This window comes from Eubalaena glacialis, chromosome 3, assembly GCF_028564815.1.
Source record: "Eubalaena glacialis isolate mEubGla1 chromosome 3, mEubGla1.1.hap2.+ XY, whole genome shotgun sequence".
Taxonomy (NCBI): Eukaryota; Metazoa; Chordata; class Mammalia; order Artiodactyla; family Balaenidae; genus Eubalaena; species Eubalaena glacialis.
Genome location: NC_083718.1, coordinates 140,810,706 through 140,882,794, shown reverse-complemented (window position 1 = coordinate 140,882,794; position 72,089 = coordinate 140,810,706). Strand labels below are relative to the sequence as shown.

Sequence of the window (72,089 nt, the reverse complement as noted above, 5' to 3'; positions counted from 1 at the left end):
GTCTCCATCTCCACTGCCACCACCCTGGTCCAAGATGCCATCATTTCATCATCTCTGCATAGACTGCCACCATAACCTGCTAACTAGACTACCCACATTCCATTCTTGGCCTTTACAGTAACTGTGATTTTTTCAAAACCCAAACATGGTCCTATCATTCCTCGTGCTTAAAATACATCAATGACTTCTAGCTGTTCTTTAGATAAAGACCAAACTCTTTAATATGGCTTATAAGAAGAACCTGCATGGTCTGGTCCTACCTACTTCTCAAGCCTCATCAATCCCTTTCCCCTCTGTGCTTCAGCCATATCACCTCCTTTTGGTGTCTTTCTATGTGCCATGGTCCCTCCAACTACCATAGAGCCTTATAACGTGCTGTTCTCTCTGCCTTTCCACCTAGTTAACTACTAGTCATCTTAGCGCAGTCATCACTTCCTAGGGAAAACCTTCCCTGTCCTCCCTTACTTGGTCAAATCCGCCTTTATATGTTCTCATAACACCATGAGCATCTCCTTAGCACTTAGCACTCATGATTTGATTATTGGCTTTGTCCTCCAATGAACCATAAGTTCTGTAGGAGCCAGATTTGTGCCTGTTTTTGCTCCCCACTATTTTTTTCAGCACCTATCACAGTGCCTGGCACACTGTAGCTGTTCAATTAATATTTATTGACTAAATTAGTATGTTCATTAATCAACTTATTCTAGTAATGAATAAGGCAAGTCAGCAGGCATTTATATCTCAATAAACAAAGACATAAACTCTGGGAGGGCAGGGGTTTTTGTCTCTTTTATTCACTGATGTATTCTCAGTGCCCAGAGTAGTGCTTGGCATATAGTAGACACTTCATCAGTATTTCTTGGATGAATAAATTAAGAGATAAAACATGGATAAGCTCAAAGAATGATGATAACAAATAGCAAGGCTTACTGGCTTACTACATGTTCTTTAACTTATTTCATTTATTTGATGTCTGCTTTACTAGGAGAATTCACTGAAATCCTAAACCCAAACACTTTCTTCCCGAATGACCTTGGGAAGTCACATAATATCTTTGAGATTCTGTTTCCTCATCCTCAAAATAAAGGTAATGCTATCTGTTCTGGCTTCCTCACCGGGTTCATGTGAGAATCCAAGGAGACCATGTAAACTATAAAGGGGCATTTGGATGAGTAGACCCAAGCTAGTATTTTTTGAACACTTACTATATGATAAGAAATGACAGCGGGACTTCCCTGGTGGTGCAGTGGTTAAGAATCTGCCTGCCAATGCAGGGGACATGGGTTTGATCCCTGGTCCTGGAAGATCCCACATGCCGTGGAGCAACTAAGCCCATGCGCCTGACTACTGAGCCTGCTCTCTAGAGCCCACAAGCCACAACTATTGAGCCCGCGTGCCACTGCCACAACTACTGAAGCCCGCGCCCCTAGAGCCCGTGCTCCGCAACAAGAGAAGCCACCGTAATGAGAAGCCTGCACACCCCAACGAAGAGTAGCCCCCACTCGCCGCACCGTGTGCAGCAACAAAGACCCAACGCAGCCAAAAATAAATAAATAAATAAATAATTTTTAAAAACAAAAGAAATGACAGAATAGTGAGTCCTTCTGTGCTGGTCACAACATAGAAACCCCTGAAAGCTCATGCTTTTTCCTCTTCATTCCTTTCCCACATCTCTATTTATGATTATCAATTATAGCCATTCACACGCTCTCTAGCACTTTGAAATACAGGAATGCTGGGAACTACAAGGCACAGAAAGAAGTGGCGAAGGCTGGATAAAGTAGAATTTATCGGAACAAGAGATTCAGCAAAAAGTCTAAATGTAGAGCAGGGACATGCAATGAGGCATCTGAGATTACTCTCAGGCTAAAGGATGAGGGCAAAACTGATTCGGTAGGGATGCCACTGAATGTTTGGCAACAAAAATAGGTATTACAAGTTTCATGAACATTCTTTCCTGAATAAAGTTACCTAGGAGACATTAATCGATTGACAGAAAAGAGCATGGGGAAGGTCGATGCCTATAGCTGCCTTTTCTGTATTCTACAAAACACTTCCAGGCTGTGATAGTGGTGTGCCGGCATGCTGAGAGCAATCAATACATCTCATGTTTGCCTACTCTAGAAAAAGAGACGTCCTCTTCTCACCCTCCCCATCACAATCCACATGCAATTATCCACCATCCCTTCTCCTTCTCTATTCATAATTACACTCCTCATTGAAGGGCAAAGCAAAGTCCTCCAGATAGACTTGATACTAGGCAGTTAATTCAATGTTTCCATGTGGAAGTAGGTTTGTTTGCTGGGATGCACTTGTGTGATGCAATAGGACAAGCCAAGGGGACTGGGCATGACTAAGGATCTTCTCATCTTCATTATTCTGGGCTTCACACTTTTATTCACTACGTGAAGAGAAGTACACACATTTAATTACACACTCATATTGAGAGGTTCTCATTCACCTAGGTTTATTGATTAACCCCTTAAAGAAAGCATAAAAATTTCTTCCTTTTTAAAATGTTTTAGCTGGTATATTCCCTTGACACTTATAAGAAGAGCTCAAGGTTTAACACTTTAAGGAGACTCCAAAGCCATGGCAAACTTTCTTTTCCCAAAAAAACTAGAACTAGAATAAGGTTTTCACCTGATTTCTGAATGTAGTGAGTTTCAGAAAGATTTCTGAAAAGAATCTTCCATGGTCTTCACAGGAATGAGGTTTTTCTCCTCCAGTATTTGATGTGTATTTTTCCCAAAGTACAGCTTCTCTTCTGTAATTGTACAATATAGGCATTCCTATGAATGTTGTTTAAGAAGTGATTGTAAAAAAAATGGCGTCAATGGGGAAAAAAGAGGAGGGTTTGCAGAGTTTCAGGTTCCTAGCAACAAGGTGGAATAAAGAAATTTATAATGTATGAGTATATTTTAGTTCTGAAAGTGAAAATTATATTAGTTGATTAAATCATCATTCAGCAAATCCTAAACAGCATATATGACTAGATCAAAATAAATGAGATTTCAGACCTGTTATTATCACATGAGAAAAAGGCAGAACATTCTAATAAGTTGATATTTTTTAAAACACTTCAAAATAAACAGTAGCACCGTTCATAGCTGCCAAGAAAGAACCACAAGAATAAGTTGTCAAATGAACACCCAGCCACTAAAAACAAACATGCATGTGCTCCCAATGCTGCGTGAATAACAACCTTTCTCCTGCAACAGATGTAGAGCCAACAGCTGCATGTAATACAAATCATGTCTCTAATTACTCTACCTCCATATATCCTACTCATATTGTGAAAACTCTGACTGTAAGAGAAATGCCTATTCATTATACCTGCCAGGCTCTATACAAAATTCAACTGGGAAACTTCATCACACCAAAACTATAGTATCTCTTTGCCCTTCAAGAAACCTTAAATATAAGGAATAGGTGTAGTGGTGGTGCATTCAAATTCTGGCTCTACGGCTTCCCTGATGGCACAGGGGTTAAGAATCCGCCTGCCAATGCAGGGGACACGGGTTTGAGCCCTGGTCCGGGAAGATCCCACATGCTGCGGAGCAACTAAGCCCGTGTGCCACAACTACTGAGCCTGAGCTCTAGAGCCCACAAGCCACAACTACTGAAGCCGTGAGCCTAGAGCCTGTGCTCTGCATCAAGAGAAGCCACCGCAATGAGAAGCCTGCGCACCGCAATGAAGAGTAGTCCCCACTCAGGGCAACTAGAGAAAGCCTGCGTGCAGCAGCGAAGACCCAACACAGCCAAAAATAAATAAATAAAATAAATAAATTTTAAAATAAATAAAGTTAAATTAAAAAAAACCAAATTCTGGGGCTTCCCTGGTGGCGCAGTGGTTGAGAATCTGCCTGCTAATGCAGGGGACACGGGTTCGAGCCCTGGTCTGGGAAGATCCCACATGCCACGGAGCAACTAGGCCCGTGAGCCACAACTATTGAGCCTGCGCATCTGGAGCCTGTGCTCTGCAACAAGAGAGGCCGCGATAGTGAGAGGCCCGCGCACCGCGATGAAGAGTGGCCCCTACTCGCCGCAACTAGAGAAAGCCCTCCCACAGAAACGAAGACCCAACATAGCAATCAATCAATCAATCAATAAAAAAATAAATCTTTAAAAAAAAAAATAAAAAAATAAAAAATAAAAATAAAGAAACCAAATTCTGGCTCTATCACTTACTAGCTATGTGACCTTAAGAAATTTATTGAGTCTCCCTGAATCTTGGTTTCCTCACCTATTCAGTGGGGATAGTGGTACCCCCTTTAGGCGCTTGTGAGAATTAATTGAGATGCTATTAATCTATAAGCACAAATGTTAAGAATTCAATGAATAGTAGCTATTAGACAAGTGATTTCATGCATTAATAGCTGGATCATCTAGGTAAACAGTATGTGTTTTCCTTCAAGAAATTAAAAATAGAACTACCATATGATCCAGCAATTCCATTTCTGGGTATAAGGAAACAAAATCATTACCTTGAAGAGATATCTATACTCCTGTGTTCATGGCAGGATTATTTAAAATAGCCAAGGTATGGAAACAACCTAAATGTCTGTTGATGAATGAATGTATAAAGAAAATGTGATTATATATAGGAACATTATTATATTCCAGTTATATTATATTAATTATATTATATAATGGAATATTATTCAGCCTTTAAAAGCAAGGAAATCCTGCCATTTGCAACAACATGGATGGAACTGGAGGGTATTATGCTAAGTGAAATAGGCCAAACAGAGAAAAATAAATAGTGCATGGTATGACTTATAAGTGAAATTTTTTAAAAAAGTTAAACTCGTAGAAACAGAGTAGAATCGTGGTTACCAAGAGTGGAGGGCAGGGGGGAACAGAGAGAGGTTGGTAAAAGAGTACAAACTTTCAGTTGTAAGATAAATAAGGTCTGAGGATCTAATGTATAACATGGTGACTATAGTTGATAATACCATATTGTATAATTGAAATTTGCTAAGAGAGTAGAACTCAAGTTTTCTCACCAAAAAAAAAAAAAGAGAGCGAGAGAGATAAGTATGTGTAGTGATGGATGTTAACTCAATTGTGGGAATCCTTTCACAATGTATACATATATCAAATCATCATGTTGTACAATTTAAATATCTTATAATTTTATTTTTCAATTATACCTCAATAAAGCTGGCAGGGGGAGGGTGGAGTGCTACATCACTCAAGGGAAAAAAGAGAAAAGACACAAATAAAAAAACCTAAAATCAGAAATGAAAGTGGAGACATTCCCTGCTGACCTTACAGAAATAAAAAGGATTATGAGAGAATACTATAATACAATAAATTAGACCACCTAAATGAAATGGACAAATTCTTAGAAACACATAAATTACCTAATCTGAATCCAGAAGAAATAGAAAATCTCATCAGACCTATAACAAATAAAGACACTGAATCAGTAATCAAAAATCTTCCAATAAGAAAATAGTCTAGGATCAGATGGCTTCGCTGGTGAATTCTACCAAACACTTAAAGAAGAATTAACACCAATCATCCTGAAATTTTCCCAAAAAATAGAATAGGAAGAAACACTTCCTAATTCATTCTATGAGACCAATATTACTATGATATCAAAGACAGATAAAGACACAAAAAGAAAAAAAATTATAGACCAATATCCCTTATTAACATAGATGCAAAACTTCTCAACAATATATTAGCAAGCTGAATCCAAAAGCATATTAAAGGATTATACATCTACACACTGTGACCAAGTAGGATTTATCCCAGGATTGCAAGGGTGGTTCGTAGGAAAATCAAGCAATGTAATACATCACGTTCATAGAATGAAGGAAAAAAACAAGTGATCACATCAATTGATAGAAAAGGCATTTGACAAAATCCAACACTCTTTCATGAAAAAAAAAAAAAACCTAAGAAAAATAGAAGAAAACTTCCTCAACATGATAAAGGGCATTTATGAAAAACCCACAGCTAACATCATACTCAACTGTGAAAGACTGAAAGTTAAAATTAGGAACAAAACAAGGATGCCTGCTTTCACCAAAGCTATTCGACACTGAACTGGAAGTTCTAGCCAGAGCAACAGAGAAGAAAGAAAATAAGAGACGTCCAAATTGTAAAGGAAGAAGTAAAACTATCTCTATTCACAGATGACATGATCCTATATAGAGAAAATTCCAAAGAATCCACAAGAAGACTACTAGAGCTAATAAACAAATTCAGCAAATTTGCAGGATACAAGATCAACATGCAAAAGTCATTTGTGTTTCTATATACCAGCAATAAACAACCCAAAAAAGAAATTATGAAAGCAGTTTTCATAGCTTCTGAAAGAACAAAATACCTAGAAATAAATTTAACCAAGGAGGTGAAGACTTGTATACTGAAAACTACAAAATACTGGTGAAAAGAATTAAAGAAGATCTACATATACAGAAAGACTTCCCAAGTTCATGGATAGGAAGAACTTAATACTGTTAAGATATCATTACTTCCCAAAGGGATCTATAGATTCAAGACAATCCTTATCAAAATTCTAACCACGTTTTTACAGAAATGGACAAGCTAAACTTCAAATTCACATGAAATTACAAGGGATCTTGAAGAGCCAAACCAACCTTGAAAAAGAAGAAAAAAGTCAAAGGACTCACACTTCTTGATTTCAAAACTTATTACAAAGCTATAGTAATCAAAAGGGTTTGATGCTGGCATAAGAATAGACATATACATCAATGGAATAGAATTAAGGATCCAGAAATAAACCGATACATCTATGTCCAGTTGATTTTTTGGTACAAGAATGCCAAGTCATTCATTGGGGAAAGAATAGTTTCTTCAACAAATGGTGCTGAGACAACTAGATTTCTACATGCAAAAGAATATAAAGTTAGACTTCTACCTCACACCATATACAAAAGTTAACTCAAAATGTATCTAAGAGCTAAAACCACAAAACTCTTAGAAGAAAACATAGTGATAAATCTTCCTGACTTTGGATTGGCAATAGATGCTTAAATATGACACCAAAAGCACAAGCAACAAATGAAAAAATAGATAAATTAAACTTCACAAAAATGTAAACTTTTGTTCATCAAAGGACATTATCAAGGAAATAAAAACACAACCCACAGAATAAGAGAAAATATTTGCAAATCATGTATCAGAAAAGGGTTTAATATCCAGAATATATAAAGAACTACAACTCCAGCAACAAAAAGACAAACAACCCAATTAAAAAGTGGGCAAAGACTTAAATAGACACTTCTTCAAAGAAAAAAACAAGTGGCCAATAAGTGCATGAAAAGATGCTCAACATTAAGGACAAATACTACATGATTCTACTTATATGAGGTACCTAAAGCAGTCAAACTCAAAAGTTTTTATCATAAGAAAAAAGTTTTTATAACTATATGGCGATGGATGTTAACTTATTGTGATGATCATTTTGCAATATACACAAATATTGAACTGTTGCATTGCACACCTGAGACTACTATAATGTTATATATATCTAAATTTAAAAAATAAAATAAAGTAGTCAAACTCATAGGAACAGACAGTAGAATGGTGGTTTCTAGGGGCTGCAGAGAGGAGGAAATAAGCTGCTGTTCAATGGATACAGAGTATCAGTCACGCAGGATGAAAAAGTTCTAGAGCTCTGCTGTACAACATTGTGCTTATAGTTATTAATGCTGTACACTTAAAAATTTGTTAAGAGGGGATATCTCATGTTATGTGTTTTTACCATAATTATTAAAAAGATGCTCAAAATCATTAATCATCAGAAAAAAATGTAAATCAAAACCATGAGATATCACTTCACAACCAGTAGAATAGCTATAACAAAAAAAGGAGAATACACTATTAGTGAGAATGTAGAGAAATTGGTATCCTGGTACATTGCTTGTGGGAATATAAAATGGTGGAAAACAGTTCTCAAAACCTAAACTTAGAATTACCACCTGACTCAGCAATTGTATTTGTAGGTATATATGTCAAAGAATTTAAAACAGGACTCAGGTATTTGTATGTCAATGCTTACTGCAACATTGTTCACAGTAGCCAAAAGATGAAAACAACCCAAGTGTCCATCAGCAGATGAATGGATACACAAAATGCAGGATATATATACAATGGAATATTATTCAGCTATAAAAAGGAATGAAGTTCTTATACATATTGCTACATGGATAAAACTTTAAAACATTGTGCAAAGTGAAATAAGCCAGACATAACAGAGCAAATATTGCATGATTCCACTTATATGAAATATCTAGAATAGGCAAATTAATTGACACAGAAAGTAGACTAGAGATTACCAAAGACAGGAAGAGGGAGGAATGGGGAGTTATTGGTTAATGATTACAGAGTTTTTGCTTGGGGTGATGAAAAAATTTTGGAAATAGTGATGATTGGTAGTATAACATTATGAATGCAATTAATGCCACTGATTTGTACACTTAAAAATGGATAAAATGGAAATTTTTATGTTATATACTTCACTACAATAAAAAGTTTTTTAATTAAATTCATTATCTTTCCCCTTCCTCCCCTGTAAAAAAGCTGGGCCATCTACAATCAAGGCTGTCATACAATTACTTGTTTTCTCTTTAACATTGATCTGAGCTCATACAGGCTAAAGTGGGAGAGAAATTACCTTTATAGTGTGGACCCAGAAAATCTATCTATAGTAGCTTCAGAATATCTATAGTGGGAGGGGCTTAGAGTTGGCAATCTGGTTGAAAGAGGAGGTAGTTCTAGGAAACTTATTTTGAAGCTGCATTTGCAGAGCAAGCATACTGTTTTTAATTAGAATGTATTTATTTGGGAGAGGTTCTGGGGGTTTGTCTAAAAGAAATTATGAAAGAAGGGATTTTAATGCCACTGTAGGCAACCCTTTTGGTGTTGCCACTGAAATTGCTCAAAATGCTATTGTCAAATGGTTTCTTTCACAAACCTTTCATTCTCACAGAAATTATGGCATTTTCACTGCCACTGCCCTGTAAAATGATGTGCTTTACATTGAAAATTTCAGTTTAATTCAGTATTTGTTATTAATTCAGTATTTCAGTATCTTAATTCAGTACCTACTATGTGCAAAGAATTGAGTGAGAATCTTAGGATAGAGAAATTTGAAAGTCCAATAATTCATTAAGCAGTAACTGTTACATAGATTCTGGATTCTGTAATAAAGGGCTATAATAGCAACTGATTTTCTAGGTCAAAATAACAATGTTTTCATTCCCCAAAGACAAAGTTAGACAGGAATGTCATTAAAACTTAATATTCCATAATAATTTTTTTAAAACTTTCTTTCTTTCAAGAAAGCTTGGCATTGTCTTGGTCAGCACCAGCCTTAGATTTGGGTTTATGATATAAGTAGTATATTATTTATCTATTGCTGCATAAAAAATTACCCCAAAGCTAGGTGACTTAAAACAACAATAATCATATATCAATTCTCACAGTTTCTATGGGTCAGAAATTTAGACAGGGCACAGTGAAGACGGCATCTGCTCCATGATTTCTGTGCTTCAGCTAGAAGACTTGAAATTTGGATCATCTGAAGTTTACTCTTAGCTGATGTTGCCTGTTGGCTGGGGGTCCAGCTGAAGGTGTTGGCCAGAACACCCATACATGGTGTCTCTTTGTGGCCTGGGCTTCCTCACAACATGGTTTTAGGGCTCCAAGAGCAAGCATCCCGAGAGAGAGCGCAGTAAAAACTGTCTTTTGTGACCAGTCTCAGAAGTAATGCAACATCACTTGTGCTGCGTTTTATTGGTCAAGGAAGTTATACAAATTTTTCTGCAATTTCAGTGCACAGATCTCACCTCTCAATGAAAAAAATGTTATCATCACATGGTAAGAACATGTGGAATGGGGTACGTACTACTGTGACCATCTTTGGAAAACATAATATGCTGTAAGCAAGGAAAGAGTTTCAGAGTGTTTCCTGCTGCTGAAAGCTTTAGCTTACTCTATCCCCTCTTCTAAACTTGCTGTTAAATGGGGCTGACATTTACTTTCAGTCTTCTGTAAAGTAACTTCAAAAAATTTTATTCAACTATTTTTAAACAAAAAGGGAAAGACTGATTTAGTAAGAATGTAACTGAGCAGGACCCTATGGAGCCTTCCCAGGACAGATCCCCCCCATGTCCTCCACCTGCCTCTTGTTTGTAAAAAAAAAAAACTTTAGTCTCCTAGGCCTTCCCAAAGTTCCAAAGAATAAATTTAATCAGAGAAGTGAGAAAATGCAGAAACAAAGGAAAAGAGTCAAGCAAGGCAAAATAATAACAGTTTAGCCATGAAACAAAGTTAAGGACCTTTAGTTCCTCCTGGAGGGCTACAGATGAGATTCTGAGCCTTATCCTTTGACCTATTTTACAGATACTGAAACTCCCACCAGGAAGAAGAAGTTAACTGTATGCTGACCACAAGCATGTAGAACTCAGACCGGTTGGAACAAGAAGGTTGATGATGTTGACTCCCGATTACCTCACCACCAACCAATCAGAAGAATGTCCATGAGCTGATCATGCACCCTGCAACCCCCTTCCTCATCCTGTCTTTAAAAACCTTTCCCTGAAATCCATCGGAAGGTTCAGAGTTCAGGCCTTCTGAGCATTGGCTACCCATACTCCTTGCTTGGCTTTGCAATAAACGCTGCACTTTCTTTCATCACAAACTGGTATCAGTAGATTGGCTTTACTGCACATGGGCAAGTGGACTCAAGTTTGGTTTAGTAACAAGAAGGCAGATGACATGGCAAGCTTTAGCCAGAGTCATCCTGCTGAAAGTTACACTGAGAAAGTTGGATAGGTGGATTGGTTGTTAATGTGTCAATTCAACCTCACTTTCCTTCCACCATGGACTTGTGGTGGCTTACTCCTACTGCTTTAATTTTCTTTGCCTTTAGCTACTACTCCCATTATGATTTCTCCTTGGTTCAACTGGATTTTAATTCCCGCTCCTTTATGGCTTTATTCATGCTATTCCCACCACCTAAGATAATACAACCATATTTTTCAAGCTGTTTTGTTGCAAGGAATAGATATTTACTAAATCTAGTTCAATTAACAAATACTTTATTATAGGGTTTATATGGGGCAAATTTTCTGACCCAGATATTCATAGAGCCAGACTTCACTGAAACAAGAGCTAGAAAGAAAGCTTGAAAAAATAAATCAAAACTTTCTTCTTAGAGCTCATATGGTCTTTCTCATCTGTGCTATTTCTATTTTCCCCTGTCTCTTCCCTTCTCTTCCCTTGCCTTCTCCTCTCTTCTCCTCTTCCCTCCACCTCCATGCTTCTCCCAACCTCCCAAAGATGGGGCTGCCCCCCACCCCATCTTCTCCCAACAAGCTTCCTCTGGATGTACCAAACCCTGTGTGCTGCCAGCCTCAAATCTATGTCTTAAAGGTCCACCCTTACCACCAGTAGGCAAAAGTCTCTGTCTCTTGGGACAAATTCTTGAGAAGGAGAGAGAGTATAAGTGTTCACCCCACCCCTGCTAATCAACTGTGTCCAGAAAAGGTCGAGTCACATTTTAAAAATATGGCTGCTACATCTTGTACCTAAGCAGGGAATATGAACAGAGCAGGCACCCCCAAACACTATTCTACATCAATTCCTTCTTTCACAAAGGTTGCTGAACACAATTGGAGAAAAATCTCTCAACTATGAGTACCAGTGCTCTTATTTCGCCTTCCAGCTAGTATTCTTTCACGCTTATTCACTTACTCTCTCATACTGTCTCCTTTCCTTCACAATCAAGTTTCGAAGGAATCATCTGTGCTCAGTGTTCCTAATTCTTCCCAACTTACTCATTTCAAAAACTAGTGAATGAAGTTTCTGACCTTACCGTTCTGCTGAGACTGCCCTTGCCATTCCATGCTTGTTGCTCACTCAAGGGGACATCTGACAGTCCTTAGCTTACTAGACATCCCTAAAGTGATTAACTCAATGAGCCATTCCCTTCGTCATTCCTGTTATCTTTTTTCTCTTAATAAATCTGTTGTTGGCCCTTTCAGATTACCATCTTTTAGTTTGTGGATTTATTTCAATTTTTATTATTTAATTACATTCCTTTCTTATCATCATTTTTCCTTCTGCTTTTGGGGGGTTTATTCCAACTTTTTGAACTGACTCTTTATTAATTTTTTAAGAAAATGTTTTATTGTGGTAAAATATACATAACACAAGATCTACCATTTTAACCACTTTTAAGTGTACAGTTCAGTGGCATTAAGCACATTCACATTGTTGTATAACCATCTCCACCATGCATCTCCAGGACTTTTTGCATCTTCCCAAACAAAAACTTTATACCTGTTAAACAATAACTCTTCATTTTCCCCTGCCCTTGGCCCCTGGTAAGCACTATTCTACTGTCTCGAATTCATTAATTTTTAATATCTCTTTATTTGCTAATATATGAATTTAAGCTATAAATTTTCATCTGAGTATACTTCTGCTATATGTTTTGATATGGTGTAGTTCTTTCACTGTTATCTAAATATTCCATAGTTTCTATCATAATTTCTTCTTAGATCTATGAATTTAGAAGAATGTTTTTTAGATTCCACAATATAAGAATTTTTAAACTTTTGATATTCATTTTTATTATATATTATACTTAAATTGATATTATGCTATAACTAGAAAGCATGTTCCATATGGTTTTGGTTCTTTAGAATATGTTGAACTTCCTTTTGGCTTAATATGGGTCAATTTTTAGAAACATTACATGTATGCTTGAAAACAGTGTGAAATGTATCAGAATACCCCATTAACAGTGACTTAGGCAATAAGACCTTTAATTATCTTGCATAACTAGAAATCTGGAATTTGGATGCTCCAGGGTTGAAAGAGCAGTAGCTCAATGGTGATACCAAGGGCACAAACTCTATTTTTCTGCTCCTCACTCTCCTTGGTCCTCATGCTTGGTCATAAGATAGAGTTGTCCCCATTCCAAACACAACGTCATCACACCACTGTTTCAAGCAGAAAAGAAGAGGATAAAAGCCTTTCTCCTCATAAAGCTCTTTTACCTAAGAAGAAAAACTTTCCCCAGAGCCCTACATCAGGCATTCCCCTATGTCTCATTGCTCAAAATGAGTCCCATGGCCATCCCAAGCTGCAAAGAGACTAGAAGGCAAGAATATGGAAAGGAGGAACAAGATAGGCAGGATGCATCCCCTCAGGTGATGGAAGCCTCACTACCTCAAATAAATGCCTTCCTTGGTCAATAAGCAGGAAACAAGCACTGACATTTCTTATATGTGCAGTTAGATACTTGGAACCTAAAAGTGAACTCCTCTCAGAGCCAATTGGCCAGAACTAGTTACATGGTGCAGCCCAATTACAAGGAGGCTGAGAAGTATAGCTTTCCACGTGCCCAGAAAACAACAATGGTGAATATGATAGTGGCTTCTACACCATCCATGCAGTTTCTTATTTCTGTAAGTTCTGTAATATTCTTTCTTGGAATACCTTTGCTACAATCAATGAACCTACAATGACACATCATTATCACCCAGAGTCCAAAGTTTACATTAGGGTTCAACACTTGGTGTTGTACATTCTATATATTTGTACTATTGTATAATAACATATATCCACCATCATAGTATTATACAGAATAGTTTCACTGCAACCTTCTTTTACTGTCTTCATAGTTTTTCCTTTATCAGAATGTCATATAGTTGGAATCATACAGTAAATATGATTATTCAGATTGGTTTCTTTCACTTGGTAATATGCACTTAAGTTTCTTCCATGCTATTATAAATGGAATTGTTTTCTTAATTTCCTTTTCAACTGTTCATTGTCAGTGTACAGAAAGGCAACTGATTTTGATGTTCTGACTTTGTATCCTACAACTTTGCTGAATTCACTTATTTGTTTTACTTTCATCAGAGGTTTGTAGTTTTCCTCATATTGATCTTGTACATATTTTGTTACCTGCTCATTTTTAATACAATGCTCTTACTTCAGAATGGCTTCTAGTCTTCCTTTTATTTCTTAAATCATTATAAACATTTATTTTATAATCTCTTTCAAAATATTCCATTATTTCTAGTTCTTAGAGTGCTAATTCTGTTGGTGGCACCTGCTGACTCTCCCTTATGGAAGCTTTTTTCTTTATATGGTTTGTAATTTTTTTCTATTCCATTTCAGAGGAATTTATTTATTCTATAGCCATCATAGGTGCCCTGGTTGTAAAAGTATGGAAGATACACAGTATTTCTAGGCTCATTTCTGCAAATATGTTTCTCTCAATAGTATCAATGGCCCTGGACTATTTCTTGGATAATGTATCTTATATCATGCAGATAGAATAAATTTGGGCATCACACATACATATAGCACAAGCTTGGGATTTTAATTTCCCAGACAGATGCCAAGATTCTTTCCACATATCTGGGACAGAGTTTTTCTAGCATTTGAGTATAAGAACTAAGTTGTAGGGCTTCCCTGGTGGCACAGTGGTTGAGAATCTGCCTGCCAATGCAGGGGACACGGGTTCGAGCCCTGGTCTGGGAAGATCCCACATGCCGCGGAGCAACTAGGCCCGTGAGCCACAACTGCTGAGCCTGAGAGTCTGGAGCCTGTGCTCCGCAACAAGAGAGGCCGCGATAGCGAGAGGCCCGCGCACCGCGATGAAGAGTGGCCCTCGCTCGCTGCAACTAGAGAAAGCCCTCGCACAGAAACAAAGACCCAACACAGCCAAAAATAAATAAATAAATAAATAAATAAAGGAGTTCCTTTAAAAAAAAAAAGAACTAAGTTGGAGGCTCTATTCAGGAGCATCAGTTCTAGGTTCACTACCTTTCATAGATTTCTTGGCCAAATTTCTTATCTCTGTGTGGGCATTAGGAACCTGGCCCCTTACTCATAAATCCCATAAGTCTCCCTAAGTCAACTTCCTCCATACAAGCAATGGGGTCCATCAGTGCAGCTGGTGCACAGACACTGAAGCCTCCTTCACTGGCCTTTCATCCACACAGAGTCACCCGTGTGGACTGATTTGAAGGCTTCAGAGCAGCAACTCAACCCAAAGCAACTTCTCCAATCAGGGGCCTAAAATTCTACCACTAAAGATTAATTTTTATGGAATAAGCATTGCCCTTACACTATTCTCTTTCCATAGACAATATTCTAAACAGACTTGTTTTGGAGACAGTACCTCTGGGAACATTTTTCAGAATGACTTTGGCATACATCCAGTCAAATATATTGTCCCCATCAGTACTCATTTGTTTGGTGAGATTAAATAAATTCACATATCAGTGTAAATGACAAGGAGGGAAATGAGCAGGAAGAAGAAAGAGGAGGCATTTTACAGATTGTCAAGACACAGGCACTGAAAAAACATTTTAACAAAATTAAAATGAGCACTGTTCCTAAGAGGGAGGTAGCATATACCTCTTGGTTCTTGCCTATGCAGCAAGAACCCCTCTTTTCCAGGGTAACCCACTCATGCAGTCTAGGTAGAGATGATACTGGAGGGGCAAATGACCCAGGCCTAGCCAACTAGTATGAACCATTCCACTAGCCTCAATTGGTCCACAGATGGGGCTTTTCTGCTGGAGCTGACAGGGAAGATGGTCTCTTCCACCGAGGTTGATACATTAGGAGGATTTGAGTCTGTGGTTGCCTGCAACCATTTTTGCTCCACGTGGAGAGAACTTGGTGAAGAATGACACAGGAGAGATACACAGAGCCAAGAGATGGAAAGAGAGTACAAAGGAGACTGCTATGTGCTCACTCTTCCCTCTGGTCACACAGTGAGACCGTATTTCTGTCTCCCTTGCAGACAATTGTAGTTATATGACTAAACTCTGGTCAGTGACAGTGATCCTCCAGGCTGTCCCCCACTCCCACCCCAACATCTATCTGTTGGCTAGACGTCAAGTGTCCAGCAGAGGACTCTGAGGCCCTTGGAGTAGCAGGCTAGAAGATGAAATGGGCTTGAGGCCCTTAATCATCACATGGAAGGCCATTCACTGAACATGCTCATTAAACTGTTAGGTATACAGAAATAAACTTCTATTGTGTTGAGCTACTGAGATTTGGGGGTTGTTTCTAACAGCATTTAGCCCATCCTGATTAACAGATAATACAGAGACCTACTGACCTTGTTTGAGTCCATAGAACCATCTAGGCTTGAAGCTAACTACTCCCCTGGGAAATCCTTTTGTTTAAGTTGGTTTGAAATAGGTTTCAGTTTCTTGCAACAAGAAGAGTTCTGACTGACACAGAGTACAAGAGGAAATGTGTAAAAAAAATTCAATAATACCTTAGTGTATTATAATATACTTATAACCTAGAAGTGTATAATATACATTTATTATATGTGTGTATATACAAGTGTATAATATATTCTTATATATATATAAATATATAACTGTGTAAACTGAGTTACAAAATCATTTTGGGAATTCCCTGGTTGTCCAGTGGTTAGGACTATGCGCTTCCACTGCAGGGGGCCCCGATTCGATCCCTGGTTGGGGAACTAAGATCTCACAAGCCACGTGATAGGGACAAAAAAATTTTTAAATAAATAAAGTGCCAGTTTTTAAAAAAAAATCATTTTGCTTTCTAAGAGAGAAACTAGAACAATATAAAAGTTGTGAGCACCTCAGAGCTATTGTCAATTCAAATATTTCTTCAATTCTATAGGCCAGGAAATTTTTCCTCCAACTCAGACAACAAATTTAAATAATAGTTACATTGTTAATTGTTGAAATAATATGCCATAGTCTTTTTCTCCTCAATCATTAATGTATAATATTCCAATAGTAATTTATCACCAAGTCAGGTAGGTCAATATGTGAGAATACAAAGATAAACCCCAGCCTTGTAAATTTATACTTTTAGATAAGAAAATCAGAGACAAAAAGGAGTTTAGAGATCATCTAGCCCAAATCTTTCATTCTACAGATAATTATGGCCTAGAGAGGTGAAAGTACTTGTCCAAGTTCACACAGTAAACGGGTGGCAAAACCAAAGTTACAACTCAGATATTCTAAGAGAGGAAGAGAACCAAAGTACAGGAGAGAGGTGGCATCACTGATAAAGTAAAGAACCTTAGCTAGGAGGAGGAAATGAGATCCAGAGCACAAATAGAGAAATTAGCCTTAGATTTAAGGATGGATATCTCTTACATTTAAGCTAGAAGAAAAGGGTGGGTATGAATACAGATAAAAGTTTGTTAACGGTCTAAAGAAGTTGCATTTACCATAAATACCATAGTTTGCTGTTTTGTCACACTGTCTCTCTCATCTCCCTTAAGGCAGGAACTATAGAAATATAGTCTCTTGAAAGGGAGAACACCTCAGGAGCCAGGCAGAAAGGGCATAGAAAAAAATCCCAGAGTTGTGGACAATGAACTTTGCCAACGTCACAGCTTAGCTGAGGCCCACTCTCAATAACAAAAAGTTCAGGAATTAAAATCAAGCCAAGGAAACTTTAGACCTACTCTGGTGGACAGACTGACCAAGCACATGAGAATGGGGTTTACGGAGTAAATGTATCCCTTGGGATGAAATAGGGAGGATACTATAAACAGAGACAAGTCCTACCAACAACCAGACAGCTGGTAACAAAGGCCAGGCTGCACAGTCTTTCTGGCTGCCCTTTTACATATGAGTAAGAAAAGCATACATCTCTGTTGGGTGTGAGAGTGATCTGGCTGCAACATCTGTCATGCCATTGATTGCCAGGCTGGCTTCATTCGTTCTGGCTGGCTAGGCTAGGGTACCCTTTCTTCCTTACCTTTCCAAGTACATCTCTTCTCAAGCTGCGTGATCTGTCAAAGAAGGCATGCTTCTTTAATAGGGTGGACCATTCTTCAGAGAATATACTTATTATCAGGAAATAACCCAACTTCACTTAAAGGCCCCTAAATAATCTCTTAGTTCTGACATATTTTTTTCACCCTAAAGGATTATCTTCAGTGCCAACAGCACCCAGCCTGGCTAAGGCCTCACAGGAAAAGAGGTTCCAGCTCTGGAATTAAAGATTCAACAAGCAGAGTCCAAAGACTTTCACACTTTCAACTAGGATGGAAAGCCTACAAAATTAAGAAGGACATGGAACAAATAACTGCTATGAGGACGTTGTAAGATGTCTTGACCTTTGTGCTTCCTTTGCATATATGCTGGGGAGGAAACACAGCTTCATGGGCTTTAAAATCATTAGAGTATGTCCCAGGTCCTCTTGTCTTCATACTTTACTGACTTCAGTTACCATCTACGTACAAAAGATTTCCTGTCTAGAACTCATTCTAGAACTCCTGACACTCTTGTCCAATTACCTACAAAACTCTTCTGCTTTATTAACCCTTAGGCTCAAAAAATATTTATTTGGCATCTACTATGTGCCAAGGAATGTCCCAATCTGAGCTTACTATCTTCAATCTCCTCAAAGGAAAACTGGATGAAATCTTGGGCCCTACACTAGAGTTTCAGATTGGACTAAAATCAGAAGCATCCACAGAGTGTCAAGTGCTATCCCAAGCACTTCCACCTATGCATCTCGTTTATTCTTCACACTAATCCTATAAAATAAGAATCATTACTTCCACTCAACAGGCGAGAAAACAGATATATATAAAGTAGATGTTTCCAAGATTTTTAAAAAATATGTCTCTGTTTTATTTTATTTACTTATTTTTTGGCCACGCTGCATGGCATGTGGGATCTTAGTTCCCCGACCAGGGATCGAGTGCCCACTGCATTGGAAGCGCAGAGTCTTAACCACCCGACCACCGGGGAAGTCCCCCAAGATTTTTCAATTTCAAGGACATTTCAAAAAATATTCAGGAAAGTCACACAGGATGACTAACTGTTTATTTTGGCAAATAGGAACACTGAACAAATCATTTACTATAAATTCACAGAAGATAGGCTATATTACATGGAAGAAACTGAAATGGATATTACCAAGTAAAAGAAGCCAATGTGAAAAGGCTACCTACCATATGATTCCAATATATGCACATTCTGGAAAAGGTAAAACTACGGGGACAGTAAAAAGATTAGTGGTTGCGAGGTGGGTGGAAGAGGGATGAGTAAGTGGGGCACAGAGGATTTTTAGGGCAGTTGAAACTACTCTGCATGATACTATAATGGTGGATACATGTCAGTATACATTTGTCCAAACCCATAGAATGCACAAGACCAAGAGTGAACCCTGATGTGAATTATGGACTTTGGGTAAAAATGATGTATAAATGTAGGTTTATCAGCTGTAACAAATGTATCAGTCTGGTGGGGGATGTTGATAATGGGGGAGGCTCTGCATGTTGGGGGTGCAGGGATCATATCAGAAATCTCTGTACCTCCTTCTGAATTTTGCTGTGAACCTAAAACTACTCTAAAAAGCTTTTTCTTTACAAAGAAAAGATAGGCTATATATATATACACATACATATATATGTATGTGTATATATATATATAAATTTTACATATATATGTGAATATAAATAGTTCTTTCAATTCAATAAATTTAGCTTTATGGAAAATTTATATTGTCTTTCTTTTTTTTTTTTTTTTGCTGCCAACCAGTGAAAACCTTGTCATAGGCCCTGAATTTGGGGACTACTCATTTGAGTTACTTGCTCAGGGCTCCTGGATTAATGGATAAGTAGTTATAACGGCTTCCTGATATTTGCATAAATAGCGAGGTTACATCTCTCTTCTCCAGCCATCTTTCCAGATACCCTGTGTTGAACAAATTAAATTATGTTTCCTTTCCTTAAATGATGTGAAACACACAGCAGTGTGGGCTTTACTTTAGGGGAGCTTTAGCTCATACAGTGGGGTTACTTTCTATTTAAAAAAGAAAAGAAGGATCATCTGTGGCCTTGCTTCAGAGATAGAATAATAATTTCTGGTGAATATCATTTTGTCATAACTATATTTTGTGAAAATTATAAGGTTATTCACAGTATTATCAGAATAAATAAGAAATCAGTTGACCAGGGCTTAAATTTTAGTTTTCAGAGTAAACACAGTAATAATTTTCAAATCATAGACAAATAAAATCTTCCAGTTTGTTAGAAACAATAAAAATTAGTTTTATATGTACTTTCTAATACTGAAATGAACTGATTTTTTTTAAACTATACAAAATTTAGAATTTAAACACTACCCACTATCCCCTACCTAAAAGTCCTTAAAGAAGTCAAATAATACTGCTTCCTAGACCTAGCCTATTGGACTCCAGGCTCATTAACATTAAAAAATATATAATTTACTATTTGGAGTGACAGGTATATTACACAATTAATTTTTTGGTAATAAAATACCATTCAGTGAAGAAAGCAAGGCCAAAATTAGCAATCAAGGTGAAATAGATAGAAAGGTAGAAAGAAAACTATAAGCAGTGATGTGACTAACATATTTAGAGTCGTGATTATTGTGATAATTATATTACATTTTTGGTCAAGTTAAAACACCTTAGAAAAAAAATTTATTTTTGTATGTCAAAAAAAATGGTCAAATATCTCAATTTCATACAGCTCCAACTAATATCTCACAGTCCTCAGTATATTTTAATCAGGTTTTTGGAAAACGTAGCATTCATTTTTATTCAGGAAAATTAAGGGGTCCTGTGACTTGGCTTTATGCCAAATTATCACAGGGAATCAACAGCAGAACTAGAAATATAACCTAATGGAATAAAAGAATTATTAATTACACTAATTCAGTAGCACTTACTGAGTGCCTACCATATGCCAGGCAAAGTTGTGGAAGTGTGTGTCCTTGGGGGGAGTGGACAGGATGGGAAATGGGCATCGTGGGGGAGCAACGTGACGTGCTTTACAGAGATTTAGACATTTGAAGTTTTCCAAACAGAGAGTTTAACCTTGGAAGGACCAAAAGAAAGATGTAAGACTACCTCTTTTTTATTTTTACTTCTATTTGTCAGTGAAGTATTTGTTTCTGTTATCAACAGAAACTGATTAATGAAAAGGTGTTAACTTAATCGAGTTATGTATATGAATTCCCCAGCAAAGCCAGGCTTAGCAGGTAGTTTCATATGCTAAGATCAACAACCAAAGCACTTTCTGTCAGGGACTTCAGCTGAGTGAACAGTTTCATGAACTGACATTGTGGCAAAATATTAGCTTTAATAATGAATCTGCTAATTCTTCTTCCCTGCCTGTCTTGTTCAACATTACATTCCCATTATGGCAAATAATAAGCCCTCAATAAATATTTGTTAAATGAACAAATTAGCTGGTGTTTGGTTTTTGATTATAGCATAATAATTCCTACCAGATAAAATAAGTTCGCCATACTTATTGATTACATATAAACTTTTTAACAAATAGTGTGAATTACCATACATTCAATTCTAACTTCTTGCCCCACCAAATAACACCATTCATTATCTCTCAATCAGATTTTTTCAAGAAGATCAAATCTATGTAAAGTATTAAATTCACAAATGTTAGCAAATTATTTTAAATATTCTTTTATTGAAACATCCTAGTTTGTGTATTATACTTTGTATGTGTATTTTTTATACTATAAATATAATCAGAGCTACATGTATACAAAAATTCTGTTTCCTTTTATTGCTTACAATACAGTACTATATGGCTACTACATAAAATTGTTATAAGAATTAATGAATTATAAAAGGAATTATAAAAGGAATTTTAAATATAAAAGAGCATATTCTAAGTGAAAACATTATTATAATAATTCTACCTCCTTGCCCAGTTATAAAACACAAGAATCATTTTATAAGGCTACTTGTATATTAATTTCCAAACAGTCTGATTAAGGAATGTTTTAATCTATATTTTAGGCAAAATAGAAAATCTAATTTTAACATGTTATCAAGTGATTGAAAATAAAAGCACTGTCAATTTAAGTATTTCAACTGCCAGAGTTCTATAGGCCAGATAATAATTTTAAATAATAGCTACATTGTTAATTGTTGAAATAATATGTAATAGTCTTTATTTCTCCTCAATCATTAAAATCATATAATATTCCAATAATAATTTATCACTAAGACAGGTATTTTTCTAAGTAATGTATCACCAAACCACATTTTGTTTCTGATGTCATCTGCTGAAATCAATCCATGTTATAAAATGACACATTGGCTAAACACTTGATAAACTTTGGAATGAAGTTCACCGACATGCTACTAAAAATAGACCCTTTTAAATTTTTTCAACAAATTTAATACGAGCATGGTGATAGAAATACATTAGGATAATAGAAATTCACCCTACATTAGTTTTTAATGAATCTTAGATATCACAATTCTTTCATATACCAAATTTTAATTAGTCTTCAAAAATAATAACTACATCTCTTGAGCAGTTACAACATGAATGATACCATGCTAAGCACTTTACATGCTTTACTTCATAAAATATTCACAACTTTAACATATTAATTAGTGTTCCTATTGTATAGAAATGAAACTGAGACTCAGAAGGTTAAGAAACTCGTTCTCACTAGAAGAATTAGGATTTGAATACCTCAGGTCTATCTGACTCCAAAGCCCATAGTCTTAAACAACCATCCAATGTTAAGAAAAAAGTCCTAAATATAGAGAAGTGGAAAGTCAGCAAAGTTGAAATACAAAGTTAAATTGGATGTGAAAAAAAAGATATTGCTAATTGTTAAAGAGAGAAGGAAATGTAAACTACACTAAGAGTCTCAAAGATACATTTACAAAATAAGTGAGACAAATAAATTTTCATTTTTAATAAATCAACTTCTTTTGGCAATATTTTTAAGATGATTGCAGAGAATAATCCTTTCCAAAGTCTCCTGATGAACACTTTTTTCATTCTCGACTAAAAACTCAAGTTCTTTTAATAGTCAAAATTTTCACACCTGTGTGGTGGTTTCACTAATTAATGTACATTTTTAAGCATTTGATAACAAGTTATCAAATATTTGTGAGGAAATAAAGAATGCCTATTTAAGCTTTAAACCGTCATTTGTCCTCCACGGGAAATTAAGTTACTTTCACATCTCAAAAAAATTCATGACACACAATTAAAAAACAACAAACAAAAGTCACATTTTATAAGGCAGCAATTATGTTCATATGGTACCAGTATAATTGAAAGACAGAAGACATTTCATTCGTTAGTAACACAGAATTTCTTCTAGTGGGTTTCCTCAAGCTCATTAGATATTCCCTGGCTGATTCTCCTAAGTAATTAGATTTTAACAGGATTTTCAACAGATCAGAGCAATCTCTGTGGGTGCCAATAGAGAAGAGTCCCCCTCTGGCCTTACTAGCAGGGCAGAGCAGATAACATCCAGGCTGGGAGTTAATAGGACAATTACTGGCCTCTTTTAAATGAGTTACATTAATGCACTTAAGCTAAATGACTCTACATATGATTAAGTATTAACATCTGCAAAGTATGAAATCATGATATGCTATCAAGTTTTGTTGTTTTAATTTCCCCAAAGAAAGATTTCAATTGTTTGTATAAATGCCTTTAAATACTGTGTATTGGACATTTTTAGGGTATACGAATAAAAAGTTGGAAAGCATTCTTTTTTATATATATATATTTATTTTATTTTTATTTATTTATTTTTGGCTGCATTGGGTCTTTGCTGCTGCGTGCGGGCTTTCTTTAGTTGCAGCGAGCAGGGGCTACTCTTCGTTGCGGTACACGGGCTTCTCATTGCGGTGGCTTCTGTTGCGGAGCACGGGCTCTAGGCGCACAGGCTTCAGTAGTTGTGGCTCGTGAGCTCTAGAGCGCAGGCTCAGTAGTTGTGGCCTACGGGCTTAGTTGTTCTGCAGCATGTGGGATCTTCCCAGACCAGGGCTCGAACCCATGTCCCCTGCCTTGGCAGGTGGATTCTTAACCACTGTGCCAGCAGGGAAGCCCCAAAAAGCATTCTTCTCACTTAAGAGTCCTAAAATATACTGACTTTTAGGATGCCACCTCTGGCTATGATGGAGTAACTAGAAAAACAGACAAATATATGAAATAATAGTTTTCACACATGGGACAACAGGCAAGGAAGAGAAGGCAAAATAAATGAGGTGGTCTCCCTAAGCTGAGAGACAGAGTTGAAACTGTGGGGAAGCCAGGTGGCTAGAATCACAGGAAGAGTACCATGGAGGAGACGGCACCAGAGCACCAAAAAAGAGAGCTCTGAAGATCCACAGAGTCTCATGCTGTGTCGATAGGCACACACATACAAGGAAACTATCCAAGGTTGGAAAATGAACCACGGGAAAGGAGCAGGCAGAACAATTTTCCGAGCTCACACAGGGCTGGGAATAGTTCACATTCCCAACAGCCAGGGCTAAAAACAAAACAAAACAAAAACACCCTCATAATATATAAAGCAACAGGTAAAAAACTCAGAAGGATAATGTCTCAGTAGTAGGCAAATTAGCCCTAGACTAAAAGTTGCTCTAGTCCTCCCTAACAAAGTTTAAAAGCAAAACTCAAAAGGATCAACCTATTTCCAAGTTTTTTGAATGCCCTGGAACAAAGCTTAAAAATATTTATAGGAACATAAAAGAATCCAGCACTAAACAACATAAAATTCACAATGTCTAGCACCCAAATTCACAAAGTCACACAAGAAGCAGGAAAATATGACCCATAATGAAGAGAAAAATCAATCAATAGAAACAGACCCAGAAATCAAACAGATTACAAATTAGGAGAAAAGAACATTAAAACAGCTATTATAAATATACTCTATATGTTCCAGAAGAAAAAGGAAAGCATAAGCATGGTTAAGGAGAGACATCAAAGGTATAAAAATGACCTAAATCAAACCTCTAAAAGTGAAAAGTACAATGTCGAAGATGAAAAATACACTGGATAGGATTAACGGTAGTTTGACACTGCAGACTGGAAAAAAAAAATGAACAGAGCACCAGTGAGCTGTGGGACACCTTCAAGCAGCTTAATATGGGACTAATTGGAATCCCAGAAGGAAAAGAGAGAAAGGAAGAGAAGAGAAAAACTATTTGAAGAAATAATGGCCAAAAAATTTCCAATGTTGATGAAAATCATATACCGAAGAAACATGAAGCTACACCAAGGCGTATCATAAATCAAGTAGCCTAAAGCAAACTGACTTTAAAATTAATTTTAAATACATTTTAAATGTTTTCAGCAAAAAAAAAAGCAAAATTTATTGGTTCAGACCTGATCCAAAGTCAGACTTGTGCTTGGCTCCTAAGACATTGGCCCATAACATTTTCTACGAATAATTTTTAACCTAATATAAACAGTCAGTTTTGCCACTAAGTATGAGAGATATTTCAGAAGTTTTATATTGAATTCTATTCTTTACTTTTGACTTTATAAAGCGATGTTTCCTATCCTTATTGTCATTATAAGGTTACCTAGTCTTATACCCAAAACAATACGTAAAATATCAAATTGGGCCCCCACAAGTGCAGAGGCAAGAGCCTGAACCAGACAAATAAGTGCTGGGGAGCACTACTATCCCTCAGTTGGCTTTTACTCACTTGGATAAAAGAGGGCATAAGATCAGTAAGAGAATCTTCCCACTTATCAGGTCCTAACAAAATCACCATGAACTTAGTGGCAAGTTCGGGTCTTCATAATCCAGAGAGAAATGGAGCCCGTGTACATGGAGGGTCCTTACAAAGAGGTGATAACTACTTGTAACTTTTTCTTTCATGAGAATCAAGCTAGAGGTTTAAGTTAGACTGTAAGGAGAAAAAATTCCTGACATTGGAATAGATTAAAAACAGAAAATGAATTTTCTTAAAGTTTTTAATTCAGGTTCTGTCCTGGATAATCCTTGTAAATTCTGGCATACACCTGACCTGTCTTTTCTATGAGTCTGTGAACACTTGATTGTTTAAAATAATAGTTAACCTTCTTAGGCTGAGCCACAAGCCCCACTAACTCTCAAACAGCTTGGAGCATGTCTGTAACCCACCAAATGCAGGATTATTCAGACAGCCTTTTGTGTTGAATTTCACTTCTCTATTCTCTTTGTTCATCTAGAAGTCTGTTTCCATAATTCTATTCTCCTTTATGCAGTTTTCAAATGTCTATATCTTGCTTTATGTACTTGAAATATTCCAGAGATCTTAGGTCTAAACACGACTTTTTTCCAAACTAATTAAACTTAAAGGGCATTTGGGGAACTAGTTATTTAAAAGAATTCTTTGAGTGAATTAATCATGTTCTGAAATTTTTTATCTAAATCTGATTGTTATATATCAAATTTGCTTAACACAGGTACACAAAACTAAACTGTTAGTATTATTTGCAGATCTGGATGGAAGGGAATACCTTACATAATTTACTGAGTACTATCCATGGACATTGGAAAATGTCAGTATCACAAAGATATATAGAAATAACAAATCAATGAGTTTTAGAAAATGGGTTGAATCAAGCTGGCCAAATAGATTATATTAGTCATAATGAGACCCACATGAGAACCAGCATTTGCAAATACCTCAAGGAAATCAAACAATTTGCCTAAAGGAATTATAATAGACTCTAGTTTCCCTTTCCTTAACACTTTTGGAAAATTTTCAGGCCTGTTTTATACAATGAACTTGAAATTCTTATCAAAGAGGCATATTTATAGATTTGACTGATCCAGTGGACATTTCAGTATGTCCTACTAAAACATAGAATGTTGAAAGTAAGGAAAGACAAGGGTAATACACATGAAAGAGGGTATAGGATAATATAGTCCCGTGGCTAACTATGATTTTTGAACCACCGGAAAGCAGAACTAAAACCTATGACTTGAAGTTGCAGGAAGACACATTAGGCCTAATATAAGACTAAACTTTCTAACAATCTGAGCTAAACAAAGATCAAATTTCCCATCACTCTAAATGTGCAAACATTGAATGACCATTTGCCAGGGATTTTGTAGATTGGATTTAAGTGTTGTATAGGAGATTTAATTAGACAATATTTAAAGATCTAATCTTTAAGTATTCCTAAACATTCAGATGATCTAATTCTATGATCTTAAATGCTTTGGTGGTCACACAAGGAACTTCCTTTGCCTTAATTTCTCTATAGGATGATTGTAATACCGGTCCCTTTCTTGCATATAGGAAATACTGTACTGGAAGAATACCTAGAGTATCTGGCTCAATCACTAACTTGTTGGGTGACTTTGAACAAATCACTTAATAGTCCTTGGTTTTTGTTTTGTTATCTGCAAGTGTGGTCTGGGGGCTCTAAAGACACGCTCCAAGAGTTCACTGTACTTTATATACAGATTTTGCTTCTCCAAGTCTCTGACTCTAGCTGTATATCAGCCCGGCACCTTGCTAGAATAACCAGCCAAAATTCTATGCTTCTGGCATTCAGAAAAATGTAAAATCTCTAACATTATAATTCCATGTTGCTGATGTGGGAAATCCTACAGTCATTAACCGACTGTTTGCCCCACCTATAGCCATTCATGGTAGCCAATCACAAAGAAAGGTCCCACTCCTGGTGTTCCAGTGGTTAGGACTCAGTGCTTTCACTGCTGGGGCCCAGGTTCAATCCCTGGTCGGGGAACTAAAATCCCACAAGCTGCGAGGCGTGGCCAAAATAATTAATTAATTAATTATTTTTAAAAAGATTGTATTACCAGTTTTACATTTTTTTTTTAATAATTTATTTATTTCATTTATTTTTGGCTGCGTTGGGTCTTCGTTGGTGCGCGCGGGCCTTCTCTAGTTGTGTAGACTGTGGGTTACTCTTCGTTGCGGTGCGCATGCCTACTGTGGTGGCTCCTCTTGTTGCGGAGCACGGGCTCTAGGCTCACGGGCTTCAGTAGTTGTGGCACGCGGGCTTAGTTGCTCCGCGACATGTGGGATCTTCCCAGACCAGGGCTCGAGCCCGTGCTCGAGCCTGCATTGGCAGGCAGATTCTTAACCTCGGCGCCACCAGGGAAGCCCCAGTTTTACATTTCTGATTAGAATTATATTGTCCCTGCTCCGAAAGCAGCAATTTGTACTATAATCCTAAGAAAGAGCAAATAGATGAACTCCAAGTTCATATCCATTACAATATTTTAGAATATTAGTTGTATCACTTACTGCTACTTCTAAAATAAATACACAGAGAATATTACCGAGAGACACATTAAATGAATCACTCTGAGAAAAATGCCAAATACAGCACAGAAAAATGACTAAAACTAATTCTTTTCTTACAGCAATTCATCAAAATTGACTATCTAGTCATTTGCATACACCTAACTCTGAGTTGAAAAATTCAATCTCATTAACTGAAAAAACTCTCCCACCAGCTTAATATTCTCTGTCTAGTGCCTAGACGAGCCTATCCAAAGAAAGCACAACTTCTTTGCTTTTCCATGTTAAAAATCTTACCTATGCCGTCCTTCCATGTAAGAAAGCCCAGGACCTAGTGGGTAAGTATACCTAATGTCAGGATTTTGCTAGAAAGCCTATTTGGCTCCCACACTAAGCCAACATAGCCTGTATCAGTAATAAAGATGCTATTTTGGCCTCAGCATTTACTCTTTTTACAAAATCTCTTAAATTACTCAGAAAGAAGAGCAGGGTGTTATCTAATGCAAGTCCTTTCAGAGAGCACCAGCATAACTGCAGGACAAACTTTTGACTTCAATTGTCTCTACCATTTGAGAGGCCAGGAGAAATCATGAACCTGAATGGAGGTGGAATTATCCTTGCTATGACTGCAGTAAATGTTTGTTGAAGGGGAAAAAAATGGAAAGGGAAGATATACCATATACACGCAGTTTTAATGGAAAGCCTATTTCTGCCATATACATTAGAGAAATTGTTCAAGAACAGTTCATCCATGTGAAAATATTAGCACTGTAATTCTGCCAAGGTCAGTAAGACCTAGTGATTTGCTGAGATATCACCTTCATTTCACCAGGTAAATAAAGGCTCCTTTTTCAGTATGTCCTATCTAAGAAGGCACTCCATAGCAACAGTTAAATTATGAATACAGCACATATGTTCCATACCATATCATTTACAGCACAATTTAGCATAGACATAATGCTTTGTAACAAACTACAATACCATTCACAAAATGCATTTAAATAGCATAATTTAGTTCATTAAATTCAGTCATTTACAGTAAATCAAAATCATCATAGGAATTGAAGAGAGTACACAGTTGTTTGTTTGAATAGTTAAGCTAGGTAAGTCAATTTCTTTTTGAAGGTCAAGGACAGAGTTATTTCCATTTTCTGTTATAAAAAAGATACAGCTGGTGTCAAAAGATAATTTAATGTCACCTCAAAATGATCAACCCTCTTTTCTTTCCTCCCCCCTCTCTCTCTCTCTCCTGGTTGCATATCATATCCCTGCCACTCCTAAAATATATCCGATTCTCCAAAAACATTTTACATGCTAGTTAACTAGAATGTGTCTGCAGATTTCACAAAATCTCAAATGGACAATTTCTTTAAATTTTTAACCAAAATATGTACATTTGGCCCTGAGAAAGGTTCAAACACTAGATCACAGTACATGTCATCATCTGCTTATCTGTCTGCTTTTCATACCATATTGTAATCCCCTTGTGGGTAGGAGCCTAGTCAATCATATTTAGATTCCTACAACCTAGCACAGTGTTTGTTGATTGTAAATTCCTTGAAAGCTAGGATTCGTTCTTTTATTTATCTATTTTTATTCCTTCTGGCCCCTACCATAATGCTTTACACAGACACAGTAAGCATTCATTGATTTAAAAATCTCACTGGAGGGGCTTACCTAAGGATATATTTTATAAGCACACAAATGTAGTATATTTTTTATTGTCTTAGTAAACCAGTGCCTAGAAAGACAAAGGCAAAGTAAGAAAAGAGAGGACCTCCTCCAGGATTTAACACAAACTATTTGACCTCTCTGATTGTTACACAGTCCAATGTACTCTAAGCAGAATCACATTCCAGGTGGCCACAACTCCCTCCACCTTTCAAGTCTTTCTCTTAGCCTTTGCACGAAATGCTTTCAGCACAAAGTCAGCAGTAATCAACAGTATGAGGATTTCAGCTCGAGTGCACCTGCTTTAAGGTTAATGCAATCTACACAGCGTTCATGGGCTCAGCATTTACCAAGACGTTCCATAACCCTATATATGCCTTGCCCTAGGTACTGTGTTAATTGCAGAGGATACGGACTCAAGTTAAGACCTGAACTCTCTCCTCAAGCTGCTTAGAATCTAGCAGGGCACACCATCAACAATGCAGTGTCTGAGATAAGCACAAGTGCTCAGAGAGAGAGAGAGCACACTATCTTGATAACAAAAAGATAGCAACTCCCTCTATTCAGCACTCCCCACCCCATGTGAAGAACTGATTTCCACTCTCAGCCCTTTATGAGAGGGCCAGTGATACACTGGAGGAAGTTTAAAAGGAGAGCTGTCAGATGGAAGGGCTGCCTTCTCACATTTCCTCCCCTCAGGCTACCTTTCCCCTTACTTAAAAAGGAGAGAGAGTGGGAAAGAATGTTGCAAATTTTTTTAATTGAAAGTAACTGTTCTTGAAAGTATCTCAGTATTGCTAAGGTGAGTATTGCAGGTTTGAGGAACCAAGTCAGAGTCCATTACCAGGAACAGCCTTTAATGGTATTAACTCCCTACATTGAGAATATCAATAGCTCCACAGAGCCCAAGCAATAAAAAACAAACTCCTTAGAATGCATTAAAGACCTCTGTACTCTGGCTTCAGTCTTGTCTCTCTTAGTAGCAGAGACTGCTAGTTTCCTCCAATATCCATTTCCCCCTTGCTCTATCAGTAATAAAAATTTTAGCTAGAAACACAGCCGCCCCGAAAAAAATTGTTCCCCAGCTTCCCTTGCAGTTAGATGTGGCCATGTGACTAAATTCAGGCCAACAGGACACTAGTGAAAATGTCAGGAGGAAAATTCTGGGAACCTAAAGAGACAGTGGATGCGTACCTCGTCCTGCCCACTGGGACATGCCATGCCGATCCTGGATTGCCTACCTCCAGATTTTTAATTAAAAGGGAAATTATTTTCTATCGTATTTCAGACACCGAGTTCAGCCGCTATTTGAACATTCTGTTATTTGCAACCTCCGTTTCCCCCAGGTCCTCCTCTGGTGGCCTGCTATGAGCCAGGCGCTGTGCTAAGTCTCTAAATACCTCATCTCATTTCAATCCTCACAAATACCCTGTTAGGTAGCGACTATTATTAGCTTCATTTTACAGATGAAGAAACTGAGACTTACAAAGATGAATTTACTTGCTAACAAGAGGCAAAGCCAGGTTTTTGAACCCAGGCAGTTTGTCCCCGGAGGATACGCTTGTAATCTCTATAACAACACTGTCCTTTCCACAGGGATGGAAGCGTTCTATGTCGGTGCTGTCTATTACGGTAGACAATACCCACATGTGGCTGTGGAGCACTTGAAATATGGCTAGTACAACTGAGGAGCTGAAATTTCTATTTCATTTAATTTTCATTAATTTAAATTTCAATAGCCACATAGGGGTAATAGCTACTGTGTTGAATGCTGCAGCTCTAAAGACCCTATGTTGAAGCTCCAGAAAATAGCACCAGCATGCTCTGTGTTGACCAGGTGCTCAGTAGATATTTGCTTTAGTACTCTGAGTTGGACTGAGGTGAACATCAACCACACTAGACATAATCGATGTAGATGAAAAAAAAAACCTGAAAAAGGGACAAACTTAACAAATTCAGGGACAACATGAAAAAAAGACAAAGTTGAAGCAACAACAACAACAGAAAACCACTCAAGCTCAGCATTTGCAGCAGAAGAGAACACTCAACTCATTTTGTCCTTGCTCAAGCAGAGTCTGGAAGAGGTACGTCATGATGACCAATTAAATGACGTATAAACCCAGTTTAATAAAAGCTGGGCTGGCATCCATTTACAAAAACCTTCAGAGGACACTGAGGTTTCTCATGCTGTCTTTAAAGAAACTGTCTGTAAAAGGTTGGAATGGGTCTCACTAGGCTGGAAAGAATAAGTTCAGATCACTGTATTTAACAACCATTCATCATAAATTCCATTTTTCATTTGGTAGGGAAATGACAGAAACTCACTCTCTCCTGGTTACAGCAGTTCAGAGCAAAAAACCTTCTAGTTACACTATCAGGCCAAACTCTAAATTTTAGGCCCCTTTGGAATTTTTCACTCTTGCTTTTACCCCACCACGGTGGAGCGCCAAAGAATGCAGTCAGGGACCCACACCGGTAGGTGAGCTCCTCCCAGCCTGGCCATTCCCGGTGTGACCTTTCACCAGGTCCCTGGCATAAGGCAGTGTGTCGTCTCCTGGAGCAAAGCCAGAATGTAAGATGAAAAGCCACATGTAGAGGATGACGCAAGGGAAATAATCATGACCCTCATACTGAGAGCCAGAAAGAAATCTGAGGTCTTAAGCACGTTGGTTCCTAAGCCTGGGGGTTTTACTCAGCATAAAACTCCCTTAACATTTTATTTTGTAGGGCTTCCAGACACAGAACAGTGGGCATACTAGCAGTCAAACTTTGGGTGTACCACTCTGCACTACCCAGAGAGGGGTCTAGATGGTGTTGTCCTGGGTTTCCATAATAACTTAAAGGGAAATTTTCACAATAACCAGAGCCCTTGAGGTCCCACAAATGAAGGAAGAGGATGTCCTTAAATTCCAAGCAGCAGGAGCCCATTTAGGTGGCACCAACCTTGACTTCCAAATGCAACAATACATCTACTAAAGGAAAAGTGATGGCATCTACATTATAGATCTGAAGGGGACCTGGGAGAAGTTTCTGCAAATGGTTTGTGCCATTGTTACCATTTAAAAACTGACTGATCAGTGTCATATCTTCCAGGAACACTGGCCAGAGGGCTGTGCTGAAGTTTGCTGCTGTCACTGGAGCCGCTCCTATTGCTGCCCGCTTCACTCCTGGAACCTTCACTAACCAGATCCAGGCAGCCTTCCAGGGGCCGCATCTTCTGGGGGTTACTGATCCCAGGGCTGCCGACCAGCCTCTCACAGAGGTGTTGTACGTTAACCCACCAACCACTGCTCCCTGTAACACAGACTCTCCTCTGCGCCCTGTGGACACTGCCATCCTTGCAGCAACAAGGGAGTTCACTCAGTGGGTCTGAGGTGGTGGATCCTGGCCCAGAAAGTTCTGCACATGCGTGGTACCAACCCGTGTGCACACCCGTGGGAGGTCACGCTTGATCTCTGCTTCTACAGAGGTGATGGAGAGACTGAAAAGGAAGAGCAGGCCATGCTGAGAAGGCCATGGCCAAGGAGGAACATCGGGGTGAATGGACTGCTGCAGCTCCCAAGTTCACTGTATTCTACCCGCGGTCGCAGATGGGTCTGAAGGCGCAGGTGTCTCTGTGCCTGCCCAGAAGTTCCTGCACAAGACGGGAGCCCTCAGCCCGCCACTGAGGACTGGTCTGCAGCTCCCACTCAGGCCACTGAAAGGGTAGGAACAACCACGGAGTGGTCTTAAGCTGTTCTTCCCCAGGCTTTTAAGCAGAAAACAGAAATAAGGTAGATAGAAAATAAACATCAGTTTCTTTAAAAATCAAAACAAAAACAATTCTGGGTATAAAGTGTTTGTACTATTCAACTCAAGGGCCCATTCAGTCCAACAAACATTTTTTCAGTTCCTACTATGTGATGGCAATGCTGAGTTCTAAGAGCACAAATAGGAATACAATGACACTTATAACAAACATTGAGACATTCTGTAACAATGTCTTATGGAGAACAAATATTTTTAAAATCACTGCCATGCCTTACATATACTATTTCAGTTAAGCCTCAAAAGCCTCTATAAGATTGTTATTATTACTCCTGTTTTTTCAAGTAAAGAGGTTGAAGCTCAATGATTAAACAACTTGCCTGTTTGTACAACTGGTAATTGCCACAGGCCCGATCCAAATCCAGGCCACATCCAAATCCAGGCCAAATATGTATCTTCTACTATATATAGAATAGATAACTAACAAGAACCTACTGAATAGCACAGGGAACTCTATTCAGTACTCTGTAATGACCTATATGGGAATAGAATCTAAAAAAGAGGGGATATATGTGTATGTATAACTGACTCACTTTGCTGTACAGCAGAAACTAATACAACATTGTAAATCAACTATAATCCAATAAAAAAAATTAATTACAAAAAGTGTGTCCTTCTCACCAGGCTAGTCTCTTCCCCCATCCCTCCCAAATATAACTGAAAGACAGTATACTCAAAGATTAGCCCCCATAATAATATCAAATATCTTTGGGGCCTGTAACAGCTTGGTCTCTCACAAGTTGAAGTAACTACTTCAAACAATAACAATGACTTATTGAATGTCTACTATACCCAAGTACTTATCATATTTGATCTCCAGTGTCACAATTATTCTGTAAGGCAAGTATTATTAATATTATCATCCCCATTTGACAAATAAAGAAACTAAGTCTCAGGAAAATTAATTGCGTTGGCCAAAACCATACAAGTACTAAAGGAAAGAATCAACACTGGAACCCATTTAGCTCCTAAGTCAATACTCTTTCAACTAACCATTCTGCCTTGAAAAACAAAGACTCTGAAATCAGAGTAAACTCTGGATTTAATATTGGGCCCAGTCCTTTCTGGGGAGGGGGGAGGACCTTCTTACTTGATTACCTAGCAGAAGGGGATGGGTTTGGAAGAAGAAACCCATTAAGCCATGAGTAAGAAATAACAAACCAAACAGATTCCAAGTTAGAGGATGGAAGGCTCCACAAGCATCAGGAGAGTATCAAAGGCCCCCAAAAAATAAAATATGGATTAACACTGCTGAGAATAGTGAGAAGCACAGAAATCTGGAGCCAAAAAAAATCTGACTTTGAACCCTGGCTTTGTTGCTTACTATCTGTGTAATTTTAAGCAAGTTATTTCAACCTCTTTGGACCTCATTATTGTTTTTGTATCTGCCAATGTAGATTATTCAATTTGCTAATGTGAAGTGCTTTGCAAAAAGAGTCAACAGTTTTAAGAACCTGCAATGTGCCAGGACCTGAACTAGAGTTGGAAGTTGTGATGAAATTGTGAAAAGATTACATGCAAAACCCCCTTAACACTAACAAGAACCATGAGATCATTTTTAATAGTACCCCTTTTTCAAGAGAAGGAAACTGAGATCCGGAGAAATGAAGTACTTTGGCCAAGGTCACAGAGCCAGTAAGTGTTAGAGCTATGATTTGAAGCCAGGAGCTGGACTCTAGAGACTACACTTTTACTCCCTGGTACTGGGATGCTCTGGGAAGCCAGGGAACAGCAGCAGGAGCCAGGACTGGAACACGTAACTTCTGAAAGTTGGTACTCAAGTTAAAGCTAAGAAGCCTGGAGAAAAATGAGTAGCCTGGAGCAATGAGGGTCAAATAAAGCCCTGAGCTAGAAACAAATAAAGAGGCAGCAACCTGGAAGTTACAAATATCACTGAGTAAGGCAAGATGAGCAGTCACAGGACTGGGTTGATAAGAAACAGAAGAACCCAAGGGGAAAACAGAGAAAAGACAGAGGAAGAAAAATACTAATAGACAATAAATATATGGAAATCTCTATACCAAGTCGTTAATAGGGAAGAAATTATGTCTGGGAATAGGGAGTGTGCTACATGAAAGAAAACGTCTGCTTTTATTATGTTTCAGGATTATTTAACTCTGACCAAAGAGCAGTGTTGCTTCTGCAATTTTAAAATTAATAAAACTAAGAATACTAAAATATATGACAAAACAAAAAACTTCCAGTGGGTTTAGATGGAAGAACAAGGTACAGAGGTCAAAATTCAAATAATAAGCTTGGCACAGCAGAGGATCCAAACCCAGGGCACCTATTGGATTGGAATCCAGGGAGACACAGACTAGAATGGCAGAGCTGGAAGGGGCCTTAAACTATGTCTAGCTTCCACCCCCATTTCATTTTTTTTTTTTAACATCTTTATTGGAGTATAATTGCTTTACAATGGTGTGTTAGTTTCTGCTTTATAACAAAGTGAATCAGCTATACATATACATATATTCCCATATCTCCTCCCTCTTGTGTCTCCCTCCCACCCTCCCTATCCCACCCCACTAGGTGGTCACAAAGCTCCAAGCTGATCTCCCTGTGCCATGCGGCTGCTTCCCACTAGCTATCTATTTTACATTTGGTAGTGTATATATGTCCATGCCACTCTCTCACTTCGTCCCAGCTTACCCTTCCCCATCCCCGCGTCCTCAAGTCTATTCTCTAGTAGGTCTGCATCTACAGAGTGAAGTAAGTCAGAAAGAGAAAAACAAATACCATATGCTAACACATATATATGGAATCTAAAAAATTAAAAAAAAAATTTTTTTTAATGGTCATGAAGAACCTAGGGGCAGGACGGGAATAAAGACACACTTCATTTTTTAAGTGAGGGAAACCGAGGCCCAGAGAGGGAAGTGTAATGAGTCCAATGTCACATCATTCATTGCTACACAACATAGACACAAACTTGGTCCCAGGTTATAGGCAGTTTCAGACTCTACAGATTAAAACAAGAGACAGAGACAGGCTGGGATGGAGGAACAGGTGCCAAAGAGAATACATTTCCTGACAACAGTCACTAAAAAAAGCAATCCTACACCCTTGTGAACGTGCAGAGAATCCCTGTGGTTTTCTCAGGGATTTTTCTGCTCTGTAGAACAAGGCAGTCTTTGGGGAAAAGCGGAAAGATGCCTGAGCAGAGAAATCAAGATTTTGCGGACAAGCAATCGGAGCCCACAATGCAAAAGGACTGCCTTTTCTCTAATAAAATAAACATCCATGAGACTTCAGGTGAGTCATTTAATCTCTCTCAACCTCGGTTTCTCCATCGTTTGGAATATCTCTCCAAATAAGGTTGTTGTTGCAGAATCAGGACTTCTCAAATTGTATTTGGCAAAATTCTAGGGGAGGGGGTTTGGGGAGTTCCATTGGTACCTGTGTTTGGGAAACCTTGCATTCTCTATCTGCCATCTTGGAGATTCAAGGTGCACATGAAATGGGCATTTGCTCTTTTTGACTGCCCAACATCATTCATCCTATTTCCAGCAATTAACTCTGCTATCCATTTGGAAATCAACCCTTCTCCTCTCGGTCCATGTAGATCTTATGGGGTTGACTTCCATGCCCTGGCACAAAGCATGACACATGACCAATGACCCAAGTGAGGCCAAAATATGACACACACTCCTCCTCCAGATGATGCTGACAATTAAGTTTTCTGGAATTCTTTTCCTCCCTTATAAAGTAAAATGATAATAATGCTTTTCTAGAATAGTTGTAAGGATTGAGATAATGCATGTAAGGCATCTAGTTCAGTACCCAACACATTACTAGTACACAATAAAAAGGAATTATTAATATTACTTAAAATTTTCACTGTATTAGGGCTAGGAGAAACAGGTATAAACATCCAGTAGGACTCTTTAGGTTGTAAATGACCAAAAACTCACACCAGACTGAGCAAAAAGTGAAATTGGCTCACACAACTGAAAAATCCAGAGAGAGATTTTCCTGGCTTTCATCTAAACCTGATCCAGAGGTACCCACCATCTGCCTCCAGCTCTCAGCCTTACTCTCCTCCATACTGTATGCCACAAGGAGGCAATGTGCCAGTCAGCAACTTCATGCCTACATTCTCCCAGGTTTCGGTCTAGCAAAACAGTCAGCTCTTCCTGGTGGCTCCCATCTGAGCTTGGGGCTTTGGAACAACTTAGGTCATGGGCCCAGCCCTGAAACAACAATGTTATTAGGAATGGCAACTATGAGAGGTGATGGATGTGTGAATTAACTTCATTGCGGTAGTCATTTCATAATGTATATGTCTATCAAATCATTATGTTGTACAGTTTAAGTATATACAATTTCTCATAAAACTGAGGGAAAATAAAGGCATTAAAATAAACAATGTTATTAAGGAGGACTTAATACTCTGGCCAGGACTGAGTCACATGATCTATTCCAGGTGGAGCCCCACCAACTACATGGGAAAGAAATGGTTCTCTAAAGGACATTTGGGTAGAGCTCCGGAATAAGGAGGAGCAGAAAAAACAAATACCTATTAGAAGATAAAATAAAATCTTTGTAACAAACTAATAAGAACAGAACACCAAAACAGACATTTTCATATATTATTTTGAGTGGGCAATTTGGCAAATGCACATTCTTTTTGCCCAATTCTACTTCAAGAAATGTATCCTATACATAAATCACACCAGTGTGCAAGGATGATATTTAGAGGATGATCACTGAAGCACCAGGTGTAATAGCAAAACACTGTCCATTAATATGAAAGTTGTTAAATTATTATATTCATAGGGAAAACACTGCACAATTATGTTTTAATAAGGTAGATCTATATGTTCTGATATGGAAATAAGTCTATGATGCGCTGTAAAGGGAACAAAGCAAATTGCAAGAAGATAGGCAAATTTGGTCCTGCTTATGTAGATACATAAAAAAAATCTGGAATAATGTCCAAAAAATGAGTAATACTGTTTATTGCTGAGGAATAAGTACTAGGGAGTTAGGAGTGGCAGGAAGAAGACATTTACTTTCACTTTATATCCCGTGGGCTTTTAATTTGTTTACCTAAATACACACGATTTTTATTACTTTATAAAGTCTAAAAATCACCTGTTCATTTGACTGTCTATTAACATGACTCACAGTTTGCACCACTGGCTCTAAAGGAGCAAAAATATTTGCTTTATATGTGCTGAAGAAATTTATTAAATTACTAAAAACATGTGTAAATGGGATTTCACCACGAGAGTCTACATACTTCCAAAAAGTATACAAATCTTCTTAAGAAGCAGTATAATCTTTTCACGCTAATCTAGCAAATTATCTGGGCTACTGAATCAACTTGGTTCATTTATTTACTTTGTTTATTGGTCAGACCAGCCCATCACAGGATTTTGCCACTATAAATTGGCCCCTGGACTGACTCGTTCAGGCAGGAAGAAACTCCATCAAACCCAATAATTAATCGGGCACTCCTCCTCCATATGTCGCGATGACTATTCATTAAAGCAATGCATATGGCTCTTACCTACATGTGATAGCTTTTTGCTTTTATTCATGGTTCAACAAATTTATGCACCTTAGGTCCAGTGGAACAAAGAAAAATTAGTACAGAAGATATTATAATTAGGCTGACAGTTTAAAATTAGAAAAGAAAAACTGAAATTGAAAGAGATGTTGCCATTAACAGTAGAATTCATGACATAGCAAACATCTTTGGATGGCCTTCTATGTGCAAGGTACAAGGCTAAACTCTAGAAACATGAAGAGATACATATGTCATTGTCTGTGCCCATAGTCTTACTTTTTGTTTGAAGAGATAGCACATGTATTGAAAAAAAAATAAGTAATGGTATAAGGTTATCCCTGGCGAGTGCCATATATTTCTATTTATCAAGATTCCCACTTAAGATGTATAAAGCATCTTAGGAGTCATGAGTAAGTGAAATATATCATACTGTATATATTATATATACTGTAAGAACTATCACTAAATGTAGAGTATTGTTATGGACTGAATGTTTGTGTTCCCCCAAAATTCATATGTTGAAATCCTACTGCCCAGTGTGATGGTGGTGTTGTGAGGTGGGGCCTTTGGGAGGTAACAGGTCATGAGGATGAAGCCCTCATGAATAGGATTAGTGCCCTTATAAGAAAAGACATGAGAGCTTGCTCCTGCTCTCTGCTCTTTCCTCCACGTGAAGGATACAGTGAGAAGTAGCAGTCTGCAACACAGAAGAGGACCCTTACCAGATTCTGACCATGCTGGCACCCTGATCTCAGACTTCTAGCCTCCAGAACTGAGAAATTTCTGTGGTTTATAAGCCACTCAGTCTATAATGCTTTGTTATTGCAGCCCAAACTTATATAATACAAGTATATAGCAGTTAACTATATCATTTTATAAAATAAGAAATGAATATTACCAAATTGAATTGACAATGCTTTGGTAACTTAGGTATTAATAATATAATTTCCAAATGATTTGTTTTAAAATATACACAAGAAGTACAAAACCAAAACAATGATTTTGAATCATCACTGTGAGTGACATAAGATATGACAATAATCATAATCACAATCATAGCTAAGACTTGCCTGGTATTTATTATGTGCTAGGTACTATTCTAAGTTATATATAAATATGTATTTCATCCTCATGACAATTCCATGATGCAAGTAATTTATTATCCCTACTTTACAGATGAGAAAACTGAGGTGCTGAGAAATTAATTAATTTGCCCAAGGCAAGTGTCAGGGCCAGACTTCAAAACTAGGCAGTCTGACTTCAGAGTCCACACCCGAAAATACTATGGTGAATGTACAATATGTATTCTCTAAATTATCACTACGTTCATATTTTTAAGGAGAAAATAGAAGGCAAAGAATAGTAAAGATACGGTTCTTCCTCTCTTCTGGAATTCTGCACTTCCTTTGTAGCCTAAAGCCATGACTTGCACATAATAGACAATCGATAGATACCTGTCCTATGAATGGTTGAGCTCTAAGACTGGGACAATAGTATTTGTGATCCATATTCCCCACCTGTCTTCAAAACTCCTGACCACATGACTTTTCCCTAGTATTCTAGTAGAGAGTGTGGCTCTCTTCCCAGAGTTCCAAGCAAGAAGCAGAAAGAGTGTCTGCAAAAGTCTGTAATGAGCAAAGCACAGTCTGGGACTCAGCCCTGACACTTTTTAGTTATATAACCTTGGGTAAGTCGATCCACTCCTCTTGGAAATGAATGTTCACATTTTTCAAATGGAAGAGTTGGATTAGATGATTTTCAAACTGTGCTCAGAAAGAAGGAAAAAGGGGAAGCATATGAACAGGTGGAACCTCTTTGGCTTCAAGGAGAATAGCTCCCCTTAAACCTGCTTTACATATTAAGTATATGAGATTTTGTTTGAACAAAGGAACTCAAGGCTTTACAAAATTTGAAAACCACTGGATTTGATCAAATTCTTAAGTACTGTCTCATTTCAAATTTTCTATCCCTCTTGACTGCACAGGCACGCTCCAATATGTCAGACTATTTTTCTCTTCCGACCTGTTCAAGAGATTTTAACTGAATCTTAGAATTCTTTCCAACATTACAATTCTGGATCTATCCTTTCACAAAAGAAATTGATTTTTTCCCTCCACCCACATTTATCAGTCCATTTTTGGGGAGCTCTTCTTGCCACATCCTTAAATAAGTAAATAGGATAACTGTGGTAATTGCCTGACCTGCAAAGTGTGTAGAACTTCAAGGTTAATGCTCTTGGCACAAGATTTTCGCTACAAACAGCAGAATTCTTCCAACCCTTTGCTGAGGCATCGGTTCAATAATAAGAGAAAATCATGCTATGTATTGAATTACTCAAAAGAGAATTATCAGAGAGTCCCCTGATGGTCTAACCATGGCTAAACTGTACTCCAAAAAGAACTGGTCTTAAAGAAACTTCAGAAAAGGTCTTCACTAGTGATATAGTAGAAAAGCCAAATATTTAACAGCAACAATAAAACAAATTATATATCCAAGAATTGGTACACTCCTACCCCAAATGTTGTGTTAATTCCTTTTGTTTAATTTTATAATTTTGAACTTCCTTCCACATGAATGAAAAGAATTGTTACTATTAAGCCTATTCATTCTCTGAAATTCCTTTAGTCAGTTTTCATTAAGGACTGTCAAATACATACATCATTTAGGGACTTTTAAATCTAAATTTTATTGAAGACATATTGCATATGGTTTAATATTTCAGTTCAGCAATGGCCCTCAGCAATAAGCATTACTCCAAGAGTGGGATTAATTAAATATTCTAGCAAACACAGTGATCCAAATAGGAAAGAAAAATTCTGGGCACTGAGCCCAGATTCCCCACCCTGTCTTATGGTGTGCTTCATCTCTCTCTCAGATAAACGAGACAACCAACAAATCTTTCGTCATTATTAGTGAATGTGTTGATGTGCGATAAATGATCAAATTCCTCTTCCGGGTCGCCTAGTAAATTTTTTAAGCAGAAAAAAATTGCACAAAATCAAATTGCTCCATAAAAGGATATTTTCAAAATCAGGAGAAATATAGTTGTCAGAAATAAAACATAACTCTCCACAATAATCACCAGTTTTCTTTTAACTTGACTTTACCACTCCTCCAGTGACAGGTGGGAAATGCTACTATTCTATATAAATCTGTCTTTGTTATGCTATGAAGTTTTAAAGTATTTCAACTTTGTATGTTATAGTGAGTATGAATCGCAGCTCCACAGAAACCAGAGATTCAGAGCACACTCACGGTCTGGCCCCACAGAGATTACTGGTTTTGCACTCATCAGTTAAGGCTGATGATAGTCCAACCTTGAATCTTAGCTTTACATCTGAACTACTTGGTGTTCCTTATCTTAAACTATTTTCACGTCAAGGTGGTGGGAGGAGCTCCAGGTGGAACATTTATAAAGGGCCTTATTCTTCAAACATTCCTGGCTCCTCTTCTTCATTCCCTCTCTCAGCTCTCAGCAGCAGTTACTTGGTAACAAAATAGGTGCATCCAGCCCAATCAAATAGGACCTAGCAACAACATTTCCTGTCATCACCAAATCTGCATTTCAGGGGTGCAATGTACCTTAAGTCTTCTATCAAAGCACCCTTTTGGTTCCGTGAGGAAGCTGTTAATAAGGCAAAAATCTTTGAAGCTAGAGCAGCTGATGAAACAAAAAGTAAAAGAGCAGCAGGAGTGTGACATCTATGAAGCCTAAATGATTTTCAAAGCACAATCAAGTACATGACATAATTTTAATTTTATCTTTCCAATGAATTTGTAAGGTGGTTGGTTATGGTCTTAAGTAAGTCACTTCTGTGAACTTCAGAACCCTCACCTTTAACATGGAGATAATATTTCACAGGGTTTTTGTGAGGCTAGAACAAAGTAACATGTAAAGTACTTTGTACAGAGTACTCAATAAATGGTAGCCAGTTTTTATTATGATTATTATTGTTATTACAAATAGAGGAAACAATCGCTTAGGGAAAGTAACCAGCCCAAGGGCATTCAGTGAATAGACTTTATTGAGTACCTGCACAGGGCTGTGAATATAAAAATGCATAAGATCTCATCTCTGCCTTCTATCTAGGAACTCACACTCACTCTTAGTAAGAAAGCAAACAAAATCTAGAACCAAATGCTCTTTTCACTCCATTCTGATGCAAATCTAGAAAGGAAGAGGTAAACTGAGGCCCATGTCAACTATTTCTTAGATGAAAAACATTCTTCATATGCACTAAATTTCTTTCACTGTGCTTAAGGGTACTCTAAAACTCAGTGTGCCCTCCCCAACCTGCCTCCCCTCCATAATCAGGAAATCTTTATATATAAACTACTATACTATATATAAGATAGACAACTAATAAGGATACTGTATAGCACAGGGAACTCTGCTCAATACTCTGTAATGACCTATGGGGAAAAGACTCCAAAAAAAAAAAGTGGATATATGTATATGTATAACTGATTCACTTTTCTGTACACCTGAAACTAGCACAACATTGTAAATCAACTATATCCCAATTTAAAACAAAAAAAAAGAAATAAGACAATTTCAAATCCCCTCATTTTAGAGATAAGAAAGAAAAAAAAAGTTCACTTCCCCCAATTTTTTCCTAAGTACTCTTTAAAAAACTATTTGCAAATGGTTCTAAAGAACTTAGGGGCAGGACAGGAATAAAGACACAGACGTAGAGAATGGAATTGAGGACACGGGGAGGCGGAAGTGTAAGCTGGGACAAAGTGAGAGAGTAGCATGGACATATATACACTACCAAATGTAAAACAGATAGCTAGTGGGAAGCAGCCGCACAGCACAGGGAGATCAGCTGGGTGCTTTGTGACCACCTAGTGGGGTGGGATAGGGAGGGTGGGAGGGAGATGCAAGAGGGAGGAGATATGGGATATATGTATATGTATATTTATAGCTGATTCACTTTGTTATAAAGCAGAAACTAACACACCATTGTAAAGCAATTATACTCCAATAAAGAGGTTAAAAAAAAAAAACTATTTGCACAGTCTTTTAACTATAGCACAATGGTATTTTGTTTTAAAGCAATTCTTTAAAGATATTCTTAATGTTTTGTATAGCTATGTTTTTGCTAATTATATGTGGAAAACTAAAAATTACTGATAAGCCATGAAATTAACATAATTTTAGATGTAACTTTAAAGAGACAAATGATCACTCCTTTTTGTTTATTTATTTATTTATTTTTGGCTGTGTTGGGTCTTCGTTTCTGTGCGAGGGCTTTCTCCAGTTGCGGCGAGCAGGGGCCACTCTTCATCGCGGTGCGCGGGCCTCTCACTGTCGCGGCCTCTCCCGTTTCGGAGCACAGGCTCCAAACGCGCAGGCTCAGTAGTTGTGGCTCACGGGCTTAGTTGCTCCGCGGCATGTGGGATCTTCCCAGACCAGGGCTCGAACCCGTGTCCCCTGCATTGGCAGGCAGATTCTTAACCACTGCGCCACCAGGGAAGCCCCGATCACTCCTTTTTGAAGTATCAAAAAGAGGATGGAAAAACCCAGGAGAAGAAATTACAATGTATCTTAATTGTTACATTTTACTTCTGATTTCATACCTGTCATTAAATATGTAGCAAGACAAAATAAAGTCATAAAACAATAAAAAAAAAATAATCAGGGAATCTTTTTTTTTTTTTTAACATCTTTATTGGAGTATAATTGCTTTACAATGGTGTGTTAGTTTCTGCTCTATAACAAAGTGAATCAGTTATACATATACATATGTTCCCATATGTCTTCCCTCTTGCATCTCCCTCCCTCCCACCCTCCCTATCCCACACCTCTAGGTGGTCACAAAGCACCCAGCTGATCTCCCTGTGCTATGCGGCTGCTTCCCACTAGCTATCTATTTTACGTTTGGTAGTGTATATATGTCCATGCCACTCTCTCACTTTGTCACAGCTTACCCTTCCCCCTCCCCATATCCTCAAGTCCATTCTCTAGTAGGTCTGTGTCTTTATTCTCAGGGAATCCTTAACAGTGGTATTTTCCTCCTTTGAATGGAGAATTCATACCATTGCTTTGATGTATTGCTGTACAGTTAGCTAAAAACACCTTCACCTATGCTAACTAAACTAATCTAACTAGCTAACTTAATCTTCCCCAAATCCTGTGAGGTATGAATTACTAAAATCATTTTAGAGAGGAGGAAATTGAGACACAGCTATAAGTGTCATAATCTAGATGAGAACAAGATCAAAAAGCCTCATCCTAGTTTAATTACTCTTTTAAAGCTTGCTCACTAAGCTACACTGAACCTATATTAAAATATTTTCGCACTCTCACCTAGATTGCCTTCTATTTTCTCTGAGTCTATGATACTCCAATTCTCCTAGGGGTCTAATACTGAACCTTGTATTTGAAGGATTCCCTCAGGCAATATGTTTATTCAATAACCCATGCAACATAATATAATATCACCTTTTCAAGTATGGCTATGACTTTTACATAGACTAGATCCATAAAGGGAGATGGAGAATGATACTTTGCATTTGTTTAGCAGTCTTTCAAAGTGCTTTCATATATATTATTCATAGAGGGAGAATGGAATTTGAATTTAAGAGTAGAAAGGATGTTAGAGATTCTCAAATCTAGTGTTTCCTAACCTTCTTCAGGTCACTTGCCCATTTGAGAATCTGACAAAAACTACAGACCTCATACCCAGAAAGATATACACACAAATTTGCATAGTTCCAAGGGGATTCTTGGAATACCTCCAGGTTAAGAACTGTCTAATTTGCAACTCACATTTTACAAACAAGGAAGCTACTATTTATCATGACAGCATCCCTATGAGGCGGCAAGGTAAGGATTATTATCCACATTTTCCAGATCTGGAAACTAAGGTCCAGAGAAGTTTCAAGACTTGCCCAAAGTCTTAAAGCTAGGTCGCAGCAGTAGCAGAACCCAGGACTCTGGACAGTCTAGTTTTGTTTTTGTTTTTTTAATAAATTTATTTATTTTATTTTTGACTGCATTGGGTCTTTGTTGCTGTGCACGGTCCTTCTCTAGTTGCGGCGAGCGGGGGCTACTCTTTGTTGCAGTGCATGGGCTCTAGGCACGTGGGCTTCAGTAGTTGTGGCTCACGGGCTCTAGAGCACAGGCTCAGTAGTTGTGGCGCACGGGCTTAGTTGCTCCGCGGCATGTGGGATCTTCCCGGACCAGGGCTCGAACCCGTGTCCCCTGCACTGGCAGGTGGATTCTTAACCACTGCGCCACCAGGGAAGCCCTTGTTTTTGTTTTTAACTGAAGTATATTTACCGTACAATATTATATCAGTTCCATATGCTCTAGTTCTTATTCTTCTAGATCACATTGACTGCGTACTGCACTACAATGAAATTTCTTCACCGTGAGAAAGCCTTCTACAGCCAACAGTTTATTTTACCCTCCACAACACACACAACTCTCTCGATCTCTGCTGAAAAAGATCCAAGTACAAAAACTGTCCTATTCACAATAGTAACTAATTTCTTAGAGATTTCCAAAAGGTTTTAGCCGTCACTGACACATTATATATTGGAATCTGGAAATTATTGTAAACAACTCTGTAACTTCTACATCGGTCAACTAAATACCAATCTAGTCAACTTCTCCTTTTAGCATCAAATGAACATACTGGAATCCAAGCAAAGAAGGCAAAAATGTTAGCACTTGTCTTGGAAGGGAGTGGGAAAATAGTATTTGTAAATTAGAATTATTGATAAGTTAATTATAAATTATTAATAAATATTTACTGAATGAATAAATGAATTACTAATAAATATCATAGAGTTTTTCAAGTATTTTGTTTTCACTTTCAAAAATTATATTTAAACTAAGAATACACTCAAATACTGTACCTTTCACTTAAGGTCTAAGTTAAATCAGCATATTCAATACTAAACTATACATGAAAACATGCTTTTTAAACTGTTTATTCAGATTTTATCAAAACAGCTTATGTTGTTAAGACAGTGGTTCTGAAGAATTTTATTATTATTTATACATTCTCCCACAGCAACAAATATATGTAAAATATTTATTAAGAAGATATCTTAGATATGTATAAAATATTTTGATATGCCAAGGATACTATACCATTTATGATAAATGTGAAATTTTTGCAAGAAAATGGCTATTATTAACATTTAATTTAACTTCACTTAATAGCATGCTATCTTGCTACACTCGAGATTTCTATTCTTTATTTGTAAGCCAAAAGCTTCCAGAATATATGCTAGGGTGCTGAGCATTCTGGTTTTTAGGAAGAATCAAAGGTGTTATGTTTTAGTTTTGCTTATTTATGCTGGCTTTAGTATACTTCAAGTCTGAATTTTAATGTTTCATTATCATAGTTCTTCTGTGATAACTAGATAGAATAAGAATTTTCTATAAAACAAATGCTTAATAAAGCAATAAACCTGTTGAAGGAATAAATTAGCAGGCAGGTTATGCTTTTAGGATATCTACACTACACAAAAGGTATTGTATCCACTCTACCTAGTGAGTAGGTTTATATTGCAATGTGACTCATAAGACTCACTGTACTGAATAAAAATTTAGGCAATTAGTGATCTTATTTCGTAGGAAGAACTGCTTGCTATTGTATATTAACACAGATCTCGCTCAATTAAAATTGCTCACAGTCAGCAAAAATAATTTCTGCACTGTAATGAAATAATGAAATAATTATATGCAAGGGAGGACTTGTGATCTTTTTAATTATTCTATTCTTCATTTTTAAAAGGGCTATTTGAAAACGTACTCTTATAATTGATTGCTATAAATCAGTCAAATGCATTCTAAGGATCATAAATATTCTAACTTTTAAAAGACAAAGAAATGCTAAATATTCAATGGAATACTTCAATATTCAGAAAATTTAATCTGGGGGGAAAGGATAGACTGCTCTTTGGAGAATAAAAAAGTAAATTTGTTGTCCCGTGAAAAATGAAATATCTTGAATGTCAGTAACAGAAAGGGAATTAACAAGAGATCTTTTTATTGTTTTTTAAGGTCATTAGGCTGTGAATTCTATAATTATGGAAATTGTCAGTCCAGTTCTGTAAGAATGTTTGCTCCCATCCATAAGGTAGTGGAATGTTCAATCAGTCTCTCTCGTGGGAAAGTTAGGTCATAACTGTAAGTGTACCAGCAAAATTGAATTAAGCAAAGAGATTTCATTAGTATTTATAGCCAGAAGGCATCTGTAAAAGTACAGGGCAAAGAAGTTATGTGGAAGTCAAAGGAGGAAAAAAAAAATGGGTTTCTAGTGACAAAGGCGAATCTGAAAGAGGTATAAGTGGATAATGAATAAAAGCTATTGAACACTACTGCAAAGAGGGAGTTGCAAAGATGTCAAATATTGATTTTCTTGTGTATGCCTTTGGACTACATATGTAATTGTTTGGATTTGCTGTCTTCATGGTACAACAATATTTGTTGTTGTAGGTTAAAAAGCATGATGTGAAATAAACTAAAAACTAGAAACATGTTGGAGAATTGTAATAATCCTCCACTCAGGATCTCATTAAGAGATTTCTGAATTTTCTTGCAAAAGAACACTTTTAATGAACAAAAATGTTCTATATTTTTCAAACAGAACACAAGATCCTTATTATTAATTATGTTATTGAAAATTATTTGACTTGCAGCATCACTTTAAATTAAACTAGGTTCTCTACTTCCTTATTTTATTGAATGGATATTCTTAAACCATATATCTAATTTTGAAAGTACAGTTAAATTATACTTTATTTTTTCAGTATGATTACAATTAATCCAATTAAAGCTAAACTGATAATAAAAATCTGATGTTACCCCTTTAAAAGAAATAATTCCTATAATATTTCCTTTTCACTGCTAAAACTCCAGAAAGAAAAGTCTTATATTTTAAAGTCTATATAAGCATATAAATTTAATAACAAATTGCAAACTCAAGTAATCAAATTAACAATCAAGCTAGTATGGTCATTAGATAAACAGAATACTTTTTTCTGCTGTTTTCAGAGGTTATTTTCCCTTTGAACATTCAAGTCTTAACAAAGAATGTTAACTATCATAATGCTCTTTTTAAATAACAGATTCACTTGTTTCTTTTATCTGACTTTATTTGATTATTTATTAGGCTCTTGAATCATATTTATTAATATTACCTTGTTCTCCTTCCTACTTCAGGGAGTTTAGAAACAATAGCAAAACTCTCCAGGTGGATTTTATTGTGCTTAAAACCACAATGACCACAAACTGAAAAAAAGAAAGAAAAAAAAGTATGAGATGTTTAAGCATTAGAGGTGGACAGGGGTACAAATAAAGAACAGTATAATATATGGCAGAAGCCTATCATTTTACCAGTGCAGAAAATACTAGGTAGGACAACTGCAGAGAAAAGAATTTCTGCAGCACAAACAAATTTCTGATTTTATTTTCAATGTCTCACTTTTAATGTTAGTAAATATTTAATAGCAAAGTAAAACAGAGTGACAACGTTGAGTCTATGTGAAATCTAAGACATTCTTTTTCCAGTGTCTTGGAAGCATGTAGGACACAAAGAAGATAATCCAGCAGTAACGGCAGCTCCTCTCCGAGGTAAGTACTTGCTAGGAACAAAACATAATTCAGTTGCACTCTTCTTTTCTGAAAAGGTTGCTTGTGGAATATCCATCATAAAGTCATTTCTGTTTCTTAAGAGCTATTAGTGCCTGGCCCCTTGGCTTCATTAAGACACTCTTTTTCAATACATTCTTTTATTTTAGACTTCATCCCACTTAGCTACAACAGGGCACGTTGCAATTTCTCAGCTCCCGAGGGAGATGTTAGCCACGCCTCCCGATGACTGGCATGCAAGGACAAGGTAGCAAAAGAGAGGAAGGTGGATCTGTTGGCATGAAGTCAAAAGCATTTCTTAAACCCCAGAGGTTAAAAGGGAGTTTGGCCAAGCCTCTGAGACAGAGTACTATATCATTCAGCTGACACTAACATTACCATGATCCCCATTAAGAGGGCATGGGTCTCCCCCCAGTTAAACTCACCCAGTGTTCTGGGGGAGCTAAAGAAGCCAGAAGTTTTGAGAGTCCCTGCCACCAGACCCCAATGTTGCCTAAGCAAGCATTAAGAGATTATGGTAATAACAGGTTTGCTTACACCAAATAAAAGGTTTCACTAATCAAGCCATATTGAGATAAGCCTGTCACTGGACAGAGACCAGAAATCAAATGCTGTGAAAGTCCTGACTGATTGTTAAATAGAAACCTTTTAAAATAGAATTTAATTTACTGTGATATTATAGATATTTATGCATCAATAGGCAAGTGCAGATTGAGTTCAGAGGTCAGCTCTGGTACTTGAAAAATAAAAGCACAGGATGAAACAAAAGGTGACAGTTACCTTTGTCTGAATTAGGGTTCATTAGACTAAATGGAAAGGTTCTAACTGATTCATGTAGGGAACTGAAGCACGGCATGGGATGTGGTGTGCAATATTGGATAACAGGCAAATCCAATTAAGGGATCTTCCTTCTGTTAAAGACTTGTCTACAAAAACAAAAAACCCCAAGGGCCAGCCAGAGAACAGCCCGGGCGGTTGTCTGTAGTGGCCCTCTTTCACAGTGCAGTAGGAGAATATATTTCCTTCATGGCATCATGGTTAGAAGTGCTAGATTTGGGAGTCAGTCCTGAGTTCAAATCACAGCTCTGCTACTTACCAACTGTATGACTTTTGGCAAATGACCTCACTTGCGCCTCAGTACCCTAATCAGTAAAACAGAGGTATTACCAGTACTAACTTCATAGAGCTGTTGTAAGGATTGGAAGAAAGTTTGCAAAGCACTTAGCACAGTGGCTAGCAGTGCTCAACAAACCATAGTTATCAATTCTTCCTTTTCCTTCTCTTTTCTTTCTCGCCTTCTTCACTTCTTCCAGTCCCTTTCTTTTTGTCCCGCTTCCTTTTCTCTTTTACCCCCGCCTGTTCCACAGCACCAGTTACCAGCACCACCAGGACCTCCAGGCATTGTGCAGCCTCCTGGGATCCAAGGGACTGCTGACCTCTGGTCTGCAGGCAGAGTTCAAAATGAAGTCATGAAAGGTCTGTTCATTCATACTGCCTCATTCATGAAAGACTGTTGGAAGTTCCCTTGGCTCTAGAATGTCTGAAATTTGCTTGTTCAAACTAAAAGAATTAAGTTTCAGATTCTACCAAATTGATCCACAGGTACAATCTTTCCTTCCAGTCCAATCAGCACTTTGCCACAAATTTCTTACTGACCAGTAGCTAAAATAATTGTGACAAATCACTAAGGAGATTTGTTTAATGAATTTTTTTAGAGTCCCACACCCTAAATGTTTTATTCTTACAGTTTTACATTATGTAATTCAGTCTCCTAATTCATGTTTCCAACACTTCTGTACTTCCTGGGTTTTGTTTTGCATTTTATTGTTTCTTTTTCTTAGTGTCTCTGTTTCATTCCATTTATCCTGGTTGAAAGAAGGAAGTTCTTTTTATTTATTTTTTTGGAAGTTCTTTTTAAAAAGAGGTTTGAATAATATCTCAGTGAATAAAGGTGGTGGAAAGGGTCTCTGTAGAAAAACAGAGACCTTACCAATACATGAAAGTTAATAGGCAGGCAGCATACAGTCTTGTTATTACCCCTTGTGTCTAGAAAACAGCCAAGATGGATTCAAAATGCTACAAAGCAGCTGTGCAACTTTGAGAAAGTCATTTGTCATCCCACGCTGAGTTAGGTACTCCTCCTCTATAATCTGCATGTTTCCTGTGAATACCTGTATCAGAACTCTTCCCCCACTACTGAAATTACTCGCCCCGCCACTAACTTATAAACCATTCATGGGCAGAGATATCTTGTTTATCTATGTATTCTCTGGCCAGCAGTGGTGTTCTTGACAAACATTTGCTGAATTGATCAAAAATATTCATATCTAGGCCTGAGTTAAATGATCCATTGAAACCCTCTCCAAGTTGATTAATTGAAGATGGCATAATTGACCTGTGTGTAAAGATAAAATGACTCAGACCACTTGAAATGATTTAATATTAAAACAACCTAAATGTCCATTGACAGATGAATGGATAAAGAAGATGTAGACTATATATATATATATACACATACACACAATGGAATACTACTCAGCCATAAAAACAATGAAATAATGCCATTGCAGCAACATGGATGAACATAGAGATTATCATACTAAGTGAAGTAAGTCAGACAGAGAAAGACAAATATCATATGATATTACGTGTATGTGGAATCTTAAAAATGATACAAATGAGGAACTTCCCTCGTGGTCCAGTGGGTAAGACTACACGCTCCCAATGCAGGGGTCCCAGGTTCGATCCCTGGTTGGGGAACGAGATCCCGCATGCATGCCAAAACTAAGAAGCCTGCATGCTGCAACTAAGAGTCCACATGCCACAACTGAGAAGTCCGCATGCCCTAACTAAAGATCCCACATGCCACAACTAAGACCCAGCGCACCAAAATAAATAAATAATAAATAAATATATATTTTTTTAATGATACAAATGAACTTATTTGCAAAACAGAAATAGACTCAGACATAGAAAACAAACTTACGGTTACCAAAGGGGAAGGTGGGGGAGGGATAACTTAGGAATTCAGGATTGACAGAAACACACTACTATATATAAAATAGATAAACAAAAAGGACCTACTGTATACCACAGGGAACTATATTTAATATCTTGTAATAACCTATAATGGAAAAGAATCTGAAAAATATATACATGTGTATAACTGAATCACTTTGCTGTACACCTGAAACATTGTAAATCAACTATACTTCAATTCAAAACAAAACAAAAACAAGGAAACACAAAAGCGCTCAGTAAACTTCTCCTTAAATGGAAGTTTCCTCAAACATACCTCTCTCTTTTGAATTTGTTGGTGTCATTTTGGACTTAGTCTTTACTTAGTATTTTAATAGAGCCCTATTTTAAAGAGAAGTGGAAAAAGAAAAGTATGTTTCAATTCTTAGCTACCACCACTTCCTCCAATAACTACATCATTTAATTTTTCTGTTCTTCAGTTTCCTGTTTAAAATGAAAATACTGAAGATAGGCCAAGTATTCATATAGTTTCTGTTTCTAAGTCAAATAAAAACATCTCATCTCATAATAAAAATATCTACATCTATTGTTATTATAATTGCCTTTAAATTGAGAATGTTCAACTTCTGTCTTATAAATTATATTAGTTATCTATTGCTGTGTAACAAATTATCCCCCAAATTTAGCAGCTAAAAACAGCAAGCATTTGTTATCCCACATGGTTTCTGGGATCAGGAATCTGAGTGTGGCTCAGGTGGGTGCTTCTAGTTCAGGGTCTCTTGTAAGGTTGCAGTCAAGCAATCAGCTGGTGCTACAGTCATCTGAAGGGTTGACCAGAGCTGAAACATCCTTCCAAGATGGCTCACTCACATGGGGATTGGCAGAAGACCTCAACCAGTTCCTCACTGGTTTTTGATAGAAAGCCTCAGTTCCATGCCACATGGACCTCTTATAGGGCTGTCCTAGCATCCCCATAACTAGCAGCTGGCTTCCCCAGAGTGAGGGATACAAGAAGTACAGGGCAGAAGCCACAATGTCTTCTATGAGGTAGCCTCAGAAGTGATATAACATTATGTCTGCCGTATTCTGATGGTCACACAGACAAACTCTGACGCAACATGGGAGGGGACTATACAAGGCCATGACTGCCAGGAGGTAAGGGATCATTGGGGACCATCTTGGAGCCTGGCTACCACAGCAATAAAAATGAATATCCACACCAATGGAGCAGGGAAGAAATGATTCTTAGTTGTTCAGAGGGTGGAAAGCCAGAGTCCAAATGACTTCCTCAGAACTGAGATTAAACTCTACTAAACCACCTCAAATAATAAAGTAAGTAAGTGGATGAAGTTGGGGTTCTGACTCCTTATTCAAGTTCAAGCTCCTCCATCAAAACAACTCACCAAAAACAAATTCACTTCCCCAACTTCACCTACAACCGCAGCACTTGAGGTTGGGGGAAAATCACATTTCTCCTACACAATAAGCAACATCAATAACCAAGACACAAAAATGAACCCCACCCATGGATATAGAAGCTAACAGACACAGACTGGATATTCAGTGGACAGCACTTAATTTTTATACCAGTTCTTTTCCACATCTTAGCTAGTTACACAAGGATCATATGAAACTAGATTCTTTGATTCTCAGCTGAAGAGTACAAAAGTCTGAAACCTGTGGATGTGACAAATCCTCCTCCAACAAACAATAAATCTCCCATTCCCCCAAAAGATAATTTTCCCTATACCCTACTTCCTATATCCTGCCAGGTAAAAGGAAAACTGGGAATTGAGACCTGGGTTCTAGCCCCAGCTCTATTACTAACTTGCTGTGTGACCTCTAGCAAGTCACTTGACATCTCTGCTCTTCAACTTTAAAGAGGCAGAAGTGGATCAAAAAAACTCTTCCAGGGCTAAAATAAATCCTATAATTCTGATTCATTTGTGCTTTCAGATGAACCCAGGTTGCTTATCCTTATCTACTGTCATTTGTGACTCTAACTGCATTGATTTCTTACTATATAGTGTCAGGAAGCAATAGGACAAAGGCCATATCGGAATTTATATTAGGGCTTTAGCCACCCCACTCCTTCACAAAAATACTGCTGGAAAACGCTCTCTGATATTCACTGTGGGAAGCTCAGCAGAAATGAAAATACTCAGCCAGTAAGGTAAAACTATTCTGTGACCAATGGAACCAAACTGGAGATAAATTTAGATACGTGGCTATAAAAACCAAATTTTTAAAAATGTTTTTTAACAAAAATTAATGATTGCTTGTAGACAGAGACAGGAAGATGTCTTTCCCCAAAGGATTCACTCTTCACAAAGTTTGGCAGTTTGATGAAAGGCAGAGGAGTATGATTCCATGGCAGTAGAGGAAATGATACCCTCATCAGCTGGCAACCAATTTTCCTCAGAGGAGGTACTGACACAGCTAAGTCAGGCCAAAAGTTATGAATTCCCATGGGAAAAGAGTGCAGTGCAAAGAAAGAAGTCTCATCTATTGATCCTAGACAAGTCTGAAATAGAAAGGGAAGCCCTTTAACAATTTCCAAAGAAAGAATGGGAGGGAAGTAAGAAAATGAGGGAAAGAATGAAAGTAAGAAAAAGAAAGGGTCGAGAAAGAAAAGGACAGGAAAATGCATGAATGAAAGAAAAGAGAGCAAAAAAGGGGAAAACCTGTCCAGGACTAGACACTCATCAAGGGAGCCCTGATTGTCTTGTTCAATAAGGACCCTCTACCACCTACCAAAGTGCCTGGTATACAACAGGTGCTCAGTAGATGCTGAATGAGTGAAGAATGAGGATAAAGCAACAAACAAAGAACAGTTTGGAAAAAGGCAGGGTATTCATTGGCTTCCAGCTGTGCACTTACTCCAGCCAAAAATCTCACAGCTGAACAATAGATGTGAGCAAATGAGAGAAGGTAAATGGATCAGTACAAATCTATTACCCCTCTGGAAAAAAAAGAATGAAAACACACATCCTACTGCTACATACTTTGTCACTTTTTCAATTTTTCTTCTGTATTTTAATAATCTGTATCAGGTAAGCACCTCCTAAATATTTTAGGATCTCATGTTTAAAAAAAGAAAAAAATAACATTTTTTATTTGTATACCAGTTCAAAAAAGTTTAATGGTTCCAAAAGAAAAGCGTTTTACTTGGACATAGACACCATACAAACCTCTATGTCTTTCTTAGGGCTCTATCAATATTTCACTATTAAAATAAAATTGTTAAGAAAAAGCAACTGAGTGAAACAAAGAGCATTTAAATGTTTTCTAGGATTTTTATCCTTCTGCATAGTAAGGTATCTGTTTACAAATCTGGTTCTTTTGGTTAAATACAGACACAAGATCAAATTACATTGCAGTTTGAATCGTCAGTTCATTCCCTTCCACAGATTATTTTAGATCTTGTTCTAACACAACTATCCCTTCAGGACCAGTCAGATTGCCATGGTAATTGCTCAGTGACCACAGCTGTTGCAAATTTGACACAGGAGTGACCACGGTTCTCGGTCAGCTTTCATTTCACTGAGAAATGAAGACACATTAACAAAAGTGGGACCACACACACACACACACACACAGAATCAGAAACACAATATCTGTTACAGAGAGGAAATAGAAAGAATAGCATCCATTTCAAGATCTCATAAAGACTCAGATTAAAAATATTATTATTGGCGATTAACCAAGATGGCGGAGTAGAAGGACGTGCTCTCACTCCCTCTTGCGAGAACATCAGAATCACAACTAGCTGCTGGACAATCATCGACAGGAAGACACTGGAACTCACCAAAAAAGATACCCCACATCCAAAGACAAAGGAGAAGCCACAATGAGACGGTAGGAGGAGCGCAATCAGAGTAAAATCAAATCCCATAACTGCTGGGTGGGTGACTCACAGACTGGCGAACACTTACACCACAGAAGTATACCCACTGGAGTGAAGGTTCTGAGCCCCATGTCAGGCTTCCCAACCTGGGGGTCTGGCAACGGGAGGAGGAATTCATAGAGAATCAGACTTTGAAGCCTAGTGGGAATTGATTGCAGGACTCCGACAGGACTGGGGGAAACAGAGACCCCACTCTTGGAGGGCGCACACAAAATAGTGTGCACACTGGGACACAGGGGAAGAAACAGTGACCCCGGGGGAGACTGAACCAGACCTACCTGCTAGTGTTGGAAGGTCTCCTGCAGAGGCGGGGGGTGGCTCTGTTTCACCGTGGGGACAAGGACACTGGCAGCAGAAGTTCTGGGAAGTACTCCTTGGCATGAGCCCTCCCAGAGTCTGTCATTAGCCCCACCAAAGAGCCCAGGTAGGCTCCAGTGTTGGGTTGCCTCAGGCAAAACAACCAACAGGGAGGGAACCCAGCCCCACCCATCAACAGTCAAGTGGATTAAAGTTTTACTGAGCTCTGACCACCACAGCAACAGTCAGCTCTACCCACCACCAGAGCCTCCCATCAAGTCTCTTAGATAGCCTCAAACACCAGAGGGCAGCCAGCAGAAGCAAGAAAAACTACAATCCTGCAGCCTGTGGAACAAAAACCACATTCACAGAAACATAGGAAAGATGAAAAGGCAGAGGGCTATGTATCAGATGAAGGAACAAGATAAAACCCCAGAAAAACAACTAAATGAAATGGAGATAGGCAATCTTGCAGAAAAAGAATTCAGAATAATGATAGTGAAGATGATCCAGGACCTCGGAAAAAGAATGGAGGCAAAGATCGAGAAGATGCAAGAAATGTTTAACAAAGACCTAGAAGAATTAAAGAACAAACAAACAGAGATGAACAATACAATAACTGAAATGAAAACTACACTAGAAGGAATCCATAGCAGAATAACTGAGGCAGAAGAATGGATAAGTGACCTGGAAGACAGAATGGTGGAATTCACTGCTGCAGAACAGAATAAAGAAAAAAGAATGAAAAGAAATGAAGACAGCCTAAGAGACCTCTGGGACAACATTAAACACAACAACATTCGCATTATAGAGGTCCCGGAAGGAGAAGAGAGAGAGAAAGGGCCAGAGAAAATATTTGAAGAGATTATAGTCGAAAACTTCCCTAACATGGGAAAGGAAATAGCCACCCAAGTCCAGGAAGCACAGAGAGTCCCATACAGGATAAACCCAAGGAGAAACATGCTGAGACACATAGTAATCAAATTGGCAAAAATTAAAGACAAAGAAAAATTATTGAAAGCAGCAAGGGAAAAACAAAAAATAACATACAAGGGAACTGCCATAAGGTTAACAGCTGATTTCTCAGCAGAAACTCTACAAGCCAGAAGGGAGTGGCATGATATACTTAAAGTGATGAAAGGGAAGAATCTACAACCAAGATTACTCTACCCCGCAAGGATCTCATTTAGATTTGATGGAGAAATCAAAAGCTTTACAGACAAGCAAAAGTTAAGAGAATTCAACACCACCAAACCAGCTCTATAACAAATGCTATAGGACCTTCTCTAAGTGGGAAACACAAGAGAAGAAAAGGACCTACAAAAACAAACCCAAAACAATCAAGAAAATGGTCATAGGAACATACATATCGATAATTACCTTAAACGTGAATGGATTAAATGCTCCAACCAAAAGACACAGGCTTGCTGAATGGATACAAAAACAAGACCCATATATATGCTGTCTACAAGAGACCCACTTCAGACCTAGGGACACATACAGACTGAAAGTGAGAGGATGGAAAAAGATATTCCATGCAAATGGAAATCAAAAGAAAGCTGGAGTAGCTATACTCATATCAGATAAAATAGACTTTAAAATGAAGAATGTTACAAGAGACAAGGAAGGACACTACATAATGATCAAGGGATCAATCCAAGAAGAAGATATAACAATTATAAATATATATGCACCCAACATAGGAGTACCTCAATACATAAGGAAACTGCTAACAGCTCTAAAAGAGGAAATCGACAGTAACACAATAATAGTGGGGGACTTTAACACCTCACTTACACCAATGGACAGGTCATTCAAAATGAAAATAAATAAGGAAACAGAAGCTTTAAATGACACAATAGACCAGATAGATTTGATTGATATTTATAGGACATTCCATCCAAAAACAGCAGATTACACTTTCTTCTCAAGTGCGCACGGAACATTCTCCAGGATAGATCACATCTTGGGTCACAAATCAAGCCTCAGTAAATTTAAGAAAACTGAAATCATATCAAGCATCTTTTCTGACCACAACGCTATGAGATTAGAAATGAATTACAGGGAAAAAAACGTGAAAAGCACAAACACATGGAGGCTAAACAATATGTTACTAAAAAACCAAGAGATCACTGAAGAAATCAAAGAGGAAATCAAAAAATACCTAGAGACAAATGACAATGAAAACACGACGATCCAAAACCTATGGGATGCAGCAAAAACAGTTCTAAGAAGGAAGTTTATAGCTATACAAGCCTACCTAAAGAAACAAGAAAAATCTCAAGTAAACAATCTAACCTTACACCTAAAGGAACTAGAGAAAGAAGAACAAACAAAACCCAAAGTTAGCAGAAGGAAAGAAATCATAAAGATCAGAGCGGAAATAAATGAAATAGAAACAAAGAAAACGATAGCAAAGATCAATAAAACTAAAAGCTGGTTCTTTGAGAAGATAAATAAAATTGATAAGCCATTAGCCAGACTCATCAAGAAAAAGAGGGAGAGGACTCAAATTAATAAAATTAGAAATGAAAAAGGAGAAGTTACAACACACACTGCAGAAATACAAAGCATCCTAAGAGACTACTATAAGCAACTCTATGCCAATAAAATGGACAACCTGGAAGAAATGGACAAATTCTTAGAAAGGTATAACCTTCCAAGACTGAACCAGGAAGAAAGAGAAAATATGAACAGACCAATCACAAGTAATGAAATTGAAACTGTGATTAAAAATCTTCCAACAAACAAAAGTCCAGGACCAGATGGCTTCACAGGTGAATTCTATCAAACATTTAGAGAAGAGCTAATACCCATCCTTCTCAAACTCTTCCAAAAAATTGCAGAGGAAGGAACACTCCCAAACTCATTCTATGAGACCACCATCACCCTGATACCAAAACCAGACAAAGATACTACAAAAAAAGAAAATTACATACCAATATCACTGATGAATAGAGATGCAAAAATCCTCAACAAAATACTAGCAAACAGAATCCAACAACACATTAAACAGATCATACACCACGATCAAGTGGGATTTATCCCAGGGATGCAAGGATTCTTCAATATACGCAAATCAATCAATGTGATACACCATATTAACAAATTGAAGAATAAAAATGATATGATCATCTCAATAGACGCAGAAAAAGCTTTTGACAAAATTCAACACCCATTTATGATAAAAACTCTCCAGAAAGTGGGCAGAGAGGGAACCTACCTCAACATAATAAAGGCCATATACGACAAACCCACAGCAAACATCATTCTCAACGGTGAAAAACTGAAAGCATTTCCTCTAAGGTCAGGAACAAGACAAGGATGTCCACTCTCACCACTATTATTCAACATAGTTTTGGAAGTCCTAGCCACAGCAATCAGAGAAGAAAAAGAAATAAAATGAATACAAATTGGAAAAGAAGAAGTAAAACTGTCACTGTTTGCAGATGACATGATACTATACATAGAGAATCCTAAAAATGCCACCAGAAAACTACTAGAGTTGATCAATGAATTCGGTAAAGTTGCAGGATACAAAATTAATGCACAGAAATCTCTCACATTCCTATACTCTAATGATGAAAAATCTGAAAGAGAAATTAAGGAAACACTCCCATTTACCATTGCAACAAAAAGAATAAAATACCTAGGAATAAACCTACCTAGGGAGACAAAAGACCTGTATGCAGAAAACTATAAGACACTGATGAAAGAAATTAAAGATGATACCAACAGATGGAGAGATATACCATGTTCTTGGATTGGAAGAATCAATATTGTGAAAATGACTATACTACCCAAAGCAATCTACAGATTCAATGCAATCCCTATCAAATTACCAATGGCATTTTTTACGGAACTAGAACAAATCATCTTAAAACTTGTATGGAGACACAAAAGACCCCGAATAGCCAAAGCAGTCTTGAGGGAAAAAAATGGAGCTGGAGGAATCAGACTCCCTGACTTCAGACTATACTACAAAGCTACAGTAATCTAGACAATATCATACTGGCACAAAAACAGAAATACAGATCAATGGAACAGGATAGAAAGCCCAGAGATAAACCCATGCACCTATGGTCAACTAATCTATGACAAAGGAGGCAAAGATATACAATGGAGAAAAGACAGTCTCTTCAATAAGTGGTGCTGGGAAAACTGGACAGCTACATGTAAAAGAATGAAATTAGAATACTCCCTAACACCATACACAAAAATAAACTCAAAATGGATTCGAGACCTAAATGTAAGACTGGACACTATAAAACTCTTAGAGGAAAACATTGGAAGAACACTCTTTGACATAAATCACAGCAAGATCTTTTTTGATCCACCTCCTAGAGTAATGAAAATAAAAACAAAAATAAACAAATGGGACCTAATGAAACTTCAAAGCTTTTGCACAGCAAAGGAAACCATAAAGAAGACGAAAAGACAACCCTCAGAATGGGAGAGAATATTTGCAAACGAATCAACGGACAAAGGATTAATCTCCAAAATATATAAACAGCTCATGCAGCTCAATATTAAAGAAACAAACAACCCAATCCAAAAATGGGCAGAAGACCTAAATAGACATTTCTCCAAAGAAGACATACAGATGGCCAAGAAGCACATGAAAAGCTGCTCAACATCACTAATTATTAGAGAACTGCAAATCAAAACTACAATGAGGTATCACCTTACACCAGTTAGAATGGGCATCATCAGAAAATCTACAAACAACAAATGCTGGAGAGGGTGTGGAGAAATGGGAACCCTCTTGCACTGTTGGTGGGAATGTAAATTGATACAGCCACTATGGAGAACAATATGGAGGTTCCTTAAAAAACTAAAAATAGAACTACCATATGATCCAGCAATCCCACTACTGGGCATATACCCAGAGAAAACCGTAATTCAAAAAGACACATGCACCCCAATGTTCATTGCAGCACTGTTTACAATAGCCAGGTCATGGAAGCAACCTAAATGCCCATCGACAGATGAATGGATAAAGAAGATGTGGTACATATATACAATGGAATATTACTCAGCCATAAAAAGGAACAAAATTGGGTCATTTGTTGAGACGTGGATGGATCTAGAGACTGTCATACAGAGTGAAGTAAGTCAGAAAGAGAAAAACAAATATCGTATATTAACGCATGTATGTGGAACCTAGAAAAATGGTACAGATGAGCCGGTTTGCAGGGCAGAAGTTGAGACACAGATGTAGAGAACAAACGTATGGACACCAAGGGGGGAAAACTGCGGTGGGGTGGGGATGGTGGTGTGCTGAATTGGGAGATTGGGATTGACATGTATACAATGATGTGTATAAAATTGATGAGGGATTAAAAAAAAAAAACCATCTCCCAAGCTTGGAAGTACAAGCTTGGAATGCACACAATTCACCAAAGTCCACCTTGCTTCAACTGAAGATGGGTCTTTGCCATCAATTCTCAATAAAGAAATCTTAGGGCAGTTCAGGGAAACAAGGAGAAGACAACAAGTCTTGAGGTCAGACTTTCTCCATAGGAGGGAGCCCAAGGATGGCATTCTAGTTGGAAGGAGAAAGTAGGAAACTTGTCTTGGTTGTGATGACATAGCAAGTGATCATACTGCCGCTTAGATCAGTGGTTTATTTGAGGGAGCTGATGGAAATTCTGTGGGGACACCAATGCCTGTCCAATTTTTGTTGCTGCTGTGAAAGTGAGATTCTGCATTCAGGGAGATGATGTGTCTGAAACTCATCGTTTGCTCTCAGGTAGAAGAGTTGAGTAAAAAGAACAAGAAGTGGAATTTGTTTTTATTAAGTAAGCATCACTGCTGTGATAGACAGCTTGCCAGTTGTTTATTATACATTGTTTCATGTAAATCTTACAAAAGCACTATTATATTGATATGTGTTATCTATGTTCCTTTAAAAGATGAGGAAATTAAGACTAATTAACTCACCCAAGGTTAATCCACAAGCAAAGTGGCAGAGGCAAGATTGAATCCACACATTTCCGATTTCAAAGCTTTTGATCTTTCCACATCAGTTTCAAGCAATACTTCAATGGATAAATTACGGAGTGGAAATGAATTTGAGATGGTCTGAAAGTTTCAAGCATGATGTTATCTGGGGTAGGACCAGGGAGAAGCCTGGTAATCACCTGCACAGAGGAAGGTAGAGTTTAATTATGTTAATTCCTCAAATCTAGAAAAGTAAACTTAAATTCAGAAAATACAAACTTCTGGGATTATTAAAAACAAAATCCAACCATCTTTCTAATTTTATATATGAACAGTTTTACTGTGAACTCTGAGTTTTCCTCTTTTAAAGGCAATGTTGGTAATTAAAAAAAAAAAATTATTTTTTTCTTCCATCATTCCTCTCTTTTAAGAACATGAAAAAGGTCACTTCCATATAGCATTTTAATCAGATATGCCTTTCTTTTCAATGAATTATATTCCTAAGTGGAAATAATCAAACCAGATAGCCTGTTAATAACCTATGCAATGTTTTTCAAAGTGCATATTTTGTGGAAAATAAATATTTTAGAACAAGACTGAGAGATTAATTTTTTCTCAATAAAATGAATTTCAAATTATCTAATTTTATGTCAGCTTAATGTAAGCATTTTAATAGAGAAACTATAAACATGTTTATAATATAAGCCACCTTATGATGAATTGAAATGCATCTGTAAAATGAAAAAAATACACATACCAATTGAATCAGGCATCAAATATCAATAAAGATTGTTCCCTGACCACCCACATGCTAAGTAGAGTAGGATACAAATGAGGTGAGACACTCAAGGATATGTAATACAAAATCGTATATATTCAAGCAATAAGTTTTGTATGTTCACATTTTAATGGTGGGAGTATGGTTTATTAAGCTGTGCCTTAGTACAGGCGCTGGGGCTTGCCCATGGCGCTCTTAATGTACAAAGCCCCACCATTCTGCCAAGTTTTCTTGAGCAACGACACCAGGAAGTTGACAGCTAAGTGGATGTTCTACACAAGCTCATCATCTGTCATCTTCAGGTGGCCAACAGCCACTGCCAGACACAGCACCTTCTTCATCTGGAACTTGATCGTGGACTTCACTTCATCAACTTTGGCCACCATGTTCTCATTGTGGGTCAGCAAGGAAGGGAACTTGCCAGCCTTATTCAGATCTGGGCCCAGGATTTGTGGGATCTGCTTGATCAGAGACTCTGAAGCCAAAAAGGCATCATACTTCTTGGCCAGCTTCTTGACCAGTTTCTTATTCTTGTTGAGTTTCTTCAGAGCCTCTATGTCCATGTGGTGGATATCCACAGGCTTGACCTCATCACAATGCTGCTGGTCCCCCAAAACCCATATGGAGAACTTGGGGAGGGGAGTGGACTTAAGCCTGGCAGTGCCCGAGAAGCGTTTGTCCTTCTGAGGGTCATAGTTCTTCAGGCCGATCTGAAGCTCCACCATCTCCAAAAACTTCTGGCGCTTGCGCTGGTTACCATGCAGGACTTCCCGCACCGCCTCCATAGAGGGTGTCTCGGGAGACTTTGCAGTTCACAGTGCCTCGTGCCGCGATAACCGGAAAAGAGGGAGGGAGCAAACTTTTAAATGAAGCAACATTACATCCTAAGAGGAAGCCAAAATATTAATTTTTAAATTCATTTTAGTAATTTTCCTTATGTGGCTTTGCATTCTTATCTAGGGCTTCTCAATCAGTATTAATTAAAAATTGTAATAACTAATATTTATTGAGCACTTACATATCAGGCACTAACCTTAGCACTTTATATACATTATTATCTCATTTAATTCTAAAAATGCTCGTAAGTAAATAAATTACTTTCCCCACATTAATGGTGAGGAAACTTAGACTTCTGAAAATACAATGATCTAAGATATCCAAAATTAACCATCCAGTACAAAGACATAGAAATGCTAGAAAAAATAAAATAAACATGATTTTTAAAGTATGACTGAGAAGGAAGGAGGGGAGGGAGGAAAAATTCCGTCCATCCTAGGTGCCCAAAATGAAGAGGTAAGGTAGGGTGGAGCTTTAATTGCCTTGGAGAAAAATTGGTCCCAGTAACCTAAAGGGTTACTGGGACCAATATTCAAGCAGTTTTTAATTTTAATATTAAAAATATTTAATATTCATGCAAGAAAAAAGAAATGAGGATTTGGGTGTGCATGAGGAACTAAGAATCCTTAGATAAAGCCAAGACCCTCAAATGGCAGCTCTTTCTGGTAAGAGATGAACTAGAAAATAAATATGTTTACCAGGACAAGGTGAGAAAGGAGCTTGTCTATCTCTTTTCAGCTTTAAGTTGGAGGAAAAACCCTTCCCCCTAAATTCAAAATTTCAGGCCTGTGCCTCTCATAAACTTGGGGATAAAATGAATATAATATGCATGATTTAGGAAGCCTCAAATTGAGAAGTTAACACAATGACTGAGCTATGATTGGTGATCTCTCTGAAGTAACTGTAGAAGCAAAAGCAAAAAAAGCCTCAATAAAGATAATCTCACAATAAAATATGTGAGAAAACAATCCACACTGAGCAAGAGTCCACATCCAAGTACTTGAAATAAAACAACATTATGAAAGAGAATATGGAAAAAGGAATAAAGCCATCAAAAAGAAGGTACTATGAAAAAGAATAAATTGATTAAGGAGGAAAATAAAACTATACAACTTTTTTTTTAAATGTTAGTACTTTCAGAAATAAAAAATTAAACTCTTTAAAGTGAAAACTCAAGAAATGGGTTGAATGAAAGATTAAACCAGTTGAATAAAAGAATTAATGAACTGGAAGACAGATCTGAGGAATGAAGCACAAAGAGCTAAAAACTGGGAAAATGCAGAGACATGGAATATAAAATAAAAAACTCCAACATATCTCTGATGAGAGTTCCATAAGAAGGGAGAGGGTAGTATAGGAGAAAGGCAATATTCAAGAGATTATGGCTACTGAAATAGTGCAACCACTTTGGAAAACAGTTTGGCAATTCTTCAGAAAGTTAAACATAGTTACCATATGTCTGCACAAAAACTTGTACATGGATATCCATAGCAGTATTATTCATTATAGCCAAAAAGTGGAAACAACTCAAATGCCATCAACTGATGAATGAACAAAATGTGTTATATCCATACATGGGAATATTATTTTTCCACAAAAAGGAATGAAGTTCTGATACATGTTATAACATGGGTGAACATTTAAAACATTACGCAAAGTGAAAGAAGCCAGACACAAAATGCCACATATTATATGATTACAATTATAAGGAATGTCTAGAATAGGCACATAGGCAAGTCCACAGGGACAAAAAGTAAATTACCAGATGCCAGGGCTGGAGAGAGAAAGGAATGGAGAGTGATTGCTAATGGATATGGGATTTCATTTCCAGGCAATAAAAATGTTCTGGAATTAGAAAGTGGTGATGGTTGCACAACTTTGTGAACATACTAAAAATCACTGAATTGTATATACATTTTAAAAGGGTGAATTTCATGGTATGAGAATTATATATTAATTTTTTAATAACTTTAAAAATACAATAGACAAGAATTTTTCAGAATTGATGCACTCAAGACACAATGAGTCTCAAACAGGATAAATGAAATTAAAGACACAATTAGCAGAGTGTAAGAAACCACAGAACACCAAAGATAAACAGAAATATCTTCAGAATAGCCAGAAAGAAACATAAGTTATTCACAAAGGAAAAATAACTAAGCTGAAAACAGACTTCTCGACAGCATAAAGAGAAGCCAGAAGAAATTGAATAATATATTCAAAAGATCAAGGAAAAGTATCTGTGAATGCAGAATTCTATAATCAGCTAAATTATGATTTTTAAATGAGAACATAGTAGAGATATTATCATTAGACAAAGACTTTGACAATATATTTCAAATAAATCCTCATTTAAAGAATTATTTAATACATATTACAAAAAAGAAGAAAAATCAAACCCAAAACTTTAAGAGAAATTCAAAAAAACAATGAGGGACAAAGAAACTGGTAAATATGTGGGTAACAGTGAAGAGGAATTGATGATACAAAACAAAAATAATACTGCTAATTTACAATCAAAATGGAACAAAAAATACATGACAATCACATGTGCAATGGAAGAGAATGACTAAAAGTGGTCTATGGTCCCTTTATTATTTGAAAGGGAGTTAGAGATACTGATTAATTTTGACATTATTAAGCCAAATATGCATGTTTAAAGTTTACACGTGTGTCAGAATGAGGAAAAACCAATCAACCAAAACCAACCCAGAACTAACATAGATGTTAGAATTATTAGATAAGAACATTAAAAGAGTTATTATAACTGCATATCATATATTCAAAAGGCTAGAGAAAATGTTAAACATGTTAAGTAGAGACATTAAAGGTACTAAAAAAAAAAAACCAAATCAAACTTCTAGAGATTAAAAACTGCAATATCTGAAATGAAAATTGTATTGGATGAGATTAATATCAGATTAGGCATTGCTGAAGAAATCATCAGTGAACTTGAAGACACAGCAATAGAAATTATCCAACAGTAAACAGAAAAAATACTTGAAAGAAAGAGAGAGAGTGAGAGAGAGGGAAGGAAGGAAAGAAGGAAGGAAATAATATCAATAAGTTGTGTAACAACTTCAAGTGACCTAGTATATTTGTAACTGGAATTTCTAAAAAAGGGAGAGATAGAAAAAATATTTGAAGAAATACTGGCTAAAAAATTTCCAGATTTGATGAAAACTATAAACCCACAAATCCAAGAACTTCAACAAACCCTAAGCATATAAATATAAACTACACCGAGGCAGATTATAATAAATTACTCAAAATCAGTGATAAAGAGACAATCTTAAAAGCAGCTAGAGAAAAAAGTCACATTACTTAGAGGATGAAGATAAAAATAACTGCAGATTTTCTCATTAGAGCAAATGTAATCAAGAAGCCAGCAGAAAAACATCTATAAAGTATTGAAAGAAAAAACTATCAAACTACTATTCTATAAACAGGGAAAATATCTTTCAGAAATGAAGGTGAACATTCATAATAGCCAAAAGGTGGAAACAATCCAAATGTCCACCAATGGATGAATAAACAAGATATAGTGTATCCATACAATGGAATATTACTCTGCCATGAAAAGAAATAATGTACTAATACATGCTGCATTATAGATGAACCTTGAAAATACTATGCTAAGTGAAAAAAGCCAGTTACAAAAGACTACATACTACATGATCCCATTCATATTAAAGTCTAGAATAAGGAAATCTATAGAGACAGAAAAGTGTTGTGGTTACTTAAGGCTTGGGGAGGGGGAAACAGAGGGCTGGGGAGTGACAGCTAAAGAATACCAGGTTTGGTGAGTCCCTGGTGGTCTAGTGGTTAGGCTTCTGGGCTTTCACTGCCATGGCCCAGGTTCAGTCCCTGGTCAGGGAACTGAGATTCCACAAGCTGTGCAGTGCAGCCAAAAAAGGAAAAAAAAAAAAATATCAGGGTTCTTCTTCAGGTGATGAAAATACTATAAAATTGACTGTAGTAATAGTTGCACATAATTGTGAAGATACTAAAAACTGTTGAACTGTACACTTTTTTTTTTTTAAGATTTAATTTTATTTATTTTTGGCTGCATTGGGTCTTCATTGCTGCGTGCAGGTTTTTCTCTAGTTGCGGCGAGCAGGGGCTATTCTTCATTGTGGTGCACAGGCTTCTCATCGCAGTCGCTTCTCTTGCTGTGGAGCACAGGCTCTAGGTGCATGGGCTTCAGTAGTTGCAGCACGTGGGCTCAGTAGTTGTGGCTCGCGGGCCCTAGAGCACAGGCTCAGTAGTTGTGGTGCACAGGCTCAGTAGTTGTGGCACACAGGCTTAGTTGCTCCACAGCAGGTGGGATCTTCCCGGACCAGGGATCGAACCCATGTCCCCTGCATTGGCAGGCAGATTCTTAATCACTGTGCTACCAGGGAAGTCCTGAATTTACACTTTAAATGCGTGAATTATGTATGTGAATTATACCTCAAAAAAGCTGTTTTTTAAAAATGAAGGTGAAATAAGGACTATTTCAAACATAGAAAATCTGAAAGAATTCATCACGAGCAGACTTGCACCACAAGAAATGTTAAAGAAATGTCCTTTAGGGAAAAGGAAAATCATACTAGATAGGAATATGGACCTACTCAACAGATAAATAAAGAGCATCAGAAATGATAACTATGTGAGTAAATATACTTTTTTTCTTATTTAAATCCCATTAAAATATAAATAAAAATAGTAACAATGTGGTATGGGGTGTATAACATGTAAAAGTGAAATGTATGACATCAGCACAAAGGCTGGGAGGCAATGGAAATATACTAATATAAGGTGCTTATACTAAATATGAGTGTAACTTGAATATAAACTGTTATAAATTAAAGATGAACACTATACATTCTAAATCAAACACTAAAATAAAGAGGAAATTATAACTAATAAGGTAATAAAAAAGATTTAATCATAAAAAACACTAATCCAAAAGAAGGCAGCAAAGGGGGAAAAGGAGAACAAAGAAAGATCAAACAAGTAGCAAGCTGGTAGATTTAAACTTAATCATTATAAAGAATCACATTAAATGTAAATGGTATAAAAACTCCCAGTTAAAAGGTGTAAGTTACCAAATTGGGTAAAAAAGCAAACCTAACTATATGCTGCCTACAAAAAACCCACTTTGAATATAAAGATATAAATAGGTTAAAAGTACAAGAATAGGAAAAGTTATTCTATCCTAATACTAGTGAAAAGCTGGAGGGGCTGGGACTTCCCTGGCTGTCCAGTGGTTAAGACTCCACGCTTCCACTGCAGGAGGCACGGGTTCAACCTCTGGTTGGGGAACTAAGATCCTGCATGCCACACGGCATGGCCATTAAAAAAAAAAAGCTGGAGGGCCTATATTAATATCAAAGTAGATTTCAGAACAAAACTATTACCAGGGGTAAAGAAAATTATCTCATAAAGATAAAGGGGTCAATTCATTAAGAAGTTAGAAATCCTAAGTTTATGAACCTAGTAACTAAGCGTCAGAATATATGAAGAAAAACCTGATTGAACTGCAAGAAGTAAATAAGTCTACAATTTTTATCAGAGATTTCAATATCCTTCTATCAAAATTGATAGAATAACTAGAAAGAAAATCAGCAACTATACAGAAGACTTGAAAAACACTATCAACCTATCTGATCTAATTAACATTTATAGAATGCTCCACCCAACAACAGCAGAATACACATTGTTTTCAAGTGTACATAGAACATTTACTATGATAGAGACCATATTCTCAGCAATAAATGTCTTCATATATTTAAAAATATTCAAGTCATACAAAGTAACCACAATAGAATTAAATTAGAAATCAGTAACAAAAGGACATGTAGAAAATCTGCAACCACTGGGAGACTAAACTTCTAAATAACCCATGGGTCAAAGAAGACATCAAAAAAGAAATTAGAAAGTGTTTTCAACTATATAAAATTGAAAATACAGCATATCAAAATCTGTGGGATGCTGCTAAAGCAATACACAAAGGAAAATTTATAGCACTAAAACATCTATATTAAAAAAGAAGAAAGATTTCAAACCAATGACTTCAGCTAGGAAAAAAAAGAGCAAATTAAACCAAAAATAAGCCAAAAAGGAAGTAATAAGGATCTAAACAAATAAAAAACAATACAGAAAATCAATGAAACTAAAAGATGGTTCTTGGAGAAAATCAGTAAAATTGATAAACCTCTAGTCAGATTGATCAGGAAAACTTAAGAGTATAAAGTGAATGAATTAGAAAGGTGCATATCAACCCAGATAAACCTCACAAATGTAATGCATAATGTAGAGGGGAAAAGAGCAAGTTGCAAAAGAATACGTACAGTATGATTCTGCTTAAGTTCATAAACATGTAAAATGCGTGTGTGTTCGTGGGTGTTGTGTGTGTAATATACACAATAAAAGTATTTTTAAAAGAGCAATGTAAATACGGTTTTAAAAACTCAGGATTGTAATTATCTCTGGCAAAGATCATAGGAGATGGTTCATTGAATGCTTCAACTGAGTTGTTGACATTTTTTTTTTAACCTGTGTGTTGGTTATACAGTTGTTCACTTTATTGTTTTTTATGATGTATATGTACATTACATATATTCTTTTGTATATATAAAATATTTCACAATAAAAATTTCAATAAAATGTATAGGTAACCAGTAAAGGAGAACTGAATATATAACTTCCAAAGCAACAGCAAGGGAAGAAAAAAAATACAGAAAACTTAAGCAAAGCAATAGAGAGCAGAAAAAGATTGAGGCAAGGAGAAGGAACAAAGAAAAGCCTAGATAACTATAAAGCAGGAAATGAGATGATGACAATAAATATCAAAAACTGCAATTAATATAAATCAACTAAATTTGTCAGTAAAAAAACAGACATTCATATTGAATTAATAAAACAAAACTTTACATGTATATTTATAAGAGAAACACCTAAAACATAATAAAATATCATAGAAAGGTTTAAAGTAAAGGAGTGAAAAGTTATTCCACTCCAATTCTTACCAAAAGAAAGTTGATGTAGACTATTAATATCAGTTAAGATAGACTTTAAAGCAAATATGCATAGGCACAAAAGAGAATCTCTACATAACAACAAAAAGATAAATTCACCAGGTAGCTCTAACAATTCTGAATTTATACGCACCTAAAAACATGGCCTTAAAATACAGAAAGTAAAAATGCAGAGAAATACTGCCAACCCTACCATTATGATATTAAATTCTAACTCACTTCTCCCAGCAATGATACAGATGTGTGCAGCTATAGACATTCTGAACAACACAATTTATATGCTTGAGCTAATGATAGAACTCTGAATTCAGTTGTTACAGAAAACACTTTCTTTTCAAGCACATACGGAACATTTAAAAATAAATAAATACCAGATACTGGATTGCAAAGCAAATTCTAATAAATACCCAAGAATCTGATGCTACTGAGATGAAGAAACTGAAATTTTACAGAGTTTAAGTAATTTTCTCCAGAACATACACTTAGTTAGGTAGTGCATTGTTGACTCCATGGTCTCTAACAATAACCACTATATTATACCATCTCTATTAAATGTTTAACTAAAAATTTAAAAACTTTATGCCCCATAATATAGTACATTTATTTTTTCTACATTATCTTTGACACACTTGTCTCTGTGTAGGCATTCCTAA

At 37.1% G+C, this 72,089-nt stretch overlaps 1 protein-coding gene and 1 pseudogene across 1 annotated transcript; one reads left to right on the top strand and one right to left on the bottom strand.

Moving 5' to 3' along the window:
• Positions 1-13,112: 13,112 nt before the first annotated feature.
• Positions 13,113-33,468, top strand: LOC133087171 (small ribosomal subunit protein uS2-like; annotated as a pseudogene).
• Positions 33,469-63,815: 30,347 nt separating this feature from the next.
• Positions 63,816-64,362, bottom strand: LOC133088525 (large ribosomal subunit protein uL1-like). The gene has a single exon (XM_061186491.1). The coding sequence runs from the start codon at positions 64,360-64,362 to the stop codon at positions 63,850-63,852; it is 513 nt and encodes a 170-aa protein (XP_061042474.1). The 3' UTR covers positions 63,816-63,849.
• Between the last annotated feature and the right edge of the window lie 7,727 nt (positions 64,363-72,089).

Coding starts and splice junctions, on each gene's coding strand:
- LOC133088525 (XM_061186491.1), bottom strand. CDS start 64,362: ATGGAGGCGGTGCGGGAAGTCCTGCATGGTAACCAGCGCAAGCGCCAG.